This window comes from Vigna umbellata, chromosome 5 (genome assembly GCF_029865625.1).
Source record: "Vigna umbellata cultivar VRB3 chromosome 5, Vumbellata_1.0, whole genome shotgun sequence".
Classification (NCBI taxonomy): Eukaryota; Viridiplantae; Streptophyta; class Magnoliopsida; order Fabales; family Fabaceae; genus Vigna; species Vigna umbellata.
The window spans coordinates 54,513,017-54,581,108 of record NC_142169.1 but is presented as its reverse complement, the minus strand read 5'-3'; the positions used below and the strand labels follow the sequence as shown (position 1 = coordinate 54,581,108).

The 68,092-nt window shown below is 31.9% G+C and overlaps 4 protein-coding genes and 2 non-coding genes across 6 annotated transcripts; 1 reads left to right on the top strand and 5 right to left on the bottom strand.

Moving 5' to 3' along the window:
- Window positions 1–8,583: 8,583 nt before the first annotated feature.
- On the bottom strand, window positions 8,584–10,248 carry LOC148198639 (uncharacterized). The gene has a single exon (XM_088115973.1). The coding sequence runs from the start codon at window positions 10,246–10,248 to the stop codon at window positions 8,584–8,586; it is 1,665 nt and encodes a 554-aa protein (XP_087972099.1).
- Window positions 10,249–15,986: 5,738 nt separating this feature from the next.
- On the top strand, window positions 15,987–28,523 carry LOC124836739 (kinesin-like protein KIN-14F). Its single transcript, XM_088114854.1, has 18 exons — window positions 15,987–16,179; window positions 16,466–16,635; window positions 18,105–18,268; window positions 19,096–19,239; window positions 21,293–21,652; window positions 22,204–22,272; window positions 22,401–22,625; window positions 22,731–22,812; window positions 22,907–23,002; window positions 23,089–23,268; window positions 24,564–24,670; window positions 25,206–25,408; window positions 25,498–25,671; window positions 25,751–26,004; window positions 26,311–26,474; window positions 26,552–26,743; window positions 26,861–27,564; window positions 28,129–28,523. Exons 2-18 carry the CDS (start codon window positions 16,476–16,478, stop codon window positions 28,286–28,288), a joined length of 3,438 nt encoding a protein of 1,145 aa, XP_087970980.1. The 5' UTR covers window positions 15,987–16,179; window positions 16,466–16,475; the 3' UTR covers window positions 28,289–28,523.
- A 524-nt stretch (window positions 28,524–29,047) lies between these two features.
- LOC148198638 (U2 spliceosomal RNA) lies at window positions 29,048–29,243 on the bottom strand. The gene has a single exon (XR_015780030.1). It is a non-coding gene; the product is annotated as a U2 spliceosomal RNA (small nuclear RNA).
- A 1,979-nt stretch (window positions 29,244–31,222) lies between these two features.
- On the bottom strand, window positions 31,223–31,417 carry LOC148198637 (U2 spliceosomal RNA). The gene has a single exon (XR_015780029.1). It is a non-coding gene; the product is annotated as a U2 spliceosomal RNA (small nuclear RNA).
- A 9,776-nt stretch (window positions 31,418–41,193) lies between these two features.
- LOC148198636 (leucine-rich repeat receptor-like serine/threonine-protein kinase RGI4) lies at window positions 41,194–45,270 on the bottom strand. The gene is made up of 2 exons (XM_088114853.1): window positions 42,266–45,270; window positions 41,194–41,927 (listed from the first exon to the last, which is right to left on the bottom strand). Exons 1-2 carry the CDS (start codon window positions 45,081–45,083, stop codon window positions 41,470–41,472), a joined length of 3,276 nt encoding a protein of 1,091 aa, XP_087970979.1. The 5' UTR covers window positions 45,084–45,270; the 3' UTR covers window positions 41,194–41,469.
- A 15,634-nt stretch (window positions 45,271–60,904) lies between these two features.
- LOC148198635 (protein transport protein SFT2-like) lies at window positions 60,905–64,475 on the bottom strand. The gene is made up of 3 exons (XM_088091523.1): window positions 61,930–64,475; window positions 61,677–61,781; window positions 60,905–61,318 (listed from the first exon to the last, which is right to left on the bottom strand). Exons 1-3 carry the CDS (start codon window positions 62,047–62,049, stop codon window positions 61,208–61,210), a joined length of 336 nt encoding a protein of 111 aa, XP_087947649.1. The 5' UTR covers window positions 62,050–64,475; the 3' UTR covers window positions 60,905–61,207.
- Window positions 64,476–68,092: the final 3,617 nt, after the last annotated feature.

Here is a 68,092-nt window from a genome sequence, read left to right as displayed (position 1 = left end):
CATTTTGTTGGTTAGGTGTATTCTTTTAATAATACATTATTATGTGTGTACTTAAATATACATAAAGTGTGGAACGGCGTGGTTTTGGGGCAGTGGTTTCGACGATGGGAGGAGAGCAAAGGAACGCGACGGGGAGTGTGGCAGAGAAGGGAGGAGCGGAAGCTTGGGAAAATGAGATATGCAATAGGCCATTGGCATTATGGAAGAAGAAACTGAAAATGTAACTGTAATTGGGTCGGTTTAGGGTTTCAGTGTCCTTTTAATGGGCGGAAGTACTCCATAGCTTCATTTACGCTGGTTGGAGCATCACCGACGGGTGAGGTGATTGAGGCAGCGACATCGCCGACAAGTGAGAGGCAGCAACATCCTGGTCAGCAACCACAATTTTAACAATTGTTACAAAGAGCATAAACAAACCTTGATAATCGGATTTATCACATGAGTCAGTGACAATGGAAGCAACAAAAATGGAGGAGGAAACGGAAATAAAAAAATAAGAGAGCTAAGAGGAGGAAAGGAAGAAGATAATGAAAGGGAGAAATGAAGGTTATGTGAGCGTGTGGGGGTGTGGGGATACTACATGAGTGAAAAAGGGAATGAGAATGAGATTAGGGTTTTAGATTAAAATAGGTAAAAGTAAAAAATAAATATTGGTAAATAGTTTTGGAAATAAGAAAAGTTGGAGAGGTGCAGGAAGCACTCTATGGTGGTGGAGAGAGTAACACTCATATTGGTAAAATGGAAAAATGGAAAAAGTAACACTCATATAGGGCAGTTACTCCCTCCACCATCACCGAATACTCCCTGCACCACCCCATAGCAATTTTATCCTTTTCTAAAACGGATGTCAACATTTGTTTCACCTTCAACGGATGTTGACATCCGTTCACATATTTTATATTTTAATTTATTGTTTTTAACATATATTTTATATTTTAATTTATTATTTTTATTTTAAAAAAAAATCTTCAACGGATGTGGCGACATCCGTTAACGGATTGCCACATCCGTTTTAATAAAGTTTTTAAAACTATTTTGATTATTATTTAAATAATAATATATTAACTAAATTAATAATAATTATTTTATTAAATAAAATAAAATTAATTTATAAATAATTAAGTAATAATTTTAAATTAATTAAATAATATTTATATATTAATTTAAAATATAATAAATTAAAAACTAAAAATTTAAAAAGAAAAAACTTCATGGATGTTGCCACATCCATTTTAATAAATTTTTAAAAACTATTTTATTATTTAAATAATAATACATAAATTAAATTAATAATAATTATTTTATTAAATAAAATTAATTTATAATTAATTAAATAATAATTTTAAAAAAATTAAATAATATTTATATATTAATTTAAAATATAATAAAATAAAAAACTAAAAACTTTAAAAAGAAAAAAACTTCACAGATGTTACCACATCCCGTATCCGTTTTAATAAATTTTTAAAAAGTATTTTAATTATTATTTAAAATAATAATACATAAATTAAATTAATAATAATAATTTTATTAAATAAAATAAAATTAATTTATAAATAATTAAGTAATAATTTTAAAAAAAATTAAATAATATTTGTATATTAATTTAAAATTTTTAAAAAAACTAAAAATTAAAAAAAAAAAAAAAAAAAAAAACTAAACGGATGTGGCACATCCATTGAAGAATTTTTTCTTCAACGGATGTCGACATCCGTTCAAGAGAAAAGGAGAAGGTGTAGGATATTTTAAAATATAAAGAAAAGTTTTGGAATTTAAAAAAAGTGTGATGGTGCAAGAAGCAATGTGTGGTGGTGTAGGGAGTAACTCTCAATGGAAAAATGGAAAAAGTAACTATCCTGTGTTTGTTGGGCCTGAAACTTGCAAGCCCAAACCTATACTCTTCTGGCCAATTCTTCCCACACTTCCATGATTTCAATCTGCACCTCCATAGGGATAAAATGTCCAGTTTACCTTTAATAGAAAAAAAAATGAACCAAATTCTTTCATCTTCTCCAACTTCATATTCTTATCCTATGAACCAAATTCTCTCTACTTCTCATGCAGCGTTTTACCTCTGCAATAGTGGTAGTGATAGAAGTGACAGTGGTGCATTTAGTAATTGTAAGGGTGCAGGAAGTAATAGCCCAGTAACAAGACATGGGATTGTTTTTCTTTGGAACATTTTTCTTACACCCTCGTAATCTCAACTTCATCATTTTCTTTTTCTTCCTGCTACTACACCTGCCAATCAATAATATAAAATTATATTTGTATTTATGCAATCAAATAATGCATTTCTTTAGTTTGTATTCTGAATTGTATAATATAAAATACATTTCATAATATAAATTTGTAATCTAAATTCTACATCATAAATTACAAAAAATATTAAATTTTAACATTTTAAATTGTATAATTTAAAATTTCTCTAACTGAAACCGAAAATCATAAATCGAACTAGATTTGGAATATTTATACTTATGCCAGTGCAAATTGAAATTATAAGGATACAAAAAGAAAAACCATAACACTTGCGTCTCACATAAATCAAGAACTAGATTTGGCATACTTAGTTAAGAATATGAATTCATAAAAATAATACGAATAAGCTTTAAATTTAGTTTATGAAAAAAAAATATTCCATTTTTTTAGAATAATTCTTACATCAAACTTTTCCAGATATACCTTAGTATTCAACTAGTTTGGAATTGGAATAGTCCATTCTGAACTAGAAACCTAGTTATTTTTTGACAATTTTAGAATTGTTTCTAAAATTGGAAATTGAATTATTTTGTTTATTGAATTACCCCTAAGTTTTCTCTAAACAAAAGAATTATATAAAATAAACTTAAAACCATTAGAGTTGTGAGGTAATGGATAATTTAAATAATTTATATAAGGTATTGAGTTTAATCCTTTTACTTTTATATATTATGCTAGAAATAAGAACACGTTTAAACTTTATTTTTAATAACAAAAATCATTTTTATTTTAAAATTCTCTACAGAAACCGAAAAGAAGTTAAGTTTAGTGCAACATAATTTTATTTCCCTTCTTCTATAGCAATCTCAAAATTGCATCTCTTACACTAACTTTATGCATTAAAATAAGTTATATAAAATTATAGTAATTTTAATAACCTAAAATTGTTCCTACCGAAAAGTTTACAATGGTATAAAAAAATTATCTTATTACTCATAATGTTTGACATATTAAATTTGATAATATCACATATAACTTTAATTTTGAGCATACAGTTAGTTGTAAATGTTTTTACGTATGTTTTTTTTATCGATAAATAAATATTTATATATAATGAAACATGGTAATGCTCTAACCCATTTACAGAAGATATATACATAGATATTTTTCTTAGATCTTCTACTTTCCTTGATATCTATATCATTTAATTCAAAAAATCGCTCAAACTTAATATTTTACATGACATATTTTAAGTAAATAAATTATTGAACAATTTAAATCAAAATAGCAATAAAATAAAACATTTACATTGATTAATTAGCATATGCATGAATGAATGATGATAATATATGAATATGCATCCTAGTGTGCAATATTTCCAATGCCAAATGGACCCAAATCAATCATGAGCAACAACAATTTCTATTTCACACATGCATCAACATATGTTAAGAATGTCATGCCTTTTCTTTTCTTTTCTTTTTCCCTACCAACAAAGGATTAGGGTTTTTTTATTTGGTTCCAATTATAATACTCTTTGGCATTACATGAGATTATGTGGTGCATTTTCCAATCCACCTTTTCTCCACTCATCAAGCTAAACTAAGGGTGGTCAATCTTAAATATATGAACACTAACCTTTTTCTCAATTCACAAAACTCATTTCATAGTATAACCATTTTATTTCATTGATATTATATTAAAAAATAGTTTTTAAGTTTAATTACTTTTATAAAACCAATTTATAACATAAATATATTTATTAATATATTATAAATTAGTCTTACATTTATTTTATATAAAATATCTACACACTCCTCGTACCAAAATATATATATATATATATATATATATATATATATATATATATATTATATGAGACTGAATATTAATAGACAATACGATAAAAAAATTATACAATAAATTCAATAAATCTCGATAAAAAAAATTTAATATCATATTAATAAGGAAATTTAAATCTTATTTTTTCAACATTGACTCTGAGATTATCTTTATTTATATATATATATATATGATTAATCTTCATAAAACTATAATTTTAAGGAAACAAAATTCACTATCACTCAAAGTAATAAGTTATTAATAAGTATTTAGAGTTTTAAAAAAAGTTAAATAAATATTTAAATTGCACATAAATAAATGATAGTTTGAGCTAGTAATTGGATGAAAATGGAAGGAAAATGTATTGATGATTAGTAATGATCGAAGTGTAATTAAGGAGTTTTGAGAAAGAAGAAAGTGTAAAATGAGTAATAGTAAGATGCATGCTTGTAGGTGAAGTTTCTTATATCTTTAACCAACCAACCTAAAAGAAAGGCTACGAAAGTGAATCAACAAAATAATGAGAGAAAGAGAAACGATAAGGTCCCCTTTTGTGTGGTCCATTAAATGGGGTGCAAAATGTAAAACCACCAAAAGCACAAAGCTAACATCCGCAATCATTTTCATTTTCACATCCCATGAAAAGAAAAAGAAAAAAGAAAAGAAAAAGAAACCATGAATCATATTTTCTTCTTAAGAAACCAACAATTGATTGATCGAAATCAGTGCTAAGCATGTTCGTTAATCCACAGTCAAAAGATTGTTAATTTTCTTCCTTTAGCACTCCCTTTTCCTCTTTAATTAACCAAATTTTAATTAGTTTAATGGAATTGGTGCACAGATTAACTAACACATAGGTTCTTTATTATAATGCATTTTCTTGTTTTTTTTTGCATAATAAATCTTGGTAAAACTATTATTATTGTTATATAAAAGTCGAGTGACCCGTCGTTTTTTTAATAATTGTATTAATTTTATATATAAAAATAATAAAGTAGTAAAGTTATTATGTAATGACATATGATTAAAATTAGGTTGTATTGGTGTAATGGTTATTATTATTGTTAAAATGGATTTAGTATCATGACATTAAGAAACAAGTGTGTGCTAATACTGAAGCATATACATTGCCGATTTTGGTGTGCAATAGTTGTTTTAAAATAACTTTTTTCAATCCTTCAAAAATTTTAACAAAGACAAGAGAAGATATTAAAGCAAAACACACAACATTTTATACTAATTCCATTTTAACAAGTTTACATCCAATTTTCGTTCAAACAACCTAACTTGGAAGAGATTTCACTACAGGAATGTAGATATTATAGAATTATAAGGTCACCTATATAATCTAAAATTCTAACAAACAAGAACAATTCTTTATGGTTGTATTGGTGATTAATGTTTAGAATAAGAGTAAAAAAACGAAAACACTTTAGAATGTGAATTTTATACAAGAAACCAAAATCTGTCACTCCTAAGGTATCATGCTTGAATACTTGTAGTATTGATTTAAACAAAATTGATGTTCTTTGTCTTCCAAGAATGCTTGGTTGTCTTTCTTCTTTCGCAAATTTATGTTTTGAATGTATACATTGTTTCCAGTAAATGAAACAAGACCTATTTATATAGAAAACACAATACTGACAATTTTAATCGATTAGGAATTTAACGTAATTGATTAAAATAGTGAGCTAGCGTTTCCTGACTTGCATATTAACAGATTTAACAATCAGTTAAGAACCAGGTTCTTTTATACATGCATTTTAACATATTTAATAATTGGTTAATTTCATCAAGAACATTTAAACATCATTAATAACAGTTTAAACATATTTGGAGTATCATAAAAAATATTTTACTACTTAAATTTTCTCCCCCTATGAACAATTATATCGTATGTTTGTTCGGCCAAGTTCTTCCAAATGAACTTGTCTAGGCTGAGCTCTTTAGGCTAAGTTCCTTCAGGTCGAGCTCCTATAGACCGAGTTCCTACAAGGTGAGCTCCTACAGGTCGAGCTCCTACAAGTCGAGCTCCTCTAGGTCAGACTCCTCCAGGACAACCTTTTCTAGCCTGAGCTTTCCAGTTCAACTTCCTCTAGGTGGAGCTCTTACAAGCCAACAACCTTTAGGATGATCTCTTAAGGACCGAGCTCCTCCAGGACAAACTATTAAATAAATGGATATTTATGAGCACGAAATTGAAGTGTTGCATTCCATTTTTTGAAAGCAGTGAATTGTCAAATCAGTACGGATGCAAATGACAAAAAATGTCATGGTTTGGGACAAGTGTCAATCACGAATACTTTGGAACAGGTCGACCTCTTCTAGACTAAGCTTTCCATGTTGGCTTCCTCTCGGTCAAGCCCCTAGAGGATGTCATCCTTCAGGCCGAGCTCTCCAAGCAGACTTCCTCCAAGTCGAGCTCGTATAGGTCGAGTTCCTCCAAATCGAGCTCCTCTAGTTGAGCTTTCCTAAACCAAGATCTTCCAGGTAACCTCGTATAGGCTGAGGTCTTTATGGCGAGCTTCTGTAGGTTGAACTCTTCAAGTCAAGCTCTTTAGGTTGACCTCCTTCAAACCAAGCTCTTCTAGGTCGAGCTCTCTTAGCCAAGCTCCCTTAGGTCAAGCTTCTCTAGACTGAGATGCTCTAGAAAATTCCTCTAGGTTGAGCTCTTTCTAGTCGAGCTCCTCTAGACCGAACTTTTTAGGCCAACCTTATTCAAGCTGAGCTTCTCCAAGGCAAGCTTTACCAGTCAAACTCTCACAGGCCAAGCTCTTTTTGTTAGAATCGCTGCAACAGAATTGTTAGCGTGGAATAACAAACCAAGAGGGTTTTTAATACGAACGTGTGCCTTTTAATTTCTACTCAATTAAACTTACCAAGATAATAATAAAGACAAATAAGGAGAGTAAGGTTGAGAGAAATTTGCACAGATGATTTTATCCTGGTTCGGATCTTACCAATCCTACGTTCAGTCGCTTATCTCAAACAAGATAAACCTTTTTCACTAACACAAAACAATTACAAATTACAATCACAAAGAAACACAATTTGTAAAAGTTTAGAAACCACCTCTCTTGAAACCACAAGAGATGAACCTACACCTCCTTTGAATCTTCACAAAGGATGAACACCTCCTCCGAATACTTCACGAAGGATGAACTTCCTCTTCCGAACACCTCCTCAGACACACCAAGGATGAACCGGCTATTTCCTCTGTCACCGTAGCAGCACTTCACCAGCTCCATAGACACGAGTTTCACAAGCCAAACAAGAACACACAAGTCTCAATGATTTCTGAGTACTAGAGCACAAGGGAAGAGTTGTTTTTGAGATGAAGAGTGAGCCATTTTATAGACTCAGCCTAATACCCTTCCATTCTTCGAAAACGGGCCATTAACGCATTTAATCGATTAACATAAATATTAATCGATTAATAATGAGTACAACGGCTAGTTTTTCAAATCTGAAACCCCTAACGGCTAGTTTTTCAAATCTGAAACCCCCAACGGCTAGTTTTTCAAATCTGAAACCCCCAACGGCTAGTGTTAATTGATTATTCTCAAGAATAATCGATTAACTAAATAAATCAAATACAGAGATCTTCAATTTGTCTTTATGGATCTTGACTTGTGCAAATCTGTTCATCATCAAAACTTCATCTTTGATTTTTGCTAACATTCTCCCCCTTTTTGATGATGATCAAAAATTCTTCTGATTTAAAGCTTTTAGTAATAATCTGGATAAAACACAACTTATGGAAGAAAAAGTGCATTAGTGAATAAACACAAATAAGCAAATAAGCTTAAATAAGCTTTAAACACTTTCTCCCCCTTTTTGATCATAATTAAAAAGGTGTGTTTGATGTTCTCCCCTTAAGATAATATTCCCCCTTAATAAAAGCATGTATGCATATGAGCTAAAAATATTTCAAATTTAAAGATTCATTCAAACATACACAATAGGATATTTAAAGTAAATAATTTTAGGATGAAGAACTTATAAAACATTGTTTAAACATACATTGAACTATATAAGATAGGAATTTTAAAGCATACAAAAATATGGCTAGTTTTTCAAAATTGCAAAACTGGAACGCATTTAAAAATTCAATCCTAAGATATTTCTAAAGATTCTTAGATCTCTTCTAATGTTTACCCCTTTAGATATGCCTCCAACTTCGTAATGATAATCTTCTAGGTTGTTTCCACATTTTGTTTAGATCTTCATCTTGAGGATTTTCATCATTCTTCGCTTCATTTGTTGTCTTCTACAAATCTTCATCATTGCCTACATCTAATTCAACTGACTCAAGAGGTTTTGCCTCAAGGTCTACAATTTCATCAAAGACAACATGCACACATAAAAATTTTTCCGATTGAAAACTATATATGCTTTGTATATTAGAAGATATAAAAAAAAAATAGTTTCATCGGCCTTGGAATAAAATTTTCTTAAATTTTGTTTAAAGAAATTCTAAATATTAAACAATAGGTACCCAACTACTTGTATGGGTCATTTGGGTTAGATTTAAAAAAATCATTTTACAACCCAAGCATATCTACCACTTGGAACACCATAATGCTTAATTTTACATTTATTTGAAGTATGACCCTTTTTCATACAATAAAAGCATGATACAAAGTTTGTGTTCCTATAAGTTGTTCCTTTTTCTACCCATGTTCTACGGGTTCTATTATTATGTTTATTTTTAATTTTAGGAACATACTTATTTTTAACAACCTTATTTTCGTTATTTTTACTACATTCTCCTAAGGTTGTGTGTTCTAGTAGTTTCTTAAAATTTTCACAAGAAGCAGATTCATCACTACTAGTAAATTTACCCTTTTCAAAAAATAAAACTTTATTTTTCAAATCTTTATTTTCTTCAAAAATATTTTCAAAATTTAATTTTAAATTTTTATTTTCTTCAAGAATATTTTCAAAGTCTGATTTCAAATTTTTATTTTCTTCAGAAATATTTTCAAAATTTAATTTTAAATTTTTGAAATCCTTTTTCAATTTCTTATGAGCTTTATCTAATTTTTCAGATTCTACTATTAAAGCAGCATAAGTTTCATGCAATTCATCTTCACTAATTTGACTATAATTATCAGAATCGCTAGATGTACTTACTTGGCTTCCAGCGTCGTCGTTCACCACTAAACAAATGTTTGCTTCTTCATCAGATTCGCTCAAATCGGAAATTGTTTCGTTGTCATCTTCCCATGCAATGTAGGCCTTCTTTTTCTTGAAGAATCTTTTCTCCTTTTTGTCTTCACTCTTCTTTTGATTTGGGCAGTCTGCCTTTAGGTGCCCCCTTTCTCCGCAACCATAACATTTATAGTGTGAGGAAGATCCTTGATTTTCTTTCTTTTCGAATTTTAATCTTCCTTTGTCTTTTGATTTCATGAACCTGTTGAGCCTTTTTATCATGAGTCTCAAATTTTCTTCTTCGTCTGAGTCTTCATCTTCCGATTTACCTTTGCTTCTTTCAACCTCCGACTTTAATGCCAAACTCTTCTTCTTGTTTTTGGCTTTTGCTTCTTCTTCATCAAGTCTTCCAAGATCTAGTTCATGTTCCCTCAACTTTCCAAAGAGTGCCGCCATAGTCATGGTGTTGAGGTTCTGTGACTCCGAGATTGCAGTCACCTTTGGTTGCCACGACCTGTCTAAAGACTTCAAGATTTTAATGTTAAGTTCATCGGTATCAAATGACTTACCCAGTCCAATGAGATGATTGACAATGTTGGTGAAGCGTTTTTGAACGTCTGAAATTGTTTCTCCTTGCTTCATCCGGAACATTTCATACTCTTGGATTAATGAGTTCTTCCTTGCCCTCTTTACATCATTTGTTCCTTCATGCGTCACTCTGAGTACGTCCCACATTTCTTGAGCATTTTTGCAGACAGAGACCCTGTAGAACTCATCAACAGTCAATGCTGATGCAATGATATTCCGGGCTTTTACGTCATTCTGAAATCTTTTCTTTTCTTCAATGGTCCATTGACCACGGGGCTTTGGTTCCTGTGTATTGTTAGTAGGAACAGAAGAGCCAGACGCAATAACATCCCAAATTTCACAATCAATAGATTCAATAAATATTTGCATTCTTACCTTCCAGAATGCATAGTTCTCACCTGTGAATAGTGGGGGTCTATTGATTGATGCACCCTCTGCAAAGGTTTGATGTGATCCTGCCATTTGAATGACTATCAAAGCAAGCTCTGATACCAATTGTTAGAATCGTTGCAGCGGAATTGTTAGCGTGGAATAACAAACCAAGAGGGTTTTTAATACGAACGTGTGCCTTTTAATTTCTACTCAATTAAACTTACCAAGATAATAATAAAGACAAATAAGGAGAGTAAGGTTGAGAGAAATTTGCACAGATGATTTTATCCTGGTTCGGATCTTACCAATCCTACGTCCAGTCGCTTATCTCAAACAAGATAAACCTTTTTCACTAACACAAAACAATTACAAATTACAATCACAAAGAAACACAATTTGTAAAATTTTAGAAACCACCTCTCTTGAAACCACAAGAGATGAACCTACACCTCCTTTGAATCTTCACAAAGGATGAACACCTCCTCCGAATACTTCACGAAGGATGAACTTCCTCTTCCGAACACCTCCTCAGACACACCAAGGATGAACCGACTATTTCCTCTGTCACCGTAGCAGCACTTCACCAGCTCCACAGACACGAGTTTCACAAGCCGAACAAGAACACACAAGTCTCAATGATTTCTGAGTACTAGAGCACAAGGGAAGAGTTGTTTTTGAGATGAAGAGTGAGCCATTTTATAGACTCAACCTAATACCCTTCCATTCTTCGAAAACGGGCCATTAACGCATTTAATCGATTAACATAAATATTAATCGATTAATAATGAGTACAACGGCTAGTTTTTCAAATATGAAACCCCCAACGGCTAGTTTTTCAAATCTGAAACCCCCAACGGCTAGTTTTTCAAATCTGAAACCCCCAACGGCTAGTGTTAATTGATTATTCTCAGGAATAATCGATTAACTAAATAAATCAAATACAGAGATCTTCAATTTGTCTTTATGGATCTTGACTTGTGCAAATCTGTTCATCATCAAAACTTCATCTTTGATTTTTGCTAACAAACTCTCACAGGCCAAGCTCTTTTAGTCTAAGCTCCTCCAACCCGAGCTCCCCTAGGCCGAGTTCCTCCAAATTTAGATCTTTAGGTTGCACTCTTCCATGTCGAGCTATTCTAACCAAGCTCTCCTAGGCCAAGCTCCTCCAAGCTGAGCTCTCTAGGCTGAGCTTCTCTAGGCTGAGCTTCTTTAGGTCGAGGTCCTCCAAGACAAGGTCTTCTAGCTTGAGCTCTCTAGACTGAGTTATCTAGGCCGAGCTCCGTCAGGCCAACCTTCTCCTAATTGAGCTCCACCAGCTAAGCTTCCTTAGATCGAACTCCTCTTGACCGAGCTCTCTAGTCATGGAAGAAGCACGAGCAACACTAGAAACACCCTTTAATTAGAGTTTTAACAAAAAAAATTCCACTTTTTTAAAAAATGTTAAGTTCCACATGTCATTAAGCCACGTCTTTTAGAAAATGCACAACAATGTGTGTGACATCACTATTTTTTAACGATGTTAAGCCAATTTAATGACAATAGTTACATTGCTTCAAATTTTCAAAATTAAAAACTCAATTGAGAAAAAAAAAATCAATATGTAACTTCTAACTAAAAACAAAAAATCTCTAAAATAATGTAAGTTATCTCCAATTATATTAAAATAGTTAGAAGATTGATTGAGTAGGTTAAAGATATGAATATGTGAATAAATTATTCAGACAATCTTAATGTTGTAATGATTTTCTTGACATATAGTTCAGAAAAAACTAGTAGATCCTATCTTTGAACACATTAAGGAATTTTGTTGGTGTTGATCACATGCATGATTTCTTTTTCGATAAAAATGGTATTATGAGATTTAAATACATGATATTTCTACGAGGAGATAACAAATTAAAGATATTAAATTTGAAATAAAACTATAAAAACATTGTTTCAGTAGGGGTGTGGAGGCCGAGATACAAACCTAACAAAACTGAACTGCTTCTCTTTATGCTCACCTTCGCGATGTTTCCTTCCTTTCTTTATGTTCTGTTCCTTAGGAAAAGGTGGGCTGGGTACCTGCAAAGGCACTCCGACGCTCAAGTCAGAAAAGGAGTCACCTGAATCTTTTTGTTCAAAGTGATCAAGAATAAGAATAATTTCTCTCAGGGGAAAAACGTACCTTTTTTCTGGTGTGAAGGGTGTATTTAAAACAGTAAAATAAACCGTTACCTGGCAATCCGGTCAGTTATCGAAGTTTGACCGTGTAGAAGTTGTAACTGCTAGATCGTGTGCTGATACTAAGTCAATTACTTCCGTGATTCGCGGCGTTGGTTAGCTGATTGTGCGTAACTGTTTATCTGTAACTGCACGCTACGATATAGCGCTTGTATGTCGACCGTCCTGTGCGTCGACATGAATAGGTGACTTGTCGTGTGCGCGGTGCGAACGTTATGTCGCGACATTACTATTTGGTTGTCGAGGACCAAGTGATCGACAACACATCATCTTTAAGAAGGCCTCGTATTGGTTCAACTGTTACCAGGTCGCCCTAGTCACCGGTCGACCATTGGAGGATTGGGTATCCTATGGTACAAACATATTTACATCCTGATATGATTAAAATATACAAAAATTTGAATTGGTATTATAGTGATTAATGAAAAAAGACGTAATTCTTAGCTTTCGAATTATTTCATCAGAAAACTAGGATAGAACACCAAAGATTTAGAAGAATTTCGCAATATTTGAAGATTCTAGAATGAAAACGCAATAGTCATTGACTTTGTTATTCATTTACTTTGAATTTTGAGAAATCATGACTTCTTGTAAATTGTTAATAGATTAACAAAGAATGTCATTCTTCATCACTAAATTAAGAATATTTATACAAAAATATTGCTTAGTTATACATAGAGTTGATAATTTTTTTTTAAGTTTTAAGTTAAAAGATAAACGAGATTTCAAATTCTAATAATATACTAAGTCAAATAGATAAGAAGAATTAAAAGTCAAAAACAATTTCTGATATTAAATTAAGGGAAAAAGTTCTTTATATTTAATTAATATTTTTTTTTCAAGTATATCTCTCAAATTTCCTATTCCTTTTTAACATCAAATGAAGAAAATATTTTTTTTACTTTTCTAATTGATTTATTTTAAATAATTCATATTTTAAAATAAAAATATTATTTTATTATTGTTGAATAGTTATTAAATTAAAAATTGAGTATTTGTGTATGACCAACTTTAATTAGATGTCTAATAAATGAAAGGTTTAATGTTTGGGTAGATCCCTATTTTCGTCCAGAATTTCAAATAGATCCCTTTCTTTTTCGGCGTCTCAATTGGGTCCTTGTTTTTGTAAAATTGAAGCAATTAGAGGCTTGCCGTCAAATTGCGCGAACCATGCCACGTAATCCAAAGTTAAACGGCCGTTTGTGCAATTTGACGACAAGCCTCTAATTGCTTCAATTTTACAAAAACAAGGACCCAATTGAGAAACCGTGAAAGAAAATGATCTATTTGAGATTCTGGACGAAAATAGGGATCTACCGAGACATTAAACCTAAATGAAATTTTATAAAATAAATCAAATATCTCTATATATATATATAAAAGGATGTTATCTTAAAAATAAACAGAGACATATAGAGCTGAATTTCATTACTATCACATTTTTGTTATGGGTCTCTTTAATTGTTAAAGATCAAGTTATAAATTAATGGAAAGAGTATTAACAGTCTAGAACATAAATTAATTGTATTTTGAATACTGTAGTACGGAGAGACAACACCCAGTAGACAATAATACTGGTAGGAAGTGTGTTTCATGTCATTTATACACCACCTTATTGTCTTTAATTACTTATTTATTAATAGTAAATAATATTGTCGGTATAGTCAATAATAAATAATATTAAAAGTTACTTAATTTCAATTTAATTCTTTGTCTCGTATAATTATTTTTACACTGTAAATAAGACTATAAATTATTTTACACTTGTTTTTTAAAATATTATTATTATGCTGTAAAAAAAGTAACAGTTTGATTGAATTACCTTTTTTACATTTTTTTTGGTCAATAAAGGTGACGATCCTTTTTCTCTATTATTTTATATAAAAAAATGTAATATAATTGTAAAGCCTAAGATTATAAAATTGCGAATGAAGTCTACTTCAGTTAGTTAACATGCATTAATTATTGCAATTTCTTTGATACATATTCAAGATTAAAAAAAATATAAAACACTATGTTGAATTGTTTTTTGTTAGATTTAAATGATGTTATCACCACTAGGGGTATATGAATTTATTTAGAATTGAGTGTCATCCAATTATAGATTATTGTATCCGGTAAATAATGATTTTAAAAGTTATATATATATATATATATATATATATATATATATATATATATATATATATATATATATATATATATATATATATATATATATATATATATATATATATACGCGTACGCTTGTTTTTCAGTTGATACATTTTAGCAATGTGTACCGGATTTTAGTAGACAAAAATATCCTTATATATCATGGATTCTAAGTTTTAAGGTTAATGGTATTTTAATAATTTTCATTCTCAAAACTTAAAAAAAAAAAGAAACCCCCCAAACCCTTACCTCTCTCATTCCTCTCAATCCTTTCTCTTTCATCTCTCTCACTCCAACCTTTTCTCTGTCATCCCTACTATAGCCTTAATTGAAAAAATCAGAAACACTTGTCTTTAAACAATTTGTCTTTCTAAAGAGTTGAGTGATTGACATATTCACTTTGAAGCAAAGGTTCATTCAAGATCTCTTCAATTTCACCATCTTCACTAATTTCTCTAATTTCATCATTTGCATATATTGAATCATCATCTCTAAAAAAAACCCTCCAGGCCAATTACCAATTCTTTTGGATGTCATTATGCTTGTGAAAATTAGATAAAATTAGATAAGACAAAAATTATAAAATAAAAACTTATTATAAAATCATTTTTTGTAAGAAATTGTTTAACAACAAGTATTTCTGATTTTTTACATGTCAATTACCAATTCCTTTATGCTTGTGAAAATTGGATAAAATTAGATAAGACAAAAATTATAAGATGAAAACTCATTATAAAATAATTTTTTTGTGATTTTTTCAATTGGGGCTACAGTAGGGTGTTTCTGATTTTTTCAATTGGGTCTACAGGGATGACAGAGAAAAGATTGGAGTGAGAAAGATGAAAGAGAAAGGGTTGAGAGAAATGAGAGAGGTGAGTAAGGATTTGGAGGGTTTCTTTTTTTTTTTTTTAAGTTTTGAAAATGAAAATTATTAAAATACCCTTAACCTTAAAACTTAGAATCCATGATATATATAAGGGTATTTTTGTCTACTAAAATCCGATACACATTGCTAAAATGTACCAACTGAAAAACAGGCGTACGCGCGTTAGCAAACCCCATATATATATATATATATATATATATATATATATATATATATATATAAATCCACTTTGTTTGTATTTATATTTTTTTAAAATGTATTATGATAAAAATAACTAGACTTATGCTTTTTAAGTGTTCATTTTAATAACAGATTAAAGAGAAATGTCCTTTTGTATATATTTCTTAAATAAATGAACTTTTAAATTTGTTTATTTGAGAAAAAATTATTTCAAATATTTCCATAATAAATTTTAGTTCATTAATATTCAAATTTAGTTTATTGAGAATATTAAAATAGACATGACGGCAAGAATGGGTAGAATGTCCGTGAAATGACGCCGTGATTGGTCCTATATTAGTCAGAGAATGCCAATAACGACGTTTGAAAGTTTTCATGTGTTTCTGTTTTTTCTCTTCAGTTTCCACACTCACACACTACCATTGAAGGCAACTATGCATTACACATATTAAGCTTCTTCTTTCTTTGTAATGCTTATTCATTCACAAAAACCATCACACAAAAACCCTCTTTCCAATTCCATAACCTCCTCATTCACCAAGCTTCACTTTCTTGTTCTCAATCTTTCACTTCCCCAGGTAATCTTATTCTTCTTTCTGCAATCTCTTGCTTTTCTTTTGAATTTTATCGATAAGGAAAACCCATATAATATAGTTGATCAAGTTTTTGTTTTTTTATTGGTTTGCATCCGAGTAAGAATTGATCAGATGAAAAGTTTAGTTCTTGCTATGTTTATGAAGCAACCTACAATCAATTTATTGATTCTGATATCATACATAGGAATTGTGTTGTGTATGAAACTTTTTTTATGCATACATTGCTATTATGCTGTCATCTAACACAGTTTTCTTGGTTGATTATCAGAGAGATTGAGATGCCACAAGAGAGTTGCCAAAACTCATTTTTCACATCTCCTTCAAAGAGAGGATTGAAGGGTTTAGTGGTCACCACCATGAACAAGGAGGCTTCATGCACTGTCACAGAGGAAGGTTTCAATGATAATGAATTGGCACAGAGGAAGGCAGAGGAAGCAGGTATGCTTCTTTAATGTCACACACCATGCATGCCATTAATATCTAGTTATAATATAAATACAGGTGTGTAATAATGCAGTTTAATACCAGATATGTAAATATAATTATAGTTTAATCTTCATATATTATTACTGGTATGAGTTATTTTTCAATATCCCTCAATGGAATAATTTTATGTTTATATTTTACAATAGTTAATGTTTTTTAGGAACATGGGGATCAGAGATTGATTGATACTATACAAAACTTGTTCACTCACAATATAAAAAATGTTGATATTTCAAATTGATGTACACTTTAGTTTTGTTTTAATAAATGTTAAAAATTTATTCATTTTATCCCTTCACTCATACTATATTATCTTGAAGTGGTTACTTTTGTTTTTTGTTCCTGTATAAAACCTTTAACATGGATCAATTTGAAATTGAGGGAATAATTCACTTTACTGAAAGAGTTCATATCCTGAAATGGGAATAAGATTTTCTCCTCTTGGAAAACCTTATTGGAAGTAGCAAAAGGGTGCATACAACCTGCAAATTTGTGAAAGTAGGCATAACTTGAACAAAAATTGTTGCACATATCTGTGGTGAGTAGTTCCTCTTCCAGAAAAGAAAAAAAAGAAAGAAGACAACAGCTCTTTGTGAAAAAGTAGATAATTGACAAAAGATGCTTAAGTTGAGGCACGTTTCTAGGTGTGATGTTTGTTTCTTATGACCCAATGAAAAGAAAAGAAACAACATATCATTTGGTTATTTTAACAACTCATTTGTTGTTTTTCTCTTTTCATTTTTGGTCAACCAAATTATTACTTGGACCTCTTTACTTAACAAAAGCAGAAAAAGCAATGTTAAAATACAAAAAGTTAGGTTTATATGTTAAACAAAGTGGGGGTGGCTAGAAAAGAAAAAAGAATGAGATGTAGCAAGAGATTGATGATGAAGAATAGTGTGTGGGGGAAAGTGTTTGTACTAAAATGGATCACCACCCCACCACCCTTATGGACTGTGCCCTTGTCCATAAGGGTCGGGTCCAAAATTTGTGCAATCAAGTATCTTACTTATAACCTAAAGGGTTCATCATCATTATAGTGAGATATTATTATTATTATGACCAGTTATTTTATTATTGATTAGGAGATATATTTTTAAATTTTTTTATGAACATAATCATGATTATAAGTTCCCCAACTATGATTTTAGAGCATAATGTTAAGCATTATCGATTATCAAGACCCTACATCAAGTAAGCAAGAAGCACCATAAATTTGTAACATTGCAAATGCCACTTTGCTGTTATTAATCATTGTTAGTGTCTGTCTTAACTTTTAATAACAGTTTCTTAACTTTTCTTTGATGATTTTGACACAATACAACCATTCTCTATCTTTTTGGTGACTTCCTATTACACCTTTCATTTTTGTGATCTTATTTTGTGATGAAAATGGTTTGGTTTTTGTTGAATGGTGGAAGCTTGGAGAAGATACAAAGCAACAGAATGGCTACGCCAAATGGACAATGTTGCCTCATTATCACTCACTGAAACACCCTCGGAAGAAGACTTTTGCCTTGCTCTACGCAATGGTCTTATTCTCTGCAATGTCCTCAACAAAGTCAACCCCGGTGCTGTTCTCAAGGTCCACTTTTTCCATTTTTCAAAGCTTATAATTTCCTCTTTTATTTATAAATATAAGTTTAACTGAAAAATTATAATTTTTTAATATAAAAAATTATTAGTATCTATATATTATGCCGGGCAAATAAGACATTATCAACACGAGTCCGTGTATTCCACCTTATATTTGACCTGATCAAACACAAAATCGGTCAAAATAGGACAAGACTTTAGTTTTCATACTATCGCTTTTTGCACCTGTACAATTACTAATTGCACTCCATAAATAAGAGGAAAAGATTCAAACACCCTTTGTCACTGCACCACACTGCCACTGCTGCTATCATCACCGCTGCCATCATTATCTCTGTTGTAGAGGAAGAAGAAGAGAGAAAATGCAGCAAAAAAAACTCATTTTGAAAGCTCTTTTCGGAATATTTCATATATTTTGGAAAGTTTTTTCCATGATACACTTCATGTAGGAATGCTCCGGAAGACATCATATGTGTTCCAGAAAGTTTATTTCGGAAATTCGATTTCAGAAAACATATTCTAGAATAAATTTCCTGCATTTCAAAAATTTTGTTCTGGAAATCATATTTCGAAAATTCTATTTTAAAAATTTTGTTAAATAAATTTCATTCTTAAAATTCTGAAAAACTTGTTTTGGAAAGCTTTTGGAATGTGTAATCCGGAAGTCACTTTTCTAAAAGGCAAAATGGTCATTTTGAAAATTTGAAAGGTGTACGAAGAAATTATGAGGCTGGTGGAAGTAAAAGCCTAGTTTTCAAAGTGTTAATTTGGTGACAATGTTTTTTATTTGGTTGTTTTATGTATTGGGCTGGATAGGTGGTGGAGAATCCTGGGCTTGCTGTTCAATGTGCAGAGGGGGCGGCCCACTCAGCAATTCAGTATTTTGAAAACATGAGGAATTTCTTAGAGGCTGTTAAGGAGATGCAGCTTCTCACATTTGAAGCATCTGATTTGGAGAAGGTTTGGCCTTTGGATTTTCTATTTATTTCTTTTCATTCTCTTTTTAATCACTCAATTATGGAATTATTTTGGTTTACTCAATAATAATAACTAATTAAAAATAAGATTATTAATAATTAATAAAATCATTTTCTGTTTTGCTCTTAAAATAAAAAAGTTGGAGTACGATGTGCATTCTATTGTTTAGACAATAAAAGAATTAATTGTCCGGTTTCTTGTACTGAATGAATTACTTTTTAAGGGAATTAGATTCTAATTATTTTTAACACCCTCAACTGATAAAGAAACGATTTTCGACATAACTGCTGTAATAGTTACTACTGGAAATAAACTTTTTTTGTAACAATAATAAAAAATAATAATGTTAATAATAATAATTATAAAAATAAGTATCCAGATAGAAAAAATAAAATTAGAATAAATAAATAAAAACTAGTTACAAAAATTAGTTTTATTAGGCGTTATAGTTATACAATAAAAATATTTTTAATCCGGTATTTCTTACCTATTATAGAAGCTAAAATATTGTTTAACAAAAATTAGGATAAAAGAAAGTAAAAATAGTAAAAAAGAATAAAAAATAATAAAATGGGCCATATTTCATAATAATATAAATAAAATTATTATTTATTTCAGATTATTTTTTATATAAATAATAAAGCCAATGACATAAGTTGTATTAATAAAAATAAAATTGGTAATACAACATGTAAAAGAAATTTAAAAAAGGAGAAATATTTTTATTAATAAGTATAGATTATATAAATTAATTAATACATTTATTGGTAATCTCTAATTGGATTATAGAATAAAAGAACAAGGTTATTAAATTTGAGAGTTTATGTAAACTTGTAAGAGCCGAGTAAATTCGACTTATAAACTCAACTCATAAACTCGTAAGAGTTTACTTTAGATAAAAAAAATTATATAAATAATATCTTAATTCAAATAAGTGTACAAAATTATATAACTTTAAATAAATAAAATTTATAATTATATTGTTCATAAAAATAAATATTGTAAAACATAAATACTTGAATTATTGTCATTAATTTTGATGCATTTAATTAAATATATAACTTTCAAGCTCGCAGAATCGCTCCAAACTCACGATTCTACATGATCTTACCGATTTCACTGAGTTTACGTAGAAAATGAGTTTACTTCCGAGTTAACTCGGAAGTCATGTCTGGAAATGTAAACTCGTACAAGTTTACTCGAGAGTTTGATAACCATGTAAAATAGTATATATTGGTTGATAAATTAATTAAGTTGCAAGATTGAATGAATTTTATCTTGTTTAACTAATATGTTAAATCTTTTAGTACTTTATAAAAAGAATTCATGAAAATAAAATATTTGAATATTCTTGAAAATAAAATTTTTCATTGTTGTATTTTTAGTACTTAAAAATAACTGAAAAAAAATACTGGAGGATTAAAATTATTTTATATTGATTATTAAATTTCTTATTGTAACCCATATACGTTTGAAAATGGTTTCTAAATTTTAAATACAAAGTCATTTGAATTAATCATATTTGCTTCTTCAATAATTTTAAATCTCTCTGCCCCTATATATATATATATATATATATATTAATTGATTATGTACATTTGTATACTTTTTGAAATACTTCATACAAGTTATTTACTTTTTTACATTTTTAATTTAAAAATATCCAAGAAATAGTAATCATATGACTCTTATTTTATGGGTAATGCTATAACAATAAAGTTTAAGTTGTCAATTAAAATAATTAAAACTAAAAAAAACACATTTCCATCCAAATTCAACCAAATTTGGGTTTTTCTTTACAATATTTTTTAAATATCACATAAAATCTATTTAAATTTTATATTTTTCCAAACAAACAATATTGACGAAACCAATGCTAGATAGATTGTTCAGAGCACATCTTGCAATTTTTCTATTGAAGATGGTACCATGTGTCCCTCTTAGTCCCTCTTAGTGATGGAGTTTATCTATTTGTTGATTTTACACTACTTTTGAGTTTTCTGTTGAAAGGGTGTTTTAAAACTTGAAAATGCAGGGAGGTTCATCCAATAAAGTTGTGGACTGCATTCTATGTTTGAAGGGTTTTTATGAATGGAAGTTATCTGGTGGGGTTGGTGTGTGGAGGTATGGTGGAACTGTGAGGATCACTTCCTTTCCAAAGAAGTCTCCTTCCTCCATGGTTGGCAGTGAAAGTGCTGATGAATCATTAGATGAGTCAGAATCATCACAGTATGAACAACTGCTTGAATTTCTTCAATTATCTGAAGAGTTCTTGATTGAAGAAACCAGAACTGCCAATGCTTTGGCTTTCCTTTATGATCACTTTGGACTCAGACTGCTTCAGGCTTACCTTAGAGAGGCCAATGGGATTGAAGATCTGCCTCTGAATGCAATGGTCGGTAAGATCCTTTCCAGTTTGTTGTACCACAATAACTTCTGTTCTAACTTTTACAAAACGTGTTTCTGAAAAGATTAATATATGAATATTATAAAAAGAGTATGTTACACACTAAGCAAAGCATGATAATCTCTTACTTAGACAATCTTAGAATTAAAATATATAAATGGAACAAACCTCACCAAACAAATCGATTTTATAGTGTTAAGCTTAGTTTAAGCCTAGTGATCGTTGATGGGATTATGAAGCCACTTGCTATTTGGTCAATATAGGATCAGTTACAGATGCTTAATCTATATGATCAAATCAAAATAAAGTATATAAATAAGATGTAAATTTCACAGTTGATTTTGTAGGTTAAGTTAGGTCGAAGCCACATTTTAAGAAAATAAGATAGACAAATATCATGTCAACTAAAATTGCACTGCTATTGAGAGTATACGACTGGAAAATAAGGTTATTGTTTTAGAATTTTTCCAATAATAATCTGCATAAGGATTTTCTTTTCTTTATGCAGTCTTATCTGTGATATGGGTGACAATTTGTAGGTAATTGATACCTTACTCAGCAAGGTAGTCAAGGATTTCTCATCTTTGCTTGTTTCTCAAGGCACTCAGGTACTCCATAGTTTAATTCTTGTATGCAACTTACATTTGCTTCCAAACTTCACAATTGCCATTCATGTGACATTTTCCTTTTCCTTCTAATGGTTTTCCAAAATACACTTCTCAACAATTCTTTGCAGCTTGGACTTTTTTTAAAGAAAATTTTGAAAGGTGACATGGGTTGTCTCTCAAAGAGAGAGTTCATAGAAACCATCTCACTATATCTTAACCAAAGAAGTAGCTTGGCATCAAATGACTTCTCCAAATTCTGCAATTGTGGTGGAAAACGTGATAGTATTCGACAAAATGCCAATTATTCTGCAAAGTATGCTGAAGTAATCAATACTCAACAGAAACAACTCGAGGTATAAATTAGATCATTGGAGTTATTGCTAATGTTAGTTGTTACTTTTACATGAGTTTGGATTAGCTGTTCAGCACAGTGTGCTAAGGTTTTCATCCGGCTTCAGGGTATGAAGTACTTTTTTAAAGAAACAAAATTGGAAGTCAAAAAAATTCAATCAGAGTGGGAAGAAGAATTGAGTAGGCTGGGTAACCATCTAAGAATTGTTTTTCCTTGAATATCTTGTTTGTAGAAGTGTTTTAACATTGTACTATTTGGACTGACTTGAGTTCTATTACTTAGAGGATCATATCAAAAGCCTTGAAGTGGCCTCCACTTCCTACCACAAAGTTTTGGAGGAGAACCGCCTTCTTTACAATGAAGTACAAGACCTTAAAGGTGCATAAGAACACAGGTTCCTAGCAACGAGTTTCATGGATCAACTTATTCATTAAAATGTGATTAATTAAATTTCTGTTTTGCAGGAGCCATCAGGGTGTATTGTAGAGTGAGGCCATTCTTACCAGGACAATCAAACGGGCAGTCTACGGTGGACTATATTGGAGAAAATGGAGATATGATGATCATAAATCCCCTTAAGCATGGAAAAGATGCTAGACGAGTATTTTCATTTGATAAGGTTTTTGGAACAACTGTAACACAAGGTAGTTTAATTTTCTACATCTTTCAGGATATATACTTTGTTGATTTGTTCTACATAGATCTTGTATTATGACTCTCTAATTTAATGGACAATAATGATTTGTTCAGGGTTTATGCAATATAATATAATAAAGTATCCAATATAGGCATATTGTGTTTATGTTTAGTATTCCTATAAAGAGGGTTTAGGATCATTTCCCTCCCTTATATATTGTATTGTGACATTATCTTTAGTAGATGTGAGACTTGATACTCATTAAACATTGTTGGGTTCAGGATACCACTGATGGGATTTTTATGATTTTTGAGAGGGTAATTTCATTAGAGAGAGATTATATATGTGACACAAGCCCAATTCACATAAGGATTGACACCACTTTTAACCTAAAATCTTAAGGCATTGGGTTCATAGGTCTTTTTTCTTATATGATGTTTAACTTTGTCATTTCTATTTAATGAGAAACTTAGACTCACACTTGGATTTGATTCTTAAATGTGAGACACTGTAAATTTAGTCCTTAAAAGAATGAAAAATATGCTTTAGTTATTGAATGTGTAAAATATTCAAATTGATCCCTAATACTATAGCCTAATGGCAAAATAGTCTATAATTTACTGTTAAATTGGTTCTTAATATTATATTTCACTAACCAAGTAGTCACAAAAATCTTAATGATAGGACGTAATTGAAGGATTTTATACCTTCAGGATGGAAATATTTCGTTCTTTGAAGGATTAAATTGGCAGTCACAGATGTTTAAGGTTCAAATTGATCATTTACCCTAAATACTTTAGATTAGATTTAAACCTACTTGTCTAAATGTTTAAAATAAATTTCAAATGTTTAATAGTACTAGTGTTCTTGGAGTGTCCATTCATAGGAAGGTATTGGGTCAAGTGTTGAGGATCGTCTAAGATGTGTTGGAAAGTGTTTGAAAGGAATCAATGTTGGAATCATGTCCACATTTCGACTCCTCAGACAGGTGGACTGTTCAGGTTAGAAGTTAGGAGAAAATTAACACAGTTATTTAGGAAATATTTGTTAGTTAGAGGGGCGGGTTCGGATTGAAGGAAGAGATTCATTATCTCTGTTGTTTGTAAATTGAGCACTGTCTCTTTGGGAAATTGAAATACTTGGAGGAATGTTCTTTCTCCTGTTTAATATTCAGTCAGTAAAATCTTTCCGTGCTTCATAGTGAATTTATGGTTTTCTTACTGATAAATTGCATTTCATAGCGTTTTTATCATGTTAGTTATTATTTGATGCTTTTCATGATGTTTTTATTGTCATGTGCAGAACAAATTTATGCTGACACTCAGCCCTTGATCAGATCCGTTCTAGATGGTTATAATGTATGCATCTTTGCATACGGGCAGACTGGCTCCGGGAAAACATACACAATGGTATGAGACACGCATAGCAGTTCTAGTTTATTTTACATAATGTTGATTCATTAAACTAAAGTAATGTATCTTAAATTACTTGGCTATTATTGACTGTTGTTTACACATAAAAAATGTATGTGGTTTTAAACTTACCACCATTGAATTTCTAATCGTGGGATATCCATGTATTATTTACCAATCATATGTTTTTCCTTCTAGTTTTGTATTTTATGGTACATGTTAGACACCATCACACGATTTTGGGTGTTTAAAGACTCTAGTAGTACTAGTTCAAACCTTGGTTTGGAGACATTTCTTTTGAAAACTTCCTTATTTGAAACTTTATTCAACCTCTAACTTAACAGCTTACTTACAAATTTAAATTATCTTGTTCTTTGTCAACATAAATTGATAAAATGTCCATTTTATAGACCTTGAAACTATAGCTACATCAGAAAACAACCAGGTCTATAATAAGTTCAATTACGATATATTTCTTGTTCCAACATTTTTTTTAATCATGCCTATTAATGCGATTAACTTGCTTGTGCAGAGTGGCCCTGATCTTACAACAGAAGAGACATGGGGTGTAAACTACAGGGCTTTGGGTGATTTATTTCATATATCAAAGGAAAGGTCTGATTCCATAAAATATGAAGTTTTCGTTCAGATGATTGAAATATATAATGAACAAGTGAGAGATTTGCTAGTCAGTGATGGCTCTAACAGAAGATATCCTTTAAGCAGTGCTCTATCATAATTTTTTCTTCAGCAAGGCAGTTCAAATTCTTAATTTTATACAGATATCAACAATGAAATTTATGTAGTTATTTCAGTTCCTTAACAAGATATACATTAGACATACGAAACAATTCTCAAATGAATGGCATCAATGTGCCTGATGCATTTTTGGTTCCGGTTACCTGTACTCGAGATGTTCTAGACTTGATGAGAATTGGTCAGAAGAACCGAGCCGTGGGTGCTACAGCTCTAAATGAGAGAAGCAGTCGTTCCCATAGGTAAAGTGACATCTTCATGAACATAGATGGATAACCAACAACCATCAAATATATTTAACTAAGTTCTTACTTTTTGCAGTGTTTTGACTGTTCATGTTAGAGGAAGGGAGTTAGTTTCCAACTCCATTCTAAGAGGTTGTCTCCATCTTGTGGATTTGGCTGGAAGTGAGAGGGTTGACAAATCTGAGGCAGTGGGTGAGAGACTAAAGGAAGCGCAACATATAAATAGATCACTTTCTGCACTTGGGGATGTTATCTCTGCCTTGGCACAGAAGAGTCCACATATCCCTTATAGAAATAGCAAGCTCACACAAGTGTTACAAGATTCTTTAGGTAACAGTTTGCCATGTAATTTTTTCCCCTTTGATGCAACTTACCTATAATGATAGGTTATGGCAGCATTAAGATTTGGAATTTTTTTCCATTTCTCTTATGACAACCATATTGTTATAATAGGTGGTACTACTATTTGACCACTATATGTACAATCTTTCTTTTGGGACCAGGTTGTTAGATTAGGCTGATAAGTGACTAGAAATTTAAATACTGGTATTAATTTGGTTATTGCCATTATTGTTTGCTTGTTTGAATTTCTGCAAACTTAACTTGAGATATGTGTTTCTTTTCTTTTATCAATAGGAGGGCATGCAAAAACTTTGATGTTTGTTCATATAAATCCTGAACTTAATGCTTTTGGGGAGACAATTAGCACACTCAAATTTGCTGAGAGGGTTTCATCCATTGAACTTGGGGCTGCTCAATCTAACAAAGAAACTGGTGAAATCCGAGAACTAAAGGAAGAGGTTTGCATTTTAGTCACAAGTAGTGCAATTTGAACATAACATGCACAACATATGTAAACGGTTCTTTATTTTTTTAGATATCAAATCTCAAATTGGCATTGGAGAGGAAGGAAGCAGAACTGGATCAGTGGAAGGCTGGGAATGCTAGAAACGTCATTGATTCTCAAAAACCAAGAGCTGTTTCACCTTTTCAATTACCAAAATATGGTACCAGTGGCAACATGAAGCATGAAACTGGTCAAAGACTTATGGATGATAGAAGCTTGGAGGTAGTTAAATAAAATATGTACCCACTTGTAAGAAATATGTAAATATGCATTTGGACATTGTGCCATGTTGATGCAGATTCACATAGGCTCTAACTTAATTTGAACTTCTTTTTTCAGTCTAGAAGTTGCTCTTCAGGTAAGCAAAGAAGGTCAAGGTTTCCCTCAACACTAATGGAGAAGGATTCTATGCCAAAAATGTCTTTTCCGACTGAAGAAAAGTTAGTCAGCTCAGTGAAGGGAAGATCACCATCTCCTCCAGTGAGAAGATCACAATCCAATGATAGAGGGACAGTCATTAAAAGCAAAGTAAAAACTGAAACAATGGACAACCAACCAATATTAAAGCATCCATTTCCAGCTGCTAACAAATCCCTTGTTACAATGCCAGTGGTTGCATCCACTGACACAAGAATTTATGTGAATTCACAAGAGACTGTAAAGCATGAAAACATTTCAGAAACAATCTTCAACCTCCAGAAGTTCAACTATAAGAAAGTTCATCAAGAACATGAAGAGGAACAATTCAAGCAAGCACTTAGTGCAGTAAGACAAGGTGGCATCAGAAAAAGCAAGGTTGAGAGTAAGGCTAAGCCCAAGCATAATCAACTATCACCCTTCAAGATTCAAAAGCCTGATTTGACCTCACCATTCATTCCTGACATGGAATATGCTGGTGAAAGTAATGTGGAGTCACCTCCAAAGAATGATTACTCCGAGGCTGAAAATGATCTTAGATTTATGGAGTCTGCTGTCCATGGTGCTTTAAGTCTCAAAAAGATACGTCAGAACTTTGCCAGGAATTTTCAGAACCCTGAATCAAGGTATTACTAACAGTAGGGTGTGTTTGGATCAACTTATGACATACTTCAGCTTGACTTTAGGACGGACATGATGTTTGCAATATGTTGAAACATGATTCCAAGTTTTAAACTTCGGATAAACTTTTTGAAAAACACTTAGAAAAAGTAATGTAAAGGAAAATTTGTGTTAACTTTTCTAAAAAATAACTTTTAACTTAGTTAATTCTAACTTATCAAAGAACAGTTTTTACTTTTTCTTCTTATTTTTACTTATTATAACTATCAGAAGTAGCTTTTGCATGAACACTGTTTTGCTGTTATTTGCCCTATATATACCTGTGTTTGACTAAAGCTATTTTGGTAATTACACACTCAAAATCGATTTGATTACAGTACCCAAACAATATTGTGTCAAAATCAATTTTCTGCTCTGTTATCCACAGAACAAGCATCTTACTACAAACTCACCTTTACTTAGAATGAATTATATAAAATCATGTTGATTCAAGATTAGTTCTATAAATGCATATGCAAAAATAGTAGCATTACTGGTATTGATAATAGAACCATTTTGTCCACATGCAGAGGAATAGTTCAAGCAGGAGAACATTTATTGGCTAGCAAAGTTGAAAACAAAGTTTTGAATGGTTCAGCCAGCAATCTTAAAGAAGGAAGCAATGCATCCACGCCTGAATTTAGAAGAAGCAGATCTACCCCACGTGGAAAGTTTTTTGGTTTATCTTGAGGAGTTCATGTTACACAGTGAGCATTTTTTTATAGTATTTTTTTTTTTGTACAGGAACTACAATCAATGTTTGAGTTCCTCACACACACAATTCTATACAAACTGAGGTTTTGCGGTTAATATGTATGTGTCACCCATCCCTTGTATTTGAGCATGTTTTTGTAATCTGAAGCTTGGTATATCAATACATATTTCTGAGTCAGTTTTCTTGTGTACATGTTTTTGTTGAATATTCTTTTTAATTTGAAGCTTTAGTGATATTTAACTTTATTTTTTTTCTTTTTTGTGAAAGTATGCAATATTTTGTATGGGTCCAATAAAATTCTTATTATTAGGGAGAGATGTCATACAATTTTTAGAGTATGAAATAAATTTAGAATTCTGAGTGATAATCCAAAATTCTCTCTCTAGTGAAGAAATGAGTGTCTAATTTATTTCTTTAAGATTGAGTGTAATAAGATTTAAATTCTTGTAAAGACTATATTTTAATTTATCAAAGATTATTTACATTAATTATTTTTTAATATGCTTAATGATTTTGAGTTTGACAACCTTTAAGTTGTTTAATAAATAAGTTAGTTCTAATTAGAGATTTTTCAAACTTGCTGTATCGAGTATTAACCTAAAAAGATTATCAAAATCGTGTGACCATAAAATTAAAACTGATAGACAATGGCATCACAGTATTAATATACTCCAATGCAGGACACGGAAGTGTTTATTAACAAATGTTATAAATAAAAGACTGAACTAACATAGGAGGGATGCACTCAGCCCTTGCAACAGTGCAAGGCAAAGGCAATGCTTGAGAGCCACAGTAGCAAGCCACTGTAGTTGACTCTCTCCCTTAAAAAATAAATTTAATATCGTGTGAACCAATGGTCCACATATCAGATATTAAACTGATAAGAACAGATACTACACTTGATCTTAGCCAAAAGGCCGAGAAAGGTATGATTTGGACTGTGTAAGTTTTGAATGTTTATATTTGGACTTCCAGTTGCTTGTCAGAATCTTGACTAATGTGGGACTTTGTAACTTATTCAGATAATTGAAGGTGCTCCTCGCTTAGCGTATCCATTCACAAATTGTCAATAATATCCACTTACTTGAGAAATTCATGTAATTGTTTCAAATTTGTTTGCTGAAGTCATTCCTTAACAGCTTTCAATTTTAAAGCATCCATAGCAATACCTAGACCTGACAGAATATGTCTTACATACTCAATTTCCTACATTTTAAAGGAATATTTGGAAAATCGAGCATACACTTGTTATTGTTCAAGAATATGGAGAACTACTTCTAAATTATGTATAAGTTCAATATATGATGAACTTTATATTAAGATGTCATTGAACAAAATGAAAACAAACTTCCTCAAGACGCCTTTAAAATTATCATTATTGAGCTTTGAAATGTGGCCAAACCATTCGTCTGGTCAAAAGGCATGACAAGCCATTCAAAGTGTGCATGATGCATGAAAAAGCAGTGTATTATTGGTATGTATTGAAGTGTATTCATATTATCAATAGGAATAATATAGATTAGATATGTCATTATAAATATATATTGTGTTGTTGTAGGCATCTAGTTCAATCTAGAACATGATTGAATTGTCAAATTTTACTTTTTTGAAAAAGCTAAAAGAATATTATGAAATCGAGAACCAAGTTCAGAAAAGCAAACCAGAACTACAAAAGGCTGCACTATAAATAACACACTCACCACATACAACCCTCTGATGTATAATACCTGTGTTTTTAAAACTCTACAAACACGTCATTGGAATGTTCAAGTAGAAGACATGTTTCTTTTACTCACTCATGAAAACATGTTCACGGTGGCTTTACACGCACAACCATGACACACTTCATGCAAGGGAAGGACAGAAGAAGAAAACAAAAGACAAACATACACCAACACAACCAAATGGACCACAATCCAATGCTTATACTTCATATTTGGGAAACGACAATGAAAATCATGCAAATTTAAGACATTTAGTTAGTATCCTACACCCCATCATGGAAAAGAATGAGAAAAAATATATTTTTATTCTCTATTCTCTATTCTCTATGCTTTCTTGTCCCTTAGTTCTCTATTTGTGTTTTCTTTCTGTGAGTGTTGCCTCTTTCTTTTTTTTTTTGTTCTCCAAATTCTTTATTTCTATTCCCTCTCAACAATAAAGTCTTCCTTTCAAAAACAATCACTTTGACAGAAGTTTGAAACTAAAAGGCAACTGCACCGAAATTGTGAGTGTTGTTGGGAGAGAAAGTATGTACATGAGGGAGTGGGTTAGTTTTGGAAATTGGGTGTTGACATTTGAGAATGAGGGAAAGTTTTCAACAGTTATGCTGATGAAATGAAGAAGATTTAAAAACAGTAGACTTAAAGATTACTTATTATTGCTCATGGTGCATGGACTATAATTCAGTTTGGCAATCTGACTTCCTTGTGGGAGATAGTATAAAGACATTTTTATTAATCTTTTTAGGGATGTGTGACATAAGTAAAAAATATTTGCATTTTAACACTCACAATATCAATGAGCTTGTGCTATCTTTTTGGATGAAACATTGAATAATTGAATTAATTTAGAAAAAAAGAGAATGGATCTTATACTTTAAGCTCTGCTTATGTTTGTATTCTTATGTGGAAGCTAAAATACAGCAAAATGAGTCTATTGAACTAGCTGTCTCAGACAATTTTGCACTTTAAGTCTCTTTATGACATACATAAATATTCTGTGTAAATACATATAAAAGGATTGACTTAAGTCTCTTTATACCATACACAAATATTCTGTGTGAATATATATAAATGGAACTTAGTAGTAGAATTTGAGATTCCAACTTCATAAAGAGTACATTGTATATAAAAATGTGAGGTAGGAGCAGAAATTGCAATAAAAAAGCAAAAGATGAACTAATATAGGAGGGATGCACCCAGCCCTGCAGTAGTGCAAAGCAAAGCCAATGCTTGAGAGCCACAGTAGCAAGCCACTGCATTTGACTCTCTCCCTTAAAAAATAAATTTAATATCGTGCGAACCAATGGTTCACATATCAGATATTAAACTGATAAGAACAGATACTACACTTGATCTTAGCCAAAAGGCCGAGAAAGGTATGCTTTGAACTGAGTAAGTGCTGAAGATTTATATTTGAGTTCAAGCTGCTTGTCAGAGTCTTGAGTAATGTGGGACTTTGTAACTTGCTAGCTGAACAGAAGCTCTGGTGATATAAATGTTTAGGGATTCTTCCTTATAAGATCATTGCATATGAAGCAACTGGTTTTTGTTAGCCTTATTCCATATTATATATTATAAGGTCATAGCTTTACTGATAAAATGAGTAACCAGAAAATGATAAAATCTGAGAAAACAATATTTAATTGTGTTGTAACTTAGGAATGTAGCTTAGCATTGATTCTTACCAAAGTAGAAAATCATAGAATGTAACCAAGGGAGAGTATTTTTTCCATACAACAACACTATTTGATCTTCTTGTTAATCAATACATCAATTTTTTCATACTGCAGCTTGTTGAACTTATTTAATTGTTTGCTAATTGTCTTTTATTGTGCATTTTACATAAGTAGAAAATGTGCTTCAATTATATTATTGACAGAGGAATTTGAAAATAAAATATTTTAATTTAGTATTTAAGGTGAACTAACTTAGTTAAAAAGTTGAAGAGTGAATATATTTAAAAATTAATTAATTTAAAATGAATGTTTAGAGAGAAGGAGTGGGCAATTTTGTCATACTAATATTAATTAAATTGAATTTAAAATAACATGGTTGGTTGTTTAAAATACTTCTAAAAGGAAAAAAATAAGTATTGAATGGAATATATCAATGAACGATGAAGTTATACAAAATCCTAATAAATATGTAGTAAATGGGAAGTTTTTTTTCAAAGTTTATTATTTTGACTATAATTGTTTTGTAATATTGTTAAAATTAGAAAGAATGAATTAAAAATTATTTGATAATGAAAAATTTATTTTGGTTGTGTTATTTTGAAATTTTTCTGGAGTTTTTTAAAATAATTATTCTTAAATTATTTTTAAATGTAATATTTATATGTATCCAATTGCTTAATATATAATTAACAGTGAGACTCTTAAATTTCTTTAAATGATTGGTTTCATTTCATTTTTGTAGAGTAAATTAATTCGATAATGTTTATGATTTTTTAGAATAAAGTAAATAATGAATTATGTAACATTCTATTTAATAAAAAAAATACTAAATACAATATTATATAGACCATATAATTCATAAATAATCAGAAACAAACATATAACTATACTATTACATTTATTAAATTAATCATATTAATATGTTTTACATCACTTCAAGAAACTAAAAGTTAAAAACAAAATACAACTTTTTCGAAAAAATTATGCATATAATAATACTTAAATTGATTTCCTAAGAAATTTTGAAATAAAATTTTCAAAATAAAATTTTCAAAATACAGTAAATGTTTCTGAATAACTTTTCAGGAATATAATTTTCTAAACATATATTCTGAAGTTGGTAATTGTGGAGATGTAAAAAGGATTAGTCACCAACTTATTGGATGCACAGACCTATCAAGCCACGTTGATGTTCCATCATCTAACACTAGAAAAAAAATAAATGGTAATCAATTTTAGTGACCAAAAATGTTAGTCATTATTGGTGACTAAATTAGTGATCAATCTTGTTTTAAGTTAGTGACCACTTTATAGACAAAGATTAACTTTAGTGACCACTTAAGCTTTACAAGTCTGGTCTGAATACACTCCAACATAAAGGAATGATACAAGGCTTACCTCATTTTGATACTTCATCAAAAGTGTGTTCCGATTGTCTTAAGAGAAAGAAACAAAGAAATTCATTTCCATTTGCAACCACATAAAGAGCCTTTCAAATTCTTGAACTAGTACATGGTAATACATGTGGACCCATCAGCCCTATATCCAATAGAAATATAAGTGTATTTTTTTTGGGTGAAATATCAGAGGCTTTCATTACATTAAAAAAAAATATAAGAATTAAGTTAAGAAAGAGACAGGTTTATCCATAAAAGGTCTTTATACAGATAGATTGTAAGAGTGATTTTGTGTCACATGAATTCAATAATTTTTGCAGTGAAACTGGTTAAAGGCCTCTTACAACTTCATACAACCCCAATATAATAGTGTAATTGAGCGGAAGAACCGGACAATCATGAATATGGTTTAAAGTATACTCTCAAGACAAAAATATTCTAGTCCCAAGTTATTAATTGTTCAATTTACATTCTCAATAGGAGTACAACACTAGTAGTGAAGAATAAAACCCATGAAGAAGCCTTGAGAGGATTCAAACCATCAATGACTTACTTCAAAGTGTTTGGTTGTATATCACATGTTCGTGTTTCTTATTGTAAAAAGCAAAGCTTGATGAAAAAAGTGAGATTTATTTTTCTTGGAGTTAGTGAGGGATCAAAGATATTACTAATGCAGAAAAGACATATTATGATAGGTAAAATGATCATATTATGACAGGTGTTCTGATGTCATAGTTCTTACAATCATAAAAAAAATTTATGCATTTTATTACGTAATGAAAATGTACGTCATAATAGGTGCAGCCTACTATGATGTACTTTCTGTCACTTGTCATAATATATTCAGTCTACTACGACATACTTTCAACTATTAGTCATAATATGTCTAATTTAATATGAAGTAATTTTGTTTACCTGTCATAATATCTTGGCTTCTATGAGATAGTTTTTTTCTCCTATCATAATATCTCTCATTTTCTATAACATATATTTGTTCACATGTCATAATACATTGCTATTTACAAATAATCCTCTTATTTTTACATTTAACATACTATAATAGATAATGTTATGTACGTCATATAAATATTATCTTTTTTTAAAGCTATTCACAAATTTTGTTCAAGATTTTTAAATTAAATTATATTAATATATCTTAAAATAAATATTAAGATAAAAATATTTATTTTCAATTTCAGAAAATTAAAAGGATAAAATATATATTTTACATAGATTTAAAATTTATTAATTTTATATAAATTAAAATTAAATTTATAAAGTTTGAAAGATAAAATTTAAAAAAAAAATATAAAGACAAAAAAAATTGTTATTTTTACAAAACTTGTTTATCCTTTTTTAATAAAGAACCCTCAAATCGCTCTCTAATTCTGCTGTAACATATCTTGAATTTCTTATTCTCTCAAGTTTCTTGACTTTGTCCTTCTCTTACACTTTGCATGGTAAAGCCAAAAATGGCTTTTTCAAAGATACTATGAAATAGTTTGGTTTAAGAATTTCAACAAGTACAGAGTTTCGTCAAACCTTGCAAATGATGGAAAAAAAATTCCCTAGTTTTGCAATATGTGCACCTGCAAGAATTTTTGGATTGCAACCAAAGTGAATTCATATACTTATTAAATGTCCTAGTATTTTTCTAAAATATTCTTTTCTTAAAACCAAAAAAAAAAGGCTAGAAAGTAATTACATTTAAAATATTCTAAAAAATATCTTTAAGCGATGTAAAAGTATTCAAAATAGTATTGCTGCATATAAATAAAATAAGAACGGAGTATAACCATTGAATTTACAATAATTATAGTTTTATTTCAACCGATCATGTTATTGAAATTATGAAATATTTATAGGTTCAGAAATTGAATTTTATTTCGTGCTCTTATACTTTTTTTCATTATGTTTTAGATAATTATTTATTATTTTTTTTATAATTGGCAGGATTTCTATAATTTAATTCTAAAATAAAGAAGGACTGGGAACATAATTAAGATGGGCTGAATTAGTTTAAAAATGAATTTAAAAATAAATAAAAAAAGATTCTTAAATTTATGATGTCATAAGAGAAATTAAGTGTAACCTGGTGAATACCAACAATAACAAAGAATCCAATATAAGGAAAGAAAGATGAAATACACGAGACACAGATTTCTTTTTATTTAAATTCTTATCTAATTAATCTAGACAATTTGCGTTGATTCTTTTCCGAAGTATTGAATTATTTAATTGTAAGAATTTTTACGTAAAAAAAAAAATACAAAATCACAAAACACGTTTCAAAAATATTTATAAAAAAAAATACTCAATTACAAGACGCTAAACACAAATGCAAAGTTATCAATATATAAAAATTAAATATCAACTAAAATGTAACAAAGTTACACTGAAAACCCTATAATAACCTGATTACCCATTTTAATGAATTTTCTGCACTTTTTTTTTTCAATCAACAAGTAAATATATAACACTCACGTAACATCTCTTTTCACAAATAACAAAATTCTCTTTTTCAAAAGTTAATAAATGATAAAAAAAAACTTCCTTTTTAGAAGAATTTTATGATTAGTGACTATAATATAATACATTTTTTTATTAAACATATATAATTCATAAAACACTTTTATCTAATTAATTCTTTACCATTACATATAACATTTAATTTCAATATCATAATACTACTAAAATAAAATATTTTATTATAAATATTCAAAAGATAAATAATATAATGTTTATCATATATTTGTACAATTTTACAATATTGAAATACAATAATATCACTCATATACATTCTCATGCTACTATACTATGATTTTATTACAAAATTATACTTAACATGATCTCATGTTGCTCAACCGCCGAGACGACTAACTCTTCAACCATAATAGATGTCTCTACATATGCATCTCTATCTACTCACATCAATAAAATGATCATTACAAAAGAAGAACACAATACATAATAGAAAAATAAACAAGTGATAAGCTGATGTTAAAAAAAAAAAAACATATATAGAACATATAATTCAAGTTACACAATTTTACCTACCATTCATCAAATATATACGATTAACAAGATAATATTATAAAATACTCAATTATCAAGATATAAACATTGATATTGAATATCGAGAGGTTTTAACACTTGTGATGAATATCTTCCACCACAAGGTTATCATATATTATAATAAGAAATGACATTGTTCTTTAGATCACAACCTATTCTGTAAGAACCTAGAAAATAGAATATTAGAGTAGATAGTTGTGTTAAAATAGTCAGACCAATTATTTTATTTTAAAATACGTCATTAATATAAAAATAATTTCATATAATCGTCTCATTACTTAAAACACACTCCATCTCTCTAGAACTCGTTCTCTGAACTCTCTCTACCTTCTCTCTACATTTTCTTACTCTTTGATCATCTGTTTGACAATTAGGAAGTTCCTAGAGGATCATGGCGAAGTACTCTCCACTTTCATCTGATTGATTCTCCATTTAGAGCAAGTAAGTTTCTAACCTCTTTTCTCGGTCTATCTTCGGTCTATGATCATGCGTACCAAATTTGTTCCGTATGTATCAAGTGAATTTCTCCTTCGATTCTTGGTAGACTTTGGGTCCCAAGATTTTATTCCGATCACCATTCTGTCAATTGTAGCTTTTTCCTAAATTTCTGTGGTGGAAGCTTCGGGCGAGCATTTGTAGAGTTTTCTTAGTTTCCCTAAGGTAAGGGAAGCTAATTTGCTTTTCATAAGTGTAGTAAGATGGGTGAAATCAATTAATTTGTGTGTAGGTGTTTATATGGAAATTGATGGTGTTAAATTGGGGAAAAAGTGTCGAGTGATTGTATATTTAGGATGTGTTTTTAGAATTTGATTGTATGATTGCTATTGGGAGTTATTGTATGAGGAATCTAATATGTTGTTGAGATAAAATTGTATTAATAGTGATGGTTGTGAATATATGAAATTACAGTCTAGATTGTAGCTTGACTTGATGTTGTAGGTATGTCAATTTTGGAATAATGAGAACAATGTGAAATCTGCAATTTGGTATTTGTCTTGGAGTGTTTTGTGATTAGTTAGTATCATTAGATGGTTAAATAGAGAAAGTTAAGGAAGGGAGATAAAATGAGTTCAAATCCTACTTATTTATGAGTAAAATTAGGGGTTTTGGTAGGTGAGTTTTCGAGTAAGTAATTGGTTAGGTATAAGAGGAGTTTAGGGACTATTTTGAAGTCCATTAGGACTTGTGAGAATGGTTAAACCAGAAAAATTTGGTTTGTAATGCAGAAAAGAGTTGGAGAGGGTTGTTGGAATGATTTCGAGTCTATTTAAGGGGTTTGGAGTATTGAATCTTTGAAGAAGCAGTTTATTGGAGTAGAAGTTGGTTTAGAGTCAATTATTGATTCAATTGAAACTTGTTAGTGTAGTAAAACCAGTGACATGAGTGGTAAAAGAGGTAGAAATGATATTGGGTAGTTTAGAGAACTTAAATTGGTTTGGAGTGGAAAATTTAAGTACAATGGTGTTTCTAGGGGTTTCTTAGTGTTTATAGGGTCTTAAGAAGTATGAGAAGTAGAGGGTGAAGGGTGTAAGGTCAAAGAAAAAGAGGAAATGGGATTTGTCATGGCATTGAGCGATCCTTTTTGGGCGCCAGCTCTCGGGTGACAGTATGCTGAGCGCCAACCTGGGCGCCAACTCTCTATCTCGGGGGCGGTAAGCACCAGCCAACAAGGTTGGTTTTTAGTGGTTTTCGGGTATTCTATGATACTTTTCTGGATGATTTTGATTCTTTTATGGTGTTTCATGATTTGCTATGTTTGGATGAATTGTGAAATAAGGTTATCAATGTGTGGATGAAATATTGTGAATGAGAATTCCAAGGAGGAAATCTCTTGTGGGTGGTTTATGGAGAATTAGTATAAATTGTAAGAAGTCGATATGGAGGTTATCCTAATAATCTAATGACTATCCATGCTCAATTAGAAAGTGACGAGTCATGTCATGAGAGGGGCAGAAGGTCCTTGCCTAGGGGATGGTGGCAAAGGGCGTTTTTAAGGACTAACCTTGTGTAGCAACTTTGAGTGGGTCAGTTGTTCCACTATACAGGTGCAAAACCTTCCATGGCTCGACATTTATACTATATTAAAAGGGTTTGGTCAAGTTTGAGTCAGTAGATGTGAATGGGAATGAGGTTCTGCTTATTGTGTGTTTGAAATTTGTATGTTGTACTTACTTTAAATATGAATAATTGTTTTACAATTAGCTTACCCTTCTTGTATGTTTCTTGGTTGTTTGTTATATGTGTTTATTCTTGGTGATGATCATTTGGTGGGTGTGAGCAGAGCCTGATGATGTGACGATTGAGTAAGCGTTAGGCGGCGAGGGTCCTGACGTGTAGTAGTTTTAGTATTACATTTTCCTTAGTGTTTATCTTATCTTGGTGGTTTTTCATACACCATTCTTGTACATAGTTTTGATACTTGTACTTGTTGTATATAAAGTTAGTTTTATGGTTACCTTGGATGACTGTAGAAATGACTTTATATTTGTTAACTGATCTATATTATTGAATATATGATGTTTCCTTTATGGTTTCAATATTGTATTTGGGATGTTACGTATTGCCCCTCTCAACCATTATTTTGTATATGAGTTGAATGAATAGTAGAGTATTGTTAACTCTTTGGCAAGCGTACCAAATCGTTTAATTGATTCTTCGGCACTCAATGGTCCTGATCCACGCCCATCGATACTAAGTCATTGAGCTCTCTGACTTTGGTGTTGCCCAATGAGAAGAATCTCTGCCTAGTGATAACCAACTTAGTGAAGCCATTGTTTAAGTGGTGCCTAACACCATCAATGGCATCCACCACTATCGGTGGTGCCTAGTGGTATCAGAAAACGTTAACTTCTCCCTTTGAGCTTGATTTGTGTAATTTGACATTCCTTGAGTCAATTATCAGTGTTAAACATCCTTATGATCATAAAATTCGTGATTATTGGCTCAACTAATGTCATATTACCCAATTCAAGTCTCACATAGGTAATCCACAAAACTAGCTAACATCTCAATTCAACCATCCTAAACAACAATTACACAGTTCTATCATTCCATACATGTTCTACCACAACATCATAGATTAAAAAATGCATAGAAACAACAACTTCACCAATAGAAAAAACATGTTATAAAGAATTTTGCATACTGTGCAACTTCAAAATCAAATTAAGAGCTCAAACATATCGCTCAGTTCATAACTTTATAATTAGACATGCACTTCTTCATCACAAAACAAAGAAATACAAATTCACAACTTAAAACACCACATTCACATATCACAATACCAATTAACAAATCTCAACATGCAAAAATCTAGAATTAGCTTTCCTAACCCGTTAGGACAACTCAAATAACTCTAGACAACCAAAAGACTTTCAATTCCACAAATGCTCTATTTATACATAGACACATCATAAAGACTATCATAACATGCCGTTATGGTCATTAATTAGCAAAAAGTCATATAGAAGATTAAAAAGGTGCATACAAGCGAATGAAGGTTCACATGTAACCAAAAATAGTAATAGACCAAGAAAAAAGGTTGAAACTCAACTTATCCAAATTGAGAAATTGATTGAAGAGCTCACTATTAGGATGAATCCTACTATCACATTTATTCAATTAGACAAGTGGAGAGGGAGAACTTCTAAAGAGAAGTCAAATAACTCTAGATAACTTATTTATAAAAAAGATTGTGTATTTTAAAATAATAAGACTATTTTATAACAAAAATATTTATATCAAAATTTTTTAATATTAAAATAATCGAATCTTGTAATTTTTAAACCATTATCCATTCTAAATTATCATTTTCAAAGTCTTTATATAAGTGCATTTCCTAATTTCCTAATTTATTGAATATTTCTTATCGACAATCATCATTTAAGGTTGCAACAACCAATTTATTACATATTTATAGAAAATTGATAAAGAAATAAAATTGTACTACAGTATATAATTGGAATATGAAAAACTAAAAATCAAATTAAACATAATGATAATTATCTTATAGTTATAATATATGATTACTATCTAAAAGAATTCATTATTTAAAAATAAATAAATAACATGAAAGTTTACAACCGAAAATATATAAACTCAAATATGAATACGAGATTTACATAAAATTGACTAATAAAGATAGAAAAAAACTTAGAATCTGAAGTTGGTTTGGGAGCAGGTAAAGTAGCCATAGTTATTCAATGTCATCTTTCACTGTTCCATTTATAATGATCCTGCACAGATGCATGTGCATTTGATTACGATGCATGCAACCTTTCAGTGTCAGAAACCTCAGATAACTTCAAGTTACTGCATAACTTTACTATTTTCATTTTCACTATAATCTTTTCTTCTGCATAACTTTTACTGCATAACTTTTACACTGCACATACCATTTTATCCTGTTAATGATGAAAGTGAAACATATGTTCAACTATATTACTGTAAACATCAATGTAAAAGAATGAAGAACGTAGTGTTAGTTTCTGTGACTTTTTCACCGAATATATGTATCCAATGAAGTTTCCATTCCAATGGTTGGAAAGTAAGAGTCTCTCTCAGACATCACATGGACATGTGGTGTTGAACATGGGACCATGTGAGTACAGTTATGAAAGGCTGGCTTCGATGTGTCTGTGTTTGTGGGGACGTGTGAGAGAGAGAGAAAGAGAACGAGTCATGGAATATTTTTCTCCATCAATAAATTCTAAACACATATTTCCAAAACAACCAATCATTGTTTCAACTTTCCACAAGATTTGAGCTCTTTCTCTTAATATACAGTTATCAGCTTTCACTGTTCCAGTTGCCACCGAGGAAGTTCAATTTCTACAAGCAAAGAAAAATGTCTTTGATTTCTTATATTCATTCCATTACAGTTATGATAGAAAGTTAACATGAATTAGACCACATTCTACTCATAATATAAGCACAAAGTGTAAATAATTTAACGTCTTACAGTGTAAATAACTCAAATACTAAGCATACGTGTAAATAACTCAAATACTAGACATAAGGACACAACATGATATAAACAACTTATATATAAAACTTATCATAATTGAGTTGAAATGTTTAGCACTTATTTATATATTTAACATAGATATGGATACTTGAAATCTTCAGTGTGACATTACATTAAAAGGGGGAAAATCAACACACTATATTACTATAATATCATTTAAATAATGATTGAGGCACCTCTAATTGGCACTGCATTAGACTATGTACAAATTGGAATGAAGTATGGGTTCTCCATGAGATGCATTTTTCATATACATGCTCAACTGATTGAGTTATCTGAGAAATTATAAGAGCATGTAGAAGATCCTTGTGAAACCACATTCTTAGGAGGTGGTGGAGAACTGTGTGAAGTTAAACCTCCCTTCAATACATCACGGTCCGTTCTTGAGGTCTCAAGGGGTCTAATTTCCTTCAGCATTGCAACAACATCCTTCATTGTTGGACGTTCTTCAGATCTAGTGCTTACACATAGAAATGACACTGCTAGAGTTTGTAGCATTTCATGCATGGTTGGATCAGCCCTCCCTCTCAAATTTGTGTCAAGAATGTCAGAAGGGTCTCCTTTGCTAGCCAAGTGGTTCCTAACCCACTGAACCAAGTGTGCACCCCCTGGCAGAGTTGGGTCTAATGGGTGCCTTCCACTGAGAACCTCAAGTAGAACCATGCCAAAACTGTACACATCACTCTTTTCAGTGATAGGCTGAAGAGATGCATGCTCTGTGAATAAACCAAAGACAACACAAATTAGTACACTACTCAAAGGGTCAACAGAAATGTGTTTCAAATCTCTAATGTTTTGATCAGATTAATTTTAGTCTTATGTTTTAACAAGGTAGTTTTGTTCTTTATATTTTTTCAGATGTGGTAGATTTCTTCCACCATCCATAGGTTAAAAAGTATATATAAAGTCAAGAACCAAGTCCACCTCATTTAAAAACTAAAACTACCATTTTTTTCAAAGGACTGAGATGAAACTTTTTACCAAAATTTGAGGAACTAAAACATATTTTACTAATGACTCAATAGTTTTTTAGTAGGAAAAGTAAAATAAATACCAGGACCCATGTATCCATATGAACCAGCAAGGTAATGTCTTTGAAGTGGCTTGGAGTTAGTATTGTCACCAATTTCAGTTGCAGTTCTTGCCAGGCCAAAGTCAGCAAGGTAAGGTTGATATCCAGGGCCTAATAACACATTCATGCCTTTGACATCTCCATGGATAATGGCAGGCAAACAGTCATGGTGCAAATATGCTAGTGCATGTGCCACACCTAATATAACATCATATCTTGTCTCCCATTCAGCTTTTCCCTTTCCTGAACCATGAAGCAATGAACTCAGGCTTCCATTAGGGAGGTAGTCATAAAACAGAAGCTTCAGGTTCTTGTTTGATCCCCAACCCAGAAGCCTGATGATGTTCTTGTGCCTAATTGACCCCAATGTTTGAATTTCAGAATTGAATGCTCCTGACTCTTCTGATGACCACATCTTTTTAACTGCCAGTGTTTCACCATTTGGAATTGTCACCTTGTACACCACCCCAGAGCTTCCAGTGCCAATCACATTGGCTGATGTCAAATTGAAGACAATGTCATCAATGGAGAAATCAAGCTTCTGATACAAAGTCATCTCCCAAGCTTCATTTTCCATGAGAACCTTGCTGGCAATGTGAGTACGGACCAAGACATATATTGTAAGCAGCACTAGAACTGCACTGGTGCTTAAGAGAATGGACATGATGAACTTCATGGTCGATGAAGCATGGACTTTGTCAGCAGGAGTTACAACACCTCCGGCAATGTAGAGACCATGATTTTCAGCAAGATCACTAAGAGGGAGTTTGTGGAAGAATCGAGTGTTAGGCAACTCACCAGAGAAGCCATTGAAGGAAACGTTTAAGGAGACGAGATTCTCAAGGTCAGAGAGGGCATCTAAATTCCCTGAGAGCTTGTTGTGAGACAGATCAAGCACTCCTAGTTTGGTAAGACCGGAGAACTGAGATGGAATTTTACCAGAAAACTGATTGAAGCTAAGGTTGAGTGAGATTTCCAATGAAGGAATTAAACCAACTTCATTGGGAATTTCTCCATCTAAGCTATTGCTTCCCAAGTCCAGAAGTTGTAGCTTAGTACAGGACAAGATCTCTGCTGGGATTCTTCCACTTATCTGATTCTTTCCAAGGTTGAGTTTGGTTAATTCAACCAATGAACCAATGGTGTGACTCAACGGACCACTTAGCCTGTTATCTGACAAGTCAATCAACTCAAGGCTTTTGGGAAGAGAATCTGGAACAGAACCAGTGAGACTGTTGGAATGAAGGTCTAGAAACTCAAGATTCTGGCATCCAGATAGTGTTGGAGGAATCTCTCCAGTGAGATGATTGTTGCTCATGTCCATAAAATTCAAACTCTTCAAGTTGCCAATCTCTGGAGGAATGTTACCTGCTAGTCTGTTGTGATTCAACCTCAGCCTGTAGAGGCTTGTGCAATTTCCTATATCAGGTGGTATAAAGCCTGATAACTCATTGGAAAGAAGCAGAATTTTGGTGAGGTTCCTCAACCCAAATAGTTGTCTGGGAACAGGACCAATCAAGTTGTTGTAAGAAAGATCAAGTGCCTCAAGTTCTTGGCACTCAGAAAGACTATCTGGAATGTTTCCTGTTAGCTTGTTCTTCCATGCAAAGAAAAGAGTCAAGCCTTTCAAGTTTCCAATAAGATCAGGAATCTCACCAGAGAGAGCATTGTTGTCAAGTTCCAGTTGATTCAGAGAAGTGCAATTTGAAATCTCTGGAGGGATTATACCAGAGAGCTGATTGACACTTAGCTGAAGCTCTTGGAGATTTAAAAGGTTGCCAAAACTTCTTGGTATGCTACCAGTAAGAAGGTTTTCAGATAAGTCTATGACTTTGATCTCTGTGCAGCTTCCAAGCTCTTCTGGGATGGTACCAACTATATTGTTTTGCCACAAAAGTAGACTCTTAAGCTGGTTGAGTTCTCCAATTTGGCTTGGTATCGAGCCAGAGATAGAGTTCTGATGTAAGTACAGGTTCTGCAACTCACTGCAATTGCCAATCTCTTCTGGAATAGAACCTGACAATAGAGTTGTGTATATGGCTATGGTTTTGACTTTTTTCAGCATTTTGATTGAAGAAGGAAGACTTCCAGAAATGCTGGTTTCTGCAAGGCCTAGCACGACCAAGTTGGTGCAGTTTCCAATCTCCCATGGGATCTCACCCTTGAGGTTCTTATTGCCACCGGCTCTGAAAACTTGGAGCTTGCTTAAAGAGCCAATGCTCTTTGGAATTTCACCACTGAGATGATTATCATAGATTGTCAAGTTCACAAGGCTTGATAAATTGCCAATATTGGATGGAATGCTGCCTTCAAGGAAGTTTGTATGGAGAGACAAACTCATAAGTTTTCTCAGGCTGCAAATTTCTTCTGGAATTTCACCAAAGAGAGAATTGCCACTGAGATCAACAAAGGTGAGCTCTAGATAGTCTCCAATCTCTTTTGGAATCCTTCCAGTGAGGTTGGTTGATGAGAGTATTAGAAACTTCAAGGACCTTAGAGGTTGAAAATTTGAAGGCAATGAGCCTTGCAAGTTGACTGATTTGAGGTTTATCTCTACAACTTCTCCTTGTGAGTTGCAATACACCCCAAACCAGTTGCATGGGCTTGAGGCTGAAGGGTTCCATGATGGTAACACATCGGAAGTGATGTTCAAATTGTTTTTCCATGCTATAAGAGTCTGACCTTGCTCATCAAGGGAGTAACAACAACATGGAAAAAAGAGAAGGGAGTTTAATGAAAGAAGCAAGGTGAAGGAGAAGATTTTGGGAGAAAGTGAGAGATTCCTTAAGCTTCCAGGCATTGCTGAGAGAAGAGAACGGTTGATCTGTTTTGGGATTGTAGAGGGGGAAACCCCATGTTTTGTTTATAGAGGATGAAGAGTAGAAGATCTGGGTCCAAGAGCTTGCTTCTTTATGCTTTTATTATTGTAATGGAAGTTGTTGTTTAATAATGAAAACATGCCCATGTTGCTTACTCTTTCATTATGGTAAATTTCACATTTAACCTCTCATGTAAGAGGCTGAAATTGAAATCTTATATATGAATTCTGCAGTCTTAATGGTTCCAACTTCACACTCTTAGCTAGAATAGCATTTCAAAAATAGTAATATGTCAGAGAGGTGAAAATGGTGGAGCTGAAAATCATGTAAAAAGATTTCCCAAGTTTTTGCTCCCCACGTGGACTCTAACATTATTATTCTGCTTTGATTTCTGCATTATTTTTTCATCCTCTTATAATCTTTTAGTTGCCACGGTTGGAAGGAAACAAAGTAAATGTAGTCAGCACTAGACTAGGAAAATGGCTTTTGAACTAATGGAACATTAAGGTTATTACCTCAATGATAGTGATAGCCTGATCATCCAACATAACAGACAATATGATACATGTTTCATTTTATTTTCAGTGTTTTATAGTTCTTGATTTGCTTAGAGAAGAATATAACTTCTCCCTTTGTTTATCTAGCTCCATTTTTTGTGGTCCACCTATTTTATGTGGTTCAAGTTGATAAGGCATTCATGTCGTTCATTGTTGTTACCTTGTTTGTTTCCCTAGAGTAATCAAACAATGCACAGATGTTCTTTCCTAAATTAACTAACTCATGATGTAAAGTAAACAGTTGTATTTGTTTCCTCAATTAACTAACTCATGAGATGTAAAGTATAAACAGTTTTATTTTCATCAATTTAACATATATGATATGACATCTTTGCTCATTTTTAGAACAACTAACTTCATAGTCAAATTTACATTATTTCTTATTTGTTGCATGTAAGGGTGTCTAAATGATTCAACTTAGTTAGCACAAGTTAAATTAAAATTAACCTGATTTAATTTTTATGAATAAGAAATTTTGTAATTTGATACGATCTAGAGTTGGTAGGTTGATTCATTTAAGAATTGTTTGTTCTTCCAACCTATTTTATATATTCTTTGTTGTACAATCAAAATGGATTTACATGATATTTTTTTTATTTAAAATGTTAATCTATTTCATCAAATATAGTTACAAAGATAATAGTTTAAAACTAAAGTGTAATAATAAGCAAATAAATTAATAATTTAAATTATTAAAACATTAATGAACAACATTTTAAAATTTGAAAAGATAAATAATAAAAAAATTGTAAAAAACTAATAAAAATTTATTGGAAGTGAGTTACATATTAACTAACTTTTAATTCGATTTGAATACATTTAATTTGTGAATTAAATGAGTTAGATTGAGTCTGATCTATATTTAAAAAACCAATTTTTTTGGAAGTCAAACATTAACGAACGATGACTTGGATTGAAATCCATTTTAACATTTCTAATTACCTATTGTAAAGGTGTTTAGATATGAGCTCTTGTCAAAATGTGAAACTTAGTATTCATGTGAACTGTGAAAAAAATTTACTGAAATTTGAGTAGTTACGTGGAACAGAAAATTTTTCATCTGTAGTTCATTGTAAAGGGAATGACAAAGATTTGTTTATATTCAGACGGAGGAAATGGGTGAGGAATCTGATGAAGAAGTGAAGTTCACATGGAGCTCAGAATATGTCTAATAAAAAAAAGTGATATAAAATTCTGAAAGATCTGATCACGTTGTCTGATATTGTTTAGTCTAAAGAATGAATTGAAAACAATGAAAAGGAAGGAAGAACGTTGCATCTTTTCAATATTCAAATGGTAAATTCAAAATTAATGAACATTAGATTGATCAATCATCTCTTTAAATATTCTTTATTCTGTCAGCTCTTTGTAACTTAGTGACCATTATGAACTCATCACGGGTTAAAACTAGAGAATTTATATTAGACTTAATAGCTTATTTTGTCCCCAGTTTCGCTCGAAAATGTCAAATTAGTCCATCCTTTAAAAAATGCGTCAATTACGTCCTTACTTAATAAAATTTGCATCAATGAAATTCCTTCCGTTAAATCCGTACAAACGGCGTTAAGTGAGGACGTAATTGACACATTTTTTAAAGGATGGATTAATTTGACATTTTCGAACGAAACTGGGGACAAAATAGGGTATTAAGCCTTTATATTAAAACAGGTTTTGTAGTAAGGAGAAGATTTTTGAAAAAGACTTTTAAGTGATTTTATGAAAAGAAAAAAGATGATTTAGTTAAAGGAAATGTTTGATGAGGATTTTTGAGATGAAAAAAAGTAAAAGGTGGATTTTGATGTATGGTTACATTTGAAAAGCACTTGGAAGGCTGTCAAAGTTATTTCCTATTTTTCCCTCTCCTCTCAATCCCATACTTTTTCAAATTATATAATCTAAAAATCATTTTTAACTTTTCTATTCTACGGTCTAAAAACATTTTTCAGAAGTTGAAGATCACTTTAGCTTCCTAAGTATGTTATTCGAAAACTTTAAAATAATTTCACTATAAGAAAATCATTAACCAACAACCAAATTTAAAAATAAAAAATAATTAATTACTATATTAACTAAGTTATTCTTAAAAGTTATTAACTATTAAAAATTATGATAATAAATAAAATATGTAAATAGGTATAATTTCAATTCATATACCAACTTATTTTTATGCCCTCAAAATGTTATTGTTTTTCTTCTATTATCATGTATAGTAAATTTGCCTAAGCATTATCACTTAAAATGTTAAGATTCCACTCAAATTTCATCAAATTTTCTTGTAGTTAACTGCATAAATTGTTTTTAAATTATAACATTGATATAAAATATATCCAGCTATAAATTTCACGAGAAAATTTGATAAGTATTATTATTATTATTATAAAAAAATTCTCAATTGCACTTGAATGGATGAGAAATATTGTACAGTTGGAAATTGTGGTACTCCAACCCCACCATTGTTATTGTTGAGTTTAATTGTCTGAGAAAAATAGTATATAAGAATCCAGCACAAGAAATAAGGATCAAGACACTTTTTATCATCACTTGCTAATTCCGAGGCAAAACCATTAAGTGCTGTCAATAAAATAATCATATTTTTAGAAGAACAAGAACAAAAGTTATGGAGCTTATATACTCTCTAATCAAACATATATCTTCAATCAAAACAATTATTAGTTCCACTTAACCTATAATTAATCACACAAAAATTCCAACCCTTTTCCACCTAAATGTTGTTTTTTAATTGTGAAGAATAGGGTCTCGTGTAATATTTAGGTCTTCGATTTAAGATTATCCTCGTATGTACAATAGAAGGGTTTTCCTATAATACCAATGAAATTAATGAGTGTTAGAAGTAGACTTTTAAATCATCAATATTAAAAGTCTAGTTACATTTAAGAACATAAATTAACATTTTAGATATTTAGTCATGTATTTTTAGAAAATAGATATGCTCTTTAGATTATATATTTTTTTCATTTTCATTTTTTATTTTTAAAGAAAATTTTTATCATTTTGTTGATTAGATTCCAACAATTAGGAAGAGAATAAGTATATATAATTTTCAGCTAATTAGAATTTTGTATGGAGTAGGTTTTTCATTTTCTTTATCTTTTCCTCTTTTAGGAACATTTTAGAGTTTCAATGTTCAATCACTTAAAGAAGTATCTTGACTTTATTAGGTCGAGCTTTTTAGATCTCTTTGAAGGTTTTGGTATTATTCTTTTCTCTTGTAATACATATATATTATTTAATATAAATTATAGTTTATTCTTCTTCTTTTCCGCAGTTTTACTTGTGAATTTAAAATTATTGTATTTTCATAAAGGAATATAGTTTTGTAGTTACAAATATTAGAGAAAACCTATTGTAATCATATGATCAACCTTATACAATACTATTTTATTCTATTTATATATATTTGGTTAACTACATAACTTTTGTTTGATAATTGCTTTTAGTGTTTGATCACACATTTTATAAGGCTTTTTCTACTTGTAAACTCAAGAGCTAATTTAGAAAGAAAAGAAAAAGAAAAGTGTTACTTCCATTTTCTTCTTTTGCTTTTATACCATTTTTCCCAAGCTCTTTTTTTTTTCTCTTTATGATATAGAAATATAATTTGAATAACATCATGATTTGGGAATTAATTCTGGTTGGTGAGATTGGATCACATAATTTGAATAATTCATTATTTCCTCTTGTGATTTTTCTTATCCACTATTGTAGCTGAAGTTTTATGATTTAGAAATAAAATATGGATCCTATTTTGAAGGTTTGTGACAAACATGTGTGGAAATTAAATATGATTTGTATGATTGGATCAAAGTCACGTTCTGGCAATATATATTTTGTCACTCAGAAGCACCAACTTAGAATATTAAAAGTGAGAAACAAACCTAAGACAGACACTGCTAAAGGGGAAAAGAGACCAAATGTTGTTTGCATTTTCCTATGGAACCAAATAGTAACAAAAAATCAAAATATTTTTTAAGATATTAGATAAGCTTTAAAACATCATTATTTACTTTCACTGTAATTTGTTAAAACTAAAATAGTAATTTTGGAATTTTAGGTTATAAAAAAAGACTAAATTATATGTTTGTCAATTTTTAATTTATATATATAAACTCAATTAAGCTTAAAGTATCTGATAAATTTGATATTTTTAATTGAATTTTTATTATATTTAATTTTTGATTTATTGAATGTTAAAAAGCTTTAAATAATTTAATTAAATGTGTATATTGTTTAATTTATTATTAATTAGGTGACGTGACTATTAAATTGTTTGGTCAACATACTTGGTTATTCCTGTATTTTATTTTATGTTAAAACAACTTGATTTTGTGGTTAACATAATAGATGATTTGAATTATTGGATGAAGGTAAATTGAAATGAAAAGAAAAACAAAACAGAAATCTATATGGGGTGTTGGGAGAATGCATATATCTTATGATAAGATTCTTATCATAGAATTATGTGCTACCAGAAGACCTTAAACTCTTATGTTTATTTGAAAATAAAAATCGATCGTTTGCATGATGTGTGGTCATGGATTGAGATGCATAACTTTTCTTCATAATTATTGTGTTTTATTTTGGTCATTTGGAGTTGTATAGCTTGTCCCGGCAACTAAATGGTATTTTGCATCACAAGTATTAACAACTTCACCTTATGTTCTTAGTTTTCTTTAAGACAATCTCTCATATTGGTTTTGCAAAGTTCACGTGTAACTCCAATTTTATTATTATTTCGCAATTTCCTAACATGATTATAACATCTATTTTTACTACTAATCTATTTTTACTTATTTGTATGTCTATTCTCATAAGTAAATATTTTTTTTCTAATTTTAATCTTATTTTATTTTCAAGTTTAATGTATTTTGTATTTTGTATTTTGTGTATTTTAGTTATTTTATGTTTGTTTTATCTTTAATTTTTTTATTTATAAGTGTAAAATAAAATGAAGTTTTTGTGGTGAAGGACAACAAACTAGAACTCAAGGAAATATGTTTTGAACAATAATTTATCATTTTGCAGCGCACTGAGTGACACCAAAATCGCGTCCAATGCTGCAAAGTCACAAAATAACCAATGTTGTAGAGGAGCTTGACGTTGAGCGACACAAAAGTGACTTTGAGCGCCACCTGGTCTAATAGCGCTTGCACTGAGCAATGTGAAATTGTAGTGAGTGGTGGTTTGACAGAGAGCTTCTTTCATGTTTTAACTGATATGGTGCTGAGCGATGCATATATAGCGATGAGCGACAACACTACTAACATGTTAAAATGTGATATTTAAACATGTTTCTCACGAGCTTTGAAAATTCCTCTTCCTCCCACACTGAACTTTCAACCTAGGGCGACTAAGAGAGGCCCTTGAAAGTTTTTGGGGTGTTAGGAAGCTCTCCCACTCCTCCTTAGCTATTCAATCTTCATCCATGGTGTATTTCCCTTTTTAGGGTTAATGAAGGAGAGAAGCTACAAATTGGAGTATTGAAGTGAAGGTGAGACGCAATTAGAGCATGGAGTAAGAACCTTGGGAGAGACTTGCATATTTTCTTTGGTTTCCATTTATTTCCTTTGTCTTCAATTTGTAAAAGCCTAAGTTCAGGACTATTCTTATTTGTTAAGATTAGTGGTAAAACATGGAACTCTTATATAATATGTTATTAATGATATATGTCTTTCCAATTCATGTTAATTTTCATGTGTAATGCTTGATATAGATTGTTCCCATACTTGATTTGTGATTCTTGAGGTGTTGGGAAATATCTTTAGAATCTAAACTTTAAATTGAATGACTAATGGGTGTTTGTATCTAGAATTATAACTTGATTCATTAGTAATCTTAAACTCTTGAACTTCATGCATAGTTGTTGGTTGAGGATTCAAGGGATTAAAACTTGATAAATTGACATAGGTTCAAAGTCTAATAGAATTTGAGTATGTTTGTGAATTAATTTTGACATGAATATGGAATTGAGATGTCTGTTAATGCATAAGAATGGAGTGGATGGACTCTAGTATTAACAAATTGTAAAGACTCTATGTTTCTTGCACATTAATTGTTTGATAAAAATACAGAAAGAGTTTCTTGTACTTTTGTAGTCTTTGTATCTAATTAAGTTGTGAACAATAATAGTTGTTAGGTGTTACATTAGTTTTGTAAGAGTTAATGATATTTATCACTTGTTATATGGCAACCAATGCACTTGTAGTTGATTTTGCACTCAACAATTATGTTTAGGTTTTTGTGTTTTTTACTCCTACTTTGTTTTCATTTATCCTTATCTAATACGTTTTGGTTTTCACTTTTTTTCAATCTCATTCTATGTTTGTTCTCTTATTCAACCCCACGATTGTTTCACAGCCTCCCTACACCGTATTTAGAATTTTGTTTTGTTTTTCTTTTATTTTTTTATCCTTATTTAACAATAAAAGTCATATATTCAAGATCACTTAATATTAACACAAAATAACATATAAAGACAACTAAAAAACACGACGGAATAAGATAATAACCACGTCCAGATAACACAAACATTAAAGGCTTAATAGCCTCTTTTGTCCCCAGTTTTGTTCGATTCTGTCAATTTGGTTCTTGGTTTTAAAATAGTGTCAACTTCGTCCTCACGTACCAAATTTTACATCAAAATTGTCCCTTCCGTTAAATAGAAACAAACGACGTTAAGGATTGATGATCTGGCACAGTACAGTGATAACGTGTCAATTTGAAATTGTATGCGTGATGACATGTCACTGAATTAGAGGCTGACGTAATTTCTCATACAAAAACCCATCTACCCCATCCTCTTCCAATTTCTTCCTCTCAACCCTCCTCTTCACCATCACTAACAATGTCACCACCACCACCCCCAAAACCACCGATCCAATGACAACCCCACTCAAAACCTTTCAATCAAACACCTTCCTCCCAGATCCCCTGCTCGGAACCCTAACATGTAAAACTCCACTCTCACCATCAACAGTTAAATTCTGAATCGACAATTAAATTCTGAAAATCCGAAAACGAATCACAAAATTTCTTGCATAACCCACTGTGCTTTTCGAAACTCAATTTGAGAAAAGTGGGTTTCAAAATACAATTTTCCTTCTGCATATGACCATGGTGTGAATGGGTAATTCTTTGTCGGATCTAGTTTAATTTTCTTTATTATGAGATGTAATTTCTCTTAACCTACAAGGGCATTATAAATGACCATTATTCCTTCTACAGTGCACCTCACACCCCATTTCCGCCACTTCCCTTCTCTGCCTTTCCATTGCAACTTTGCTGGTGAGATTCTGGGCACAAATCCCAACTCTGATTTTCCCCAATTACCAAAACTCAAATCGGGTGCCAAAGATGGAGACCTCCTAGAGGAAAAACGTAAGAGGGGTGGTGCTGTGTATAAGGTAGCCACTGAAGGAAAGAAAAAGTTTCACAAATTGAACATCAATGGATTGTGGCACAAAAAATTATGAAGGTGTTCTGCGAGGCAAGGTTTGAACTTGAAACATTGTACGTATCTCCAAACCAAAGGGTGTTTGGTGGGAACGAATGCATTGTACATATAATTTCCCTTATTTGAGTATTGACCTTAGGCTAGGCAAAACCCTACTAACCCGAGGCCTGCACGTCACACTTGCCACCACCGAATTAGTTTACCACCGCGTCTTCAAATCCTCCATCGCAGACGCCGCCACCGTCCCTACTTCCATCACCATCAACGGAATCCAAGTCACTTTTTTCACCGATGGCTTTGGAACCGGCCAAGTCAAGGCGACCCTCGACTCGTACATGGAACTAATTGGAAAATTCGGTCCCATTAATCTCTCCAACCTCATTGAAACCCACTTCCTTAACGCTTCCAAAAAACTCGCTTGCAAGAAAAGGCGGAACATCGTCGGCGGTCAGAAGCTCGTCTCGATGGTGCGTTCGGAGAAACCGAAGGCCGCGACAGGGGAGAACGACGCAACGAAGTACAAGGCGTAGAGGTAGGAGAGCCACGTGTCCGAGGGGATGAGGTTTTCCGAAATCTAGAAGCTTGAGGGTGAGGTTGGTGGTGGCGGCGGCGAATGTCCAGAGAGTGGTGTTGAAGTGGCTTAATTGACTGGTGGGGGTGAGTTCAAGGGATGAAGCGGCTTGGGAGGAGAGGGATGGAGGCGGTTGACAACCCAAATGGTGTTGGGGCTGGGCAAAGAGTGCGGCGGATGGCGAGGTAGAATTTCGACGGGCCTGGGCTTGGGAAGAAATTGAAGAAGCCAAGTTGGAAAGTGTTGTTGAGGTTTTACAGAGTAGCGTTGCCTTGGAGAATGATGGTGGCGGAGAGAGGAAGTCTAGAGAATGAGAATGAAGAGACACGTCACCACGCATACAACTTCAAATTGACACGTTATTACTGTACTATGCCACATAATCAATCCCTTAACTCCGTTTGGTTTTATTTAACGGAAGGGACAATTTTGATGCAAAATTTAATATGTGAGGACAAAGTTGTGACTTTTTTAAAACCAGGAACCAAACTGACACAATCGAGCAAAATTGGGGACAAAAAAGGCTATTAAGCCAACATTAAACAATAATAACTTAATTAAAAAATATAAATATTTTAATATTCAATATAAGCTAATTTTTTTTAATAAAAACTCAATTAAAAATACCTAACTTTATCCTACACTTAAATCTTAATTAGTATATTATTTTTTCTTTCTGTATAATTAGTTTCGCATGACTACAAAATTAAAAGATTGTAAAACAAAGACAAATGGTCGCTTAACCACAAGTCCTTACTCAAGCAGGAAATAGAATACTGCACTTTCAAAAATATTAAAAATACATCAATATAACTTCAATTCTTTTAACCAGTGTTACCATGTTATTCATGTGCCAAACACAATGAACAATAATTACAACTTCAATATTTAAGGTTTCTAAAACTCGTGTGTTTACTTATCACAATATTCACCCATTTCAAAATTCACATACTTCAACTAAAATTCGGTATTTAACATACTCTTATAGTATAACTTCATTACATAAATTCAGGATTTACAAATAAATATATTTTGTGTATTCATCAACATTCTCACATCTACAAATCCATATCAAGAACACAATTTTAATTTAACTTTCAGACCACATATTTGCTAAGACAAATGTAAGCAATAATATAATGAATAAAAAGTAACTAAAAAAATGAGACACAATACAAGAAAAAATTAGGAATAGCAAAACGCATCAATTCAAACCTTTTAAGCCTAACTTGAAATTGACGGCCAAAAATAGATTAGATCGGATTGCCTTACCAATTAAAAATGGATTGAATTTTAAACCTTCGTCCACCGAGTTGTTGGACTAACCCGTCTCTTTCTTCATTCATCAAATTGTGTTAATATGAAGTGGCTCGATACATATTTTAATTTTTTTAATGAAACTGGATTGCTGAGTTGGTTCAACTTGACCCATATCCTAATTTATTGGATGTCAGAACCAGTAAAATCCACGCACGTATCGTTTTAGTGGAGTTCACGTGTCAAGAGGGAGGCTCAACACTCAAATGACGGACGCCAGGTGTCAAGCGAAGAGGATCCGGAAATCAGATAGTGGAATGCAGGTGTCGACAGATGAGCGGACGTTCGTTTTGACGAGGGAAGCATAACTTGCATTTTCAGAAAATCTACTCCACTCTCTGCATGCACCCTCTTTTCAGATTTCTGAAGAATCCCATTCTCTCCTCCTTCTCTCTACATCCTCTTCATCTTCTCTCTAAGAACGCACTCCCTTTTCCTTCTCCGATCTCCATTCAGCCACCGTAGAAGCACTTTCGGCGTTAAGAGCTTCCAGATAAACCGTTCGGTTTGTGAAGCTGAGCTGGTAAGTCTTTCTTTTCACCTAGTCGTTCGTTTCCTAAGCATGCAAACCCAGTTCTAGGTTCCTGTGTTGATCACCATTCTCAAAATGAGTGGTTCTGATAGTGTTGGGTTGTCACTTGGTATAGTTGGAATTGTCGAGCGTTGACGGTAGGGAAACCGGTAATGGTGAAATTGCTTTCTGCCTCCGGAAACGTTCGTTCACGCTCAGAGGTAAGGGAATCTTATTTAATTTAATTTGTATGTTTACGGTGTTGCATGAACGTTCGTTCGAGTTGCTAAATTAAAGTGAAGTATGATTATTGTGATATTCGACTATATGATATATGATAGTTGCTATGTTCTGATGTATGAAATATATGAAACTTATATGATGTGGATTGTATGAAGTATGAAAGTTGATTATAATATGAAGGTATAAAGTTATGAAACTATATGTTAAGAAATGAGTTTGAAAATAAATGATTCTGGTATAAAATTTCTCATATGAAAGTGTACGTTCGTTACTGAACGGTCATTGACTGTTCGGTTTTTCTGGTGAACATAGCTGGAATGAGATTCTTTCATTTGGAGAGAATCCTAGTTGAGGACGAGCGTCCTTGTGAGGTAATACTATGTTTGAGCGTTCTGTCAAGCATAGTTGTATCTGGGTATCCTGTGATAAACTTAAATTTTTATATATATGTAATTGTATATTTTTGTTGTTCGTAAATACTACTTCAATATTATCTTATTATATTTATCAAGCCTTTTATTATAAGTTTATTAGTGCTCGGTCTTACACCAAGCGCTCGTACTGAGTAGTACTCGGTCTTACACCAAGCGCTCGTACTCGTTTCTTGTATAATCTATCTTGATGAAAAATAGCGTTCGTCTAACTTCAATAGAATTTTCTTCTCTACCGTGCTCGGTCATTGACTGGCATTCAAATTTCTTGATATAAATTCAAATAAGGTAAATATTCATAAGCGTTCGGTTTCTTCAAGGGAATCCTTCTAAGCATTTTTCTCTGAGAGTCTTGAAGTGTATACGTCCATTTGGTTCCGGCTTCGAGCCTTAGTATTTGGCCTAGTTCTTTCTGTGTTCGGTTAGAATTCTCAAGGGTCAGTTAATCTAATTGACTCGCTTTGTAAGTACCGTTCGTTCAAGTCATTCTTGAGATATACAGTTGTACTCGTTTTCTTTTGTAACCCGATAGTAACCCTCTCGGTCTTGTTCTATTCTGGAATTGGAGACATCTCTGTCTTGTTCTAAGTGTTCGTCCTCGTTATGAGTGAGGATTGGACGTTCGGTATCTAGTGTCTTTATAAATTTTTGAACAAAGAGGAAATTGAAATGATTGAGAATGAAAGATGGAACTATGATGATGAAAAATGAAAGATGAAGAAAATATGATATGAATGAAATGTTGTGAAATATGAACGAGCGTTCCGGGAGGAACAACTCATGAGTGAATATTGGAATTGGTAAAGTATGAATGTGGTAATGCTAAGCTGGCGGTTCATCCTGATGTTCCGTGAGCACTCGTCCTCACGTAGAGGAGGGTAGGTCATGTGTGGGAACGGCAGGAGGTCCTAGTCCTTAGGGGTACTTTGGACAGATAGGACTAACCTCGGGTGGCAGCTGATGAGAGTATTCCAGTTACTACATCACCCGGGTGCACGAACGGCGTAGCTACACAGATTTCATACAGTCCGGACAGTCAGTCTAGTAGTAGGCCTTGCTTGAAACGTATGTTGAAATGTATCTTATGTGTTTGAATATGAGAAATGTATGTGTATACTTGAATTAAATTACATAAGCTTACCCTGTGTTTTCCTGTGTTGTCTGGTTTTGTACGTCCGTCCTTGTCATTGCAATGATCATCCGTGTGGATGTGAGCAGAAGGAGACGAGCTGTTGGAAGAGGCGCTGGAAGAAGAAAATTTGGTAGAAGTAGAAGTAAAGACCAAACAGTAGGACGTTCGGTTAGTAGTTTAGTATAGCAAGGTGGTCGTTCGATCACCTCCCCTTTTGATTTTAATTGACCGTTCGGTATAAATTTTGTAAACCGTCGGTTAGGTTTGATTATTCTGTACAATTTTAGTATAACTCTTTCTGTAAGGCCGTTCGGTCTTAAGCGTACGTTTTCTTAGTGTAAGACTGAACTGAAATATTATTAAATGTAATTATTCTATTATATAGTTTATTACTGTATTTTTGGGATGTTACATTGGACTTGACGAACCAGATTTGTTTATACTTTTAAATTAAAAACATGATCCTGATCCACTTTTTTTGTGTGGAATGATAGATTAATCCGCCAAAAATTAACCCTTTTTTTCAGAAAAAGTCCAATAAAAAAATCACATTACCTTCGTCATTCTATTTGATAGCAATAATGAATTAAAAAATTCATGCACATTGTTGTGTCGGTAAGCCTTTATGAATTAGGTACTATAGTACTATTTGTGGGCGTGTGCAATATGGGCCATTAGTTGTACATCATCTTTAACTACTCCTTCTACTTACATTGACATTGATGGGTAAAAAGAAAAAGATAGAGAGAGAAGAGGAACAAATAAATGAGAAACTTTTCATACCCAAGATACATTATTAGCTAAAGGAATATGTTAACAAATTACAACTTTTTGTTTAAATATTCATAAAATGTAATGTTCCAAACTTGTTTCTTCTAAAAATAAAAAAGTTAAAAGTGTGTTGATAATTATGAGACCAAGGTGTGTATATTAAATAGAGTAATTCTACTCATGACTTCTTGGATTTCATCAAATGAATGATATGGAGAAACACTATTATTATTATTATTTATTTTAATTGTGAGAGATTTTATGATTTTTCCTTTTGACATGCTCTTCTATTGTTGCAATTGCTATTCTACTGTATTGCAATATCATATCACAACTTTTGTCCTTATATGCACGGCACACGTGGACTTTTCAGTACCCAACAACACTCATTCAAATCAATGCATCCAAAATAGTATCTGTGGTTGCCACTTTGAAATCACATCAAAATGTAGTTATAATACACCAATTTCCACATCTAAGGAAATAAAACCAATTTCTATCTTTGTTTCTTTGTAATTATTCAACCAAATTACGGTATTTAAGTTGTTATTACGTGTGATTATTGTTGTATAGACTTGATGTGTTTAAATTATTATGTTTCTTTTATACTATATCAATCAAATCATCTACCATATTTCCCTTCATTTCTACTTTCTTTCCTTGTCTAATAGTAATATACTTTTAAGTTTAGACATTTCTCTCTAATTATGTGTGGCCTTGAGAATTGAAATCCACCGTCTAGAAAATTGATTAAGAAGAATTGAAATTATTGGCTCCTTCATAATGAGATGGTTTTATATTTGATTAATTTGTGAGTGTCAAGTTTGATTTTGTTCTTCAGTTCACCTTTTGATTATTGAAAGTTTCAAAGTGCTCCACTGACTTAAGCTTTGTTTTGTCTCGATGAAGATGACCCATGCAAATCAATAATTCCATTATTAAAAAGGTTTTTGCCGAATAGAAACATGGCTTGGTCACACATAATCTTCGTATTAAAAGGTCAAATAGCAGTCTCAGACATTATTATGTCCAAATATCTCCTGGAATTCGGGCTTATGCTCCCTAATAACCTTTGCAATGGCTATAAATTATTAAAAAGAGAGGTAATCAATACAAAGGAGCTTATAAATCTTTCCTTTTCACCAAAACCACACCTCGTTCAACTTGTCAAATCAACTCCACCAGTCAACATTGGTATACAAAGTCTTTTGCTTCATTGCACTTTGAAAATTAAAAAGAAAAACTTAAAAATGTGTTTAGTTTATGAGAGTAAAATTGAAATTCATTTGTATTAAATTTTGATTTTTAATTTTTAAAAATAAAAAATACAATCTTTTTAAGTTGAAAATTTTAATTTTTTTATTTGTTAAATAATGTTTTAGATTAACATTTAAATTAATATTTATCAAAATAATGTAAATAATAGAAAAGTCATTTAAAACGTAATTGACACATAAAAAATTAAATTAAATTAAATTAAAATATTTATTCATTTTTAAAGTTTTAAAACGAATTTTAATTTTACTTTAAATATTAAAATGAAATGTATATTTAACTCAAAAGGAAAGACAAATCGGTAAATCTTAGTTGAACTAAATATGTATTTAACTCAAGGAAAAACAAATCGATAGGTGTGGGACTTGAAGAGGAGAGGATGTTGTTTCCATTTCCTTTTTACTCAAACAGTAAATTTCATTTACCTTATTACAGTATCATTTATGCAAAACTCGCAGATAGTTTTTTTCATCAAAAATGGTGAATTTGATTCCAAATTATTAAAAAATTCCATAATCTGAAGCAAAAGGCAATGCCCTTATAAGATGTATAAGCCAGGTCAAAAGTTTAATGGGAGCATATTTTGGTCCTTTAAACCCGGGAAAGGTTATGTCTGTTTATAGTATTGAATTGAACAATGTCTAGAAGAGAGGGGACCAAAACGAGTGAGGGGGGGAAGGGCCGGATGGTTGCAGTTTCAACCAAATTTCTGCCTATTGTTTTGGCAGGCTCACCAAATCTGTCAGATTCCATTTCATCATTCCACTTTAACCACTGCTGCTACAAACAATCCAACCAACATCCACCACACTCCAATAAGGACCAATTCACAAAATAACCTTGCCTCTTTCTCCCTCCCCACCCTCATCAATTCTCCATGCAGCTCTATCTAGTATTCAAAATCTAAATTATTCATGAGTGAAATTTTATACTTCCACAGTTTGAAAACGTATTTTAACTTGTATAATTCAGAATATTATCGATCTCAGATAATTTAGACCCTTTCTACATTTGTGGAAGGATAAGAAGAAACTATGAGGTCCTGAAAGAAAGAAAAAGCCTTTCATGTCTTCCCTTCTGGTTCTGTCAACCATCATTTTTGTTCCTCACCCAATAGCTACAATTTGTATATATCGGACAAGTCCATGAATTGATATGGCACTCTGCATCAGTTGCAGAGGCATTGAATTTTAATACATACATGCATATATATATATATATATACACACACACACACACATACCTGGAGCCCTTGATTGGTCTCTCTCGTTAGGTTTAGCTTTTAGTATGAAAATCAGATACTGCCGATTGCGATTCAAGACTTTGCATTACCACTGAAGTTAATAATGGGTTAGAAAGTTTGTAGTTCAAGTGATACCCATCCAAGTCTTTTTAAGATTTAGGTGGAGTATTGATGCCACTGGGTTAATCTACCTCCACGCCAAAAGGGTGACGTCTGCATCTTCTTGACATAAGGTGACAAAATCGAAAGGGGGAAATCAATTCCCAGTCAAAAAATGAAATTCGCAAACAAACAAAGATTATTTCAAATTCCAACTGTAAAAGGGAGCAACACAGGTAGAATTAACTTCATCAATCAGACAATGTTATTTTGTTTTTCACAAACATGAGGCGAAGAGGCAAATCAGTTTTTTTTTCCCATTCAGATAGGGCAGTGGCAATATACGTTGAACCCTAGGAAATTGTTAGATGATGCTTCAATCCAGTAATATTCTTAGGCCTCTTCAGCAGATAGATAAATTTACAAGTCAACTACTCTATAGACACTGGTCCGAACTCAACTCAACTGTCAACCAAAAAATTGGTCACCGCCCAAAACATTTCATTATTGAAGAAGTAAGAGCAGAAGTTAGAAACTTCATTCCAGCAGATCCACCAGGAAAGTATGAAATAGAATAATAGCCAAGTGAGAGAACCTGCAAGTAAAGTCAAGATTTCATTTTTAATGTAAAGACATATATAGTTATAAAGAAACATGACAGAAGAAAAAAAAAAATCTGTACAGATGACCTATCTCCACACACCAGCAACTCACACATCACATAAAGCACACTATCAAGAGTGTAAATAGCAGTTCCTAAATATATATCGGTTTTGCTAGATTGAAAGAAGCGTTCCTAATTGTTATAATAAATTCAATAAAATAGAAGTAAAAAACCCTTTAGCATAATACCTTAAGATCAATAGCAAATCAAAACAATAACACAAGGGCCTTGGGGAATGGGCATGGCTAAGCTACAAGGAAGCATTTTTAAGGATACGTGAAGGTGATACCTGCACTACAGAGAATACCACAGAGAGGATGTAGCTATGAAGCACCATTGATACATATATGGTACCAATCATACTGCCTAGAAAAGCCAATGTGAAAGGGAGCCTCTGAAAAACAATTATAACAGGGACTGTAAGGAAGAAGCAGCAAAGCGGGAATCAAAGAGACCAAACAAATTCATTGAAGCAACATAACAGCAGGTCAAGTTTTCTTATCATAATGCAGGCAATAGGAAATGAAATTCTAGCAAGTTACCTCCCTTGACATCATGTGAGTAAGCTGATTTTTTGGACCCTTGAGAGCAAAGAATGATCCAATAATAAATCCACAGCCAAGTGTAAAGCATATAGCAAACTTTTGGGGCATAACCACCATGACGGGCAGGAATAATGTAAATGCTATGAAAACAAAGAAGACTCCACTTGCCAGAAGCAAACCAAAATATACAAGTGCTTTGCCAGAAGGCACATTACTAGTAGCAGACTGAAAATTGCCAGGTAGATCTCTCACGCCTTTAGAAACCCTAAATAATAAGAAAAAAATTACTTGATAAGCCCAGGAAAAAAATCATTATTATTTGTTACAAAAGAATTTCTTACCAGCATGTTCTTTTGCCAAGATGTAGAAAATACATTTAAGACAAATTAGGAGAATATATGTTCTTTCTGCGGCATTTTATACTCTAAACCGAGTCAAGCCTAAACCATAAAGGCTAACTTACCACAAGTTTTTCCAGATTAGGCTTTCACAAAAAATCTATTTAGTTAAAAAGCTGTAAGGCCTAACTCGCTGACATCCTTAAATCATAAATACTATGCTATTAAATTTTTACAGAAATTTTTTGAAGTTATAACTTGACATGTTTAAAGGGTAAAGTTCACCAAACTACATCAGGTATAAATTTAGGCCCATTAACCTATTTAGAATTAGGCTATTTACCTATTAAAAAAGTCTTACCACAACGTACATTTTTAAGTTTTCAGGCTAACCTAAGCTTATAAGTTCTAAACGGGCCAAGTTTAGGCCCTAGAGCTCTTGTATAACAAAAGCTATTTCCGACTCCACCACCTTATCACAGACATATAAGGAAGACAAAATAGCCAGTTATTCCATAGACAATTGCATCAGAAACCTGTGTTCAGTTGTAACATTAATTCACAAAAGTTCCTGACACCAAGACTCAGCCTTATAAATTAATATGACCTTAAAGTGAAGCTTTTGACACGAGAGAGAAGAGAAATATCATGTGTACACTTAGATGATCACATTGATATTAGGAAAACACAGGAATTGTGTTTCAGGTTATCAAATTTTACTTTTGGGAATAAGATCCCAGGAACATAATAATGGGAATGACATTCCTTAGTATTTAAAAAATAAATAATATGTTAACAACTACATTTTGTTAGAAATCCTTTCGTGAAAGTGGCGTGTAAAGGGAAAAAACAGTTACATACAAACTTTATTCCCAACTGATGGGAATCAACATACTGATGGGGACTTGGATACTATGAAATGCTTAAGTATCATATCCAACATTACAAGACTATAAATCTCAAACGCCAATGTCTAAAATATAGGACACTGGGAGACACGTATACACACACAAAGGCAAATCAAATTAAATAAGAGTGGGTTGTCAATATTTAGGAAAAGGCTACTCATGCAGAGGTACTAGACAAACAGACTAAGTGTTATAGAGCAGAGTATGATTCCGATTTAGGAAAATACAGGACACTGGGAGACACGTATACACACACAAAGGCAAATCAAATTAAATAAGAGTGGGTTGTCAATATTTAGGAAAAGGCTACTCATGCAGAGGTACTAGACAAACAGACTAAGTGTTATAGAGCAGAGTATGATTCCGATTTGGGCATCATGGAGTACCTAAGCCCAACATCAAGAAGTATGAAATGCTCAGTGGAGTACTTAAATGTTTTGATTCTCTTCCCTCAAAAAATTGGCTTTGAAGGGATCCTCAAACTGCTTACAAAAAATGTCTTTAACAAACAATGGCACACTGCAAAAAATCAATAAAAAAATGATTTTGATATAATAGACATTAAATGGTTAACTTTGAGTAACCAAGCTATGATGGCCTTCCATTATTTGTCCAAGTCTTCAATCCATTCATGTTCTACCTCTTGCGGCGAACTCCTCACTTTCTCATTGTTAGTAAACATGGTTTCAAACAGAGAAGAAAGAATTTGAACAAAAGTGTAATAAAGTGAAATGGGATAATATTGATGATGAGAGTGAGTACAAAGTGATTGCTTGAACCTTTATGTATAGGGGCTTCAATTAACTAACCTCTAATACTCATCTTAAATCAACTCCACCAAAACCTGCTAAAAGCAATGACAAAGGATATAAGGTGGTGAAGAAGAAATATAATGGCGATGGCAAGCAAACTTTGACAGCTCTACAAGATGAATGAGCAAACAGCTGCTAACTAAACTGGTCAAGGAACAAGCACTGTGGCACTACAAAACGCTAAGACTATGAGCTTCTTTTCACCAATAAAAACAACTGACTCATCTAGTATGTACAATGAACCAAATGAATTCACAAGTAGCCAAAGCTATGCTATCACTTCATATCTACTCCAACACTTAACATGACACCATTATCTTTTACTTTCCCAACATACCAAATTAACTCCAATAAATACACAATATCCAACAATGGATCTCTATATCTGTTACAAACCCAGAAATGAAAAGAGGAAGAGTAATATTCTTTATTATATAGACTGAAAAGAACACAAAAAAATAGGAGAGCACTCTCTCCTCCAAGGGTTTCCCCTTCACAAAGAGCAAAAACTCAATCTACAAAATTATCCAAAAGTCCCTAGCATACCAGGACCCCCCAACTATATAAAGGAAACCTCACTATCATACACATTATATCCTATCAATATCAACAAGGAAACTAACCATATTAGCATTTAAATTTGATCTAATGGGGTCTTGGATATTATGGAGTGTCTAAGTCTCACTAAGTAGTATAAAATGTTTGATGGACTACTTTAGCAGAGTATCACCTTTATCTACACTTGAACAAATAGAATGGATAGAAACACAGCATATTTAATTGCACTGTCGTGCTTCTTATTGATGCAAATATATAGGATACAAAAAGACGCAATACACTTGCTTAAAACCCTAACCCTAAAGCTGGGTACACAGAAAATGTTATTAAAATAAGATTACATTTCAACACTCTCCCTCAAGTTGGAGTATATAGATCATATGCACCAAACTTAGAGTATATAAACTGAATCTTAGGTCCTCTTAGGGATTTAGTTAGAATGTCTGTGAGCTTCTCATTAGAGCTGACAAACCCAGTAATAGGATTCCTGGACAGTGCGTCATTTGATAAGCAAAGCTTATGTATCATAGTTGCTTTGCTCCCCTCCTAACCAACTTTAAGTGAAGAGGAGTACACACAATAGATTGAGAGTAGGAAACTTTGACTCAAAATGTTTTTGGAACCATCTGATGGTGCAGGTCTAGCCCAAGCTCACAATGGGTACCAAAACAAAAAACTAAAAGGAACCTTTCAAAGGGACACATTGAAGGAGAGGTCGAATGGAAGAGAGCACCACAGATCTAAGTAGAGGACAATAAGATGAATACAAAATGTGAAGGAGATTTTGCAACGTCAGTCACCAACTCCTGAGAGTGCATGACATTCCAGTGGAGGTAGATCCAGTGGGAAACTAACCAATGTGACGGGAATAAAGGCATGTTGGGGTGGCTATACATGGGGGATCAAATGACAATCGTGGAGCAATGGTTGTGGTGGCAGCTGGAAATTAGGTATGAACATGCTAGAATGAGAACACAACAATGGGGGTGGGGGATTGGGGAGAAACTGGGAATGAGACATGGCCCTAAAAGAAGAAATCCACAAGGTATATATGGATTAGGGCTGCATCTTGGATAGCCCTATATAACATGTTAATGGAAGAGAAACCTATGAAACATTTGATACATTATAATACGAAAATAAGGAGCACATCCTATATAGTTAGAAATATCTAGATTATATATGTATTATTGGGAATATTTTTATTTATTCCCATATCATATCTTTATTATTAAAGGATGTCAAATCTCTTCTTTTAATGTGTTCTTGGGTGAGGTAATTTAATGTTGCGAAAAGTAAGATGCAAAATGTTGTCACAAGATGAAGTGAACAATCATAATAGAGGATAATGGCATTAATCACTTGTGAACTATGGCTAAAACACCACCTCAAAGAGCTTAAACTTTTTAAGAAACTTCCCAAAGGCACCTTATATGTGACAATCGGGAAATATTGCACGTAGCCTCCAATCCTGTGCTTTATGAGGACCATACATATTGAGGTGAATTTTCATTTCATAAGAGAAAAGTTATTAAATGTTACTAAATGTCAACTATAATAAACAGTTACTAAATGTATTCACCACTAGATTTGCCAACTATAGTGAACAGTTAATAAATGTATTCACCAAGTTTCTAAGAGGACAAATGATTGATTATATTTGCAAGAAACTAGGCACATTAGACTTACATGGTCCACCTTGAAGGGCAGAGTTATAGAAATAATGAGCATATCATATATAACCAAGAATATCTAGATTATAAATGTATTTAGGAATATTTTTATTTATTCCTGTACCATATCTTTACCATTAGAGGATATCAAATCTCCTATATTTATTGTATTGGTTTCTTTTTCTCTATATAAATATAGCATTTGTATTGTCTCAGAAACACATGATTTTAGTTCAATGTCTCCCTCTTTACTATATTTAACAGGTGGGTTTTGGGAGGCTCAAGTTTCCAGTGGCATCAAAGACATAGATGGCCACTTCTGAGTTTTGGGTCAAAGTAAAAGTTGGGACCTGCGAAACAAGTCTCTAGTCCACTCTATCCACCTAGTCTACAGGACATGGTTACCAAAACAGATTTATCCATGTGTATGATGAACACTTTTCATGGTATGAAACACCTTAGGCACTTCCTTGATCCAAAACCTTGCAAGCAATAGAGTTAATCCCAAGATAATAAGGCTTTCCATCTTGGTGTAGTCCTGCCCTTAAGCAGCTTAATAACACCAAGCAACATCTATCTTATCCCTCACTGAGGGTTCTGTTAGCCTAGCACAAATCTAGTTGTGTGTCAAACTTCCTTCTGAATCAACAGGGTACATGACTCCAATTAAATCAACATCCTAAAAATGATTTTTTTTCTAAACCCGGTGATTTATCTATTGAATAATTAACGTTATACTTAAATAAGCAAAATAATTAGAAGTACAACCAATCAAAACCTACAATACAACAACAATTATAATAATAAAGGGAACAAAATCCAAGCTAAAGTTATTTTGACAATATCTTCAGGTTTAAACGAATTTTACCAATGGCTACTGGCATGGCACTCTCCATCCTTAAAAATAGAAAAATTCCACCTTAGTCCCCAGAAATCACAATGTCAGTCACATTGATTCTTTTCAAGGACTAAACCAAAGTCTCTCATGCTTATAAACTAAGACTTTGTTAGGATAAATTTCTCCCTAAAACACTAAAAAGAAAGAACGTATAAAGGTAAGATGAATCAAATTTCTTCCATAAGATAAAACAACTTTTGCACCTAAGTCCTCAGCTTTTCAAGAAGTTGTATAAAAGAGCTTCATTAAAAATTAAAAGCACAAGTTGATTTTAACTTACGAATGACAAGTTTAGTTAATTGGATCCACTTCCTCAAAAACAAGTAATTCGCTTTAGGGAGTGGAGGAGATAAGAAAGAAAATCAGCCGTTGATACTTTAAGACAAACGTGATTTGCATGAATGTACAATAACATCCACTGTCGATTTCTCATCAACAATCAAATTACTTACTTTTACGCTTTAGAGTGGATCACTCAATTTAGAGTCCAAATCCATTTTACTAACTTGTTTTACTTCCTCGTTTTCTTCTCTTATAAGTGCTTCAACAGAAAAGTTCATCTAAAAAGAGCCTAAGTGAGTTAAAAAAATTAGATTCCCAAACGGTTATGCTTTCTTAATCTCTTCTCTATAAGTTACTAGTGCTTCCAAAGACAAGTTTATCCAAACTGAGCCTAATTCGACCGATAATTGTGATTGTTTTAGGTTAACATGATTTTGTATTACTGGGGACAAATATTTCCCANCAACAGCTCTTTGTGAAAAAGTAGATAATTGACAAAAGATGCTTAAGTTGAGGCACGTTTCTAGGTGTAATGTTTGTTTCTTATGACCCAATGAAAAGAAAAGAAACAACATATCATTTGGTTATTTTAACAACTCATTTGTTGTTTTTCTCTTTTCATTTTTGGTCAACCAAATTATTACTTGGACCTCTTTACTTAACAAAAGCAGAAAAAGCAATGTTAAAATAC

What these genes read in the sequence shown, in the direction of transcription:
- LOC148198636 (XM_088114853.1), bottom strand. Translation starts at nt 45,083, where the DNA reads ATGCCTGGAAGCTTAAGGAATCTCTCACTTTCTCCCAAAATCTTCTCC. An exon ending in ATATGGATACATGGGTCCTG is followed by an intron (nt 41,928 to 42,265) that starts GTATTTATTTTA and finishes GTTTATTCACAG; the next exon opens with AGCATGCATCTCTTCAGCCT.
- LOC148198639 (XM_088115973.1), bottom strand. Translation starts at nt 10,248, where the DNA reads ATGGCAGGATCACATCAAACCTTTGCAGAGGGTGCATCAATCAATAGA.
- LOC124836739 (XM_088114854.1), top strand. Translation starts at nt 16,476, where the DNA reads ATGCCACAAGAGAGTTGCCAAAACTCATTTTTCACATCTCCTTCAAAG. An exon ending in ACCCCGGTGCTGTTCTCAAG is followed by an intron (nt 18,269 to 19,095) that starts GTCCACTTTTTC and finishes TGGGCTGGATAG; the next exon opens with GTGGTGGAGAATCCTGGGCT. An exon ending in TGGATGATAGAAGCTTGGAG is followed by an intron (nt 26,744 to 26,860) that starts GTAGTTAAATAA and finishes TTCTTTTTTCAG; the next exon opens with TCTAGAAGTTGCTCTTCAGG.
- LOC148198635 (XM_088091523.1), bottom strand. Translation starts at nt 62,049, where the DNA reads ATGGTGGTTATGCCCCAAAAGTTTGCTATATGCTTTACACTTGGCTGT. An exon ending in CTCACATGATGTCAAGGGAG is followed by an intron (nt 61,782 to 61,929) that starts GTAACTTGCTAG and finishes ATTGTTTTTCAG; the next exon opens with AGGCTCCCTTTCACATTGGC. An exon ending in TGGTATTCTCTGTAGTGCAG is followed by an intron (nt 61,319 to 61,676) that starts GTATCACCTTCA and finishes CTTTACTTGCAG; the next exon opens with GTTCTCTCACTTGGCTATTA.